At 36.5% G+C, this 72,089-nt stretch overlaps 1 protein-coding gene and 1 long non-coding RNA gene across 2 annotated transcripts; one reads left to right on the forward strand and one right to left on the reverse strand.

The window, feature by feature from the left end:
* Window positions 1-20,260: 20,260 nt before the first annotated feature.
* Window positions 20,261-20,912, reverse strand: LOC127082474 (probable histone H2B.1). Its single transcript, XM_051022710.1, has one exon. It carries the CDS (start codon window positions 20,836-20,838, stop codon window positions 20,389-20,391), a length of 450 nt encoding a protein of 149 aa, XP_050878667.1. The 5' UTR covers window positions 20,839-20,912; the 3' UTR covers window positions 20,261-20,388.
* An 8,547-nt stretch (window positions 20,913-29,459) lies between these two features.
* On the forward strand, window positions 29,460-31,572 carry LOC127082475 (uncharacterized). Its single transcript, XR_007788180.1, has 2 exons — window positions 29,460-30,056; window positions 31,126-31,572. It is a non-coding gene; the product is annotated as an uncharacterized LOC127082475 (long non-coding RNA).
* The last annotated feature ends 40,517 nt before the right edge of the window (window positions 31,573-72,089 follow it).

Here is a 72,089-nt window from a genome sequence, read left to right on the forward strand (position 1 = left end):
GGTTTAATAATCAAAGAGGGAGAAGCCTTCTGTTTGCTACCATCATATCGGATGACAACAGGCTCTGGGATCCGAAATACCGGAGATATCACATTGACTTCATCATCATCGACATCACGATTTTGAAGCATTTCAATTACACCTTCATCCAGAATTTCTTGGATGTCTTTACGGACTTGGTGACATCCCCTTTGATTGACAGTGCAGACACAATATCTGTCATGGTCGTGCTCGTAATGACTGTATTTACACAACAGTCTGTGCATCTCGACCAAGGATTGTTGAATATGGCTGACATATTTGACTTTATATTTACCAGGGCAGCCCTGGACCATGTTGACAGAGGATTTCCCATGCTCGGGCAATGGGTTCTTCTTTACATTGGGACCTACGTCCTTAAAACACAAGATACCACTTCTCACAAGGTCTTGAACCTTGGTCTTCAGCGGGTAACAGTTTTCCACGTCATGTCCGGGGGCACCGGAATGATAGACACAATGTAGCTCGGGCTTATACCACCACTGAGGGTTGGTAGGTATAGCTGGTGGGTCTCGTGGAGTAATCAGCTTCCTCTCTATCAAAGAGGGATACAGCTCTGCATAGGTCATAAGAATAGGATCAAAGGTGACCCTCTTCCTCTCATAGCTGGTACTAGTCTGATTGTTGTTTCGAGGCTGGTAGGCCTGCTGTTGAGGATGGTGTTGTTGTTGATATTGTTGATGTTGCTGTTGCTGGTTATTATTTTGCTGATAATGCTGATTTTCTCTGAAAACAGGTGCTATGTGAGCCACCTGATGCTGATTACCGGCAGGACGCACGGTCTTCCTCCTTACTGAGGGTCTTCTTGGTTTAATATGGGAGGTCACAGCATGTGCCTCGCCATCTTTCTTCTTTCCAAATGCCCCATATCATTTGGCAGAAGAGCCTTCTTCTCTGGTCAGGCGCCCTTCCCTGACTCCTTCCTCCAAACGCATCCCCATGTTCACCATCTCGGTGAAATCATAAGGAGCGTTGGCAATCATCCTCTCATAATAGAATGAGCTCAAGGTCTTCAAGAAGATCTTGGTCATTTCTTTCTCTTCCAGCAGAGGCACAATTTGTGCTGCTAACTCTCGCCACCTCTGGGCGTACTCTTTGAAAGTTTCCTTGTCCTTCTGGGACATGGCTCTCAATTGATCCCTATCAGGAGCCATATCCATATTATACTTGTATTGCTTGACGAAAGCTTCGCCAATATCATTGAAGGATCGGATGTTCGTGTTGTCCAAGCCCATATACCATCTCAGGGCAGCACCGGACAAACTGTCCTGGAAATAATGAATGAGAAGTTGATCATTGTCGGTCTGAGTCGACATCTTCCTTGCATACATAACCAGGTGGCTGAGAGGGCAAGTATTTCCCTTGTATTTTTCAAAGTCAGGTACTTTGAATTTTACAGGGATTTTGACGTTTGGGACTAAGCAGAGTTTAATAGCAGACTTGCCAAAGAGGTCCTTTCCTCTGAGAGTTTTGAGTTCCTTGCGGAGCTCAAGAAACTGATTGTTCATAGCATCCATCTTTCCATAGATATCTGGGCCCTCAGACGGCTCAGAGTGGTAGATGGTGTCGTCTACTCTCGGCATAGTATGCACGACAGGAGGTGGAACGGTGAGGACCGGGCTAGATGCCGGAAGAGAAGGAAATATGGGGGAAAGACCCTCAGGAACAAAGTTGGAAGGCATCCCCAGGGAAACCCGACTGGCATAGAAGTTGGTGCAAAGTGGGCGCTGGCCGCAGGCACTGTTGAAGAGGCAATCTCAGAGATGACTGTCATCTAGGGAGGAGTTGAAGGTGTCGGAGATGACTGGCTCTGGGCGGCCATGAAAGACTCCATTGGGGCAGTCAATTTGGCCACTTCCTCCTTGAGTTCACGGTTCTCTTGCTCTAGGTTATCCATCAGTCTTGAAGCGTTGGCTCGAGTGTAGTACTGGTGAGTCAGCTTGTCTTCAAAATAAATGAAGAACACAGAGTTAGACCATTGAACAAGAAGCTTGGAGCAAAACCTGCTTATGCACATGATGCATGCAATGCTTGTGCATATGATTTATTTTATTTATCAGAGGAACTTTAGAGTCCTATTTCCAAATATTTGAAAATATTAATCATTTAGACACATATGGAAATATCACATTAATAATATCTGGAAAAAATTTACACCAAAGAAGTAGAGTCTTGGTAACCAAACACAATACAAGAGAGAAGGAAAATGAACATCCTATGGAACCCTAGAAACAATCATCTAAAGCTCTGGAGACTGGAAGATAAGCTGCACGAAGCCTCTTCACCTCCCTCTCATAGGCTGCCTCCATATCTGCCTTCTCTTTGGCGAGTCGATCATACTTCCTCTTCCAGAACTTGGAAGACTGAGGAAGAAGAGAAGTCACCATATCATCAGGCTCATCGATAACCTGATGCTCAAGAAACTCTATCAAAGCATCCTTATCTCTAAGATGCTGAAGTAGCTCCTCTCGCTCACGGATCCAAGCATGTGAACGGTCTTTGTCTCTCAAGTCCTCTACTCCTTGGTCAGGGAAGGTTAAAGGCCCAGCCACAACCGAAGGTGTAGGTCTCGGATACCCACAAGGCATGAGGTACTCGGAAGCTCTCCTCCTCACCCAAGAGGTATGGGGTTCCAAAGCAATACAGTTCTTCGGACCCAACTCTTTTCTTCCCTTCCTATGGATCTTGCACCAAGCCTGAACCATCCTGCCCTTCAAGCCTTGGGGATCTTTACCCTCCTGGAAGAATACACCTTCTAACAGAATGTTATTAGTTTTATCCTTTAGGGGGGACCCAAGCTGACGACGTGCCAAAATAGGGTTGTAGTTAATCCCACCACATGTACCAAGAAGAGGCACATTGGAGAATTCACCACAAGAGTCGATAATCTGCACACCATCATATACACGGTTGTACCAAAAGATATCATCATTAGTGAGAGACATAAGTCTCGTGGACCACCGTAGACATCCTTTGTTCTCCTTGAAGGCGACCGTCTGCGGCAAGTGTGAAATAAACCACTTGTACAGCAGATGCAAACAGCACACATTGGTACCACCACCCTTTGCATTCCTCATATGCAAAGAGAAATAAGTGTCACCCAACAGAGTCGGAACGGGATTAAGAGTAGAGAAGATCCTAATAGCATTCACATCCACAAACTTGTCGATGTTGGGGAATAACACTAGCCCATAGATGAGAAGTACAAATATGGCCTCAAAGGCGTCCTCACTCATGGCCTTCCCATACAAAGTAGCTTGAGCAATGAGGAACTCAGAAGGGAGACCTTGAATTCCACCTTTGGTAGTCATATGAGCACCAACCAGAGATTCATCTATATGCAACATATCAGCTATCTCTTGAGAAGTAGGAACCCTCTCTAAGCCACTGAACGGCAACTAATCTAGGATAGGTATGCCCACAAGATAGGCATACTCCTCAAGCGTAAGCAAGATCTGCAAATCCGGAAATGTGAAGAAACGGTACAAGGGATCATAAAACTGCACCAATACACCCATCAAACCTTCGTCCACCTGAGTAGCCAGAATAGATAGAAGCTTCCCATGACGAGCCTTGAAATCCAAGGGATCTAATACCTAGGATGTCAAATTCCTTAGCTCTTTCAAGTCGGGTTGTCTGAAACTGTACTTCTTCGTATTCCTTCTTTGTCTTTCCATGTCTGAAAATTTGCAAATAGACCTCTTAAGTTCCTTTGAAAATTTTCTCATTATTGATGATATGGATGCAAATGGGTGCATGAATGCATGGATGCAACAATCACACTTAAGGATAAAGCAAAGCATACCACACAAAGATCATGGGATGGATCAAGTCATCCTTAATATCAATCATCCATTTTGGTGGATTACGGTTTACACCTTATCAACATCCAAGTTCCATTGCCATTAAGGATACAAGAACGGATCAACCATGAATCAAGAGTTTGTTGCAAGTCACGAGCATGGAGTCTCGGTTAAGAACCACCCAAAGGGAGTGTACTAGGGTTTAAACCTGCCAAACATGTTCTATAAGAGGTTCTCATATCCATCATCCCATCTTTCGGATATTATCGGATAAACGACTACTCGAATTCCAAAAATATTCTCAAGAGAGACTCTCATGAGTGTAGTATCGCGTAACAATCGTATCAAATCTTACACTTGAACGATCTTCGCACTACATCCTAAAAAATAGGCCAAGATGGGCTTGGTAAACTAAGGTCATTGGCTTCTAAGGTCTATATTGGAAAGAGTAATGCCTAACCACTACTACTCGTGTGACATTATTGATCCCAACATGACCTTCACCAAGTGAATGGGCTTGCAAGTCAACTTGCTAAGGAATAACTCCACACAAGTCAACAAGACTATGCCATTCTCCTATCCTAAGTGCACTCGAGTTCGGGTATATAACTCATCTCACAAAGATCACCAAGCATACAAGGAATTATTATATCAAGCAATTCAATCATTACATACAATACAGTAATCCCAAATTGCACAAAAAATATGTCATAAAATAACATACAATACAATACAACAAATATGAAAATTAGGCAAAACCCACTAGGCAAATAGTCCCCAGCAGAGTCACCACTTTTCTGTAGCGGGGTATTCATTACTTTTAGATTTATTGCCTAAATTAAAAGTAAACCATACAAGTCGAGTCGCCACCGCACTTCTATTTATCCAAAGGAAAGGTTAGAAAACAAACAAAAATCGAGAAGTTTTATTGAATCAAAAAAACTAATAAAAATGTCAGAGATCGGGGTAAGGGGGTTGGTTATGCAATGGGAAGGTTTTAAGCACCCAAAACATCCTAGGTACTCCTAGGGAGCCCTTTTCACACTTGTTGTAAGGTTTGTATTTTGTGAAAAATTTGTTTGTGCAAACATGATTGAAGAGATGAGAAGAGAATATATAAGTTATTTACAATTTGTGTTTGCATGGATAAACCCATTGCCTACGTACCATCTTAAAAAAGATTAGGATCAAAACCTCGTAGTTCGGGGTAAAAATCTCAAAAAACAAGTTGGTGAATTGATTGGTCCAAGAGCCTTAAGGTCTTTTGTTATCCAAGGGAAAAAACCCAACCTAAAAACCACAAATCCACCATGCGAGGATAGCTTCAACGTGCTAGTGAGGGGTTAACCCTATAATAAGCATGGAAGACTCATTGTCCATCACTAAGGATGTAGGTGAGTATTATATCTACCTCAAGGATAACTCAAACCTAATAGCTAAAGGTTATGAAAAGTTTTTTATAACAAGTGGCCATTGAAACCATAAAAACACTTGAATGAGTTATATTTACCAATGAAAAGTATTTACAAAATATGGTCAAAGTTGACTTAAAAATTCAATTCAAAATAAGTGTTATGAAAAGAAAGTTTGAAAATCAAAAGCATAATGCTTAGGTTTCTAATGTTTGAAAACAAGTGTTAATGTTTGCACAAAAGTTTTGGCTTGGGTTAGAGTGGAAGGAAGAAAAAGAATGGCTAGAGTCCTAGTCATACAAGAGATGAAGGAAAAGAAACAAGACCACAAATGGAGTTCCTATCTTGAGATCATATTGATGATCTAAGTAGCTCCCATCCTTTGGAATAAGCAAGCAAATAAGTGTATACTCAAGCAATCAATCAAGCAAGCAAAGCTCTTAGGAATCTTCCAATGGCTCTTGTATCTCTCACTTTAGATGAACATGACAATGGTTCTTCAATTTGGCTCAAATAGGGATCCCCTAGCACAAAAGAACACACATCAAAAGGTTCCATAATGTAAATTAAGAATGGACAAGAGTGAGTTTAGAGATTTGGTCCTTCTAATCCCTCTTCAACATTAAAGCCTTTTTACTCCATTTTGCATAGGGAATGTCCTAGAATCTAAGTCCTTTCTTGTCCATTTTTTGCATTTTGGTCCACAACAATCAAAACAAAAGCACAAGCACAATAATATATACACAATTATGTGCTCAAGTGAGCAAAAGGAAAATTGCATTAACATAAACATGTGCTCAAGTGAGCAAAGGGCAAAAGCAAATGAATAATATGTACAAGAATAGTAAATTGCATAAATGTAAAGAGCAAGAATTAAATGTTAATGGTTAATGGTTAGTGTTAGAGTTAGTGTGCCATAAGGCAAATTAGCGCTATGTTAAGCAATCATAATTGAACTTATGTAGAAGTCACAACTATCTGAGGCCGGTCAATAATAATGTAGGCAACAACACAAGTTAGAGATCTTGATTAGTGAATCAAGCTCCTACAACTTGCCATGCCAAAAAGAAGATGAGAAATGATCTTGTATTGATTTAGGTTCTTTGCTTGATTAGGAAGAAACCTATCCTTAATGCAAAGTCATTCACTTGATCCATGATCAAGATGAATTAGATTTGAATCAAGGAAGGTTAAACCTCCCATGTATCAAGGCTAACCACCAATCTTTAACTCATTGATCAAAAAGAGAAAAAGAAGAAGAAGAAGAAGAAGAAGATGAATATTAAAGTACATTAATGGAAATGAAATGAAAATAATCAACAAGCATTGACCAAAGATAGGGAAGATCAAGGTCAAACAATTGTAAACAGAAGCAAGATGAAGATTAGAAGTCAAGAAACAAATAAAATATTTTTGGTATTTTTTAAAAGTAAAATAATACTTGAATTAAAATAATAAAGAAAGGTCAAACTTCAAACTCACTTCAAATCAACTTTGAAAAATCCAAGTGAATTATCCTAAGTTCAACAAGGTGAAACAAAGTTTGACAAAAAAATTTAGCATTTTTTGAAGTCAGAAACTATTTTTTATCAATTAAAAATGCATACAAATAACCTAATTGAATTAAAATCTCAAATAAATCTCAAATCAATTAATAAATTGATGAGAATATTTTTCATAGATCTATCATCATTCAAAGAGGTTGGAAAAATATTTTTGTTTTTTGAATATCAAAAACTATTTTAAATGAATTGAAAATAACCAGAAAAGAGAAAATTCCTAAAAAACATCAAATGATAAAATAAAAAATATTAAAAATCATTTTTAGAAACTAGAAATTAAAAGAAGAATAATGCAATTGGTCTCACATTTTTTGGACCAATAATGAAGGAGATATGAATTTTTAAAATGAAATGGAATTAAAAGAAATAAAAGAAAATTAAAATCAGAATTTAAAAATAGCAAAAAGCGTGGAGCGTTGGATGCAGAGCTCATTAACTGAGCTGGCAAATTGTGTGGCCCCTGAGCACGCGCCTACCATGTTCTTTAGTCAATGCATCACACATAGCCATTAAACAAGTCATAACATGGGACGGATCAGATTGAATTTGGAAAATGAAACGCACGGCCATGATTGAATCTGGAGACTGGACGGTGGTGTACACCACCGTCTTCTCCGGCCAGCTTCCGGCGAAGGCAAAAATTGCAGAGAAATAAAAGTTCATGGAAAGCCATGGTCCAGGTACCAAATGAAAGCTGGGGTGATGTGCATCACCCCTGTGCCAACCAAATCCACTCTAGATTCCTATTGAGAGAGAAATCAGAGGTTGAATTTTATGGAGTTCAACTGAAACTTGTTGGATTTTGAAAATTCAAAGCTCAAAAAGATTGCCTCTATGAAGAGGACTTCATACCACACAACAACAACAACAAGAAACAAGCAATATATAATATAAGTGGATTCAAAGAAAATAAAATCTGAAGTAAACCTCTGATTTGCAGAGCTTGAGAGCACGATTTCTTGGTGATTAAGCTTGCAGTGTGATCTATGGATTAAGGTAAGCAAGGCTTAGGAACTTTAGATCTAAAAAACAATCAATGAAATTGAAGTTTAGATCTGAAAAAAATGAGAGAAAATGGTGAGTTCCTTTGAGTATGGGTGAGGAATCAATTGTGCAGCATGTAAGGCGCCTTCATGTTATTGAAATGAGGAGCATAAGGCACTTATTTATAGCAAAAGACATGGCTGCAAGCATGATCAATTCATTGCATGGATGTAAAGGGCCTTCATGCATGGGCCTGTACAGGCGCATGGAGGGCCCAATTCCACTTAGATTTGCAAGCTAATCATCAGCAGATACAAATTGGACGTTGCAGATGGTGTATAATCAAAACATGCAATGCAATTTTAATTGATTTCCAAAAATGCACCAATAAGTTCATGCTTTCGAAAATGGCTTTTTCATAATTGAAACATAACCTTATGAGTAATGGTTGGAGAGCTTTTTGCATGAGGATCATTTGTTATGTTGATCAAAACTTCATTTGACACTTGGAAATTGGTGAAAATTGCTCATGAAGTGTAAGGTGCAAAACATGTACATGTGAGAATTTCAAAAATGACCAAACTTTAAGCACTTCTGTTTCAATGATGCAAGCTTCAAAAGACAAAACCTTCAACACCAAAGTTGTAGATCGTTTCAAGACAATCAATTTGGACTTAAATTTTGCATCATTTGGAGTTTCGATGAAGACGTTATTGGCACTTGAAGTTGGACTTTTTCATATTTTAATGCTTTTGGTCCAAAGTGACCTATAATGTTTTGCATTGTCACATGTATTTATTTTAGGATTTTGAAATTTTGCTCAACATAACAATTGAAGTATACATCTTAAGATTTCTAATGAATTTGATCCCACCTCAAAATCATGAAAAATGAATGAGTTATGTCCTTGGGAATTTGACCTAAAATTAAGGTTTCAGTCAAAATGACCTATAATGTTTTGAAATGGATGATGACTTTACAAGCTTCAAATAAATTTTTGATGAGCATGAAAGTTGTTCATATGGTTCTTAAGAACATTGGTTATCTTGGGGTAATCTACATTTGACAAACACATTAAAAGTTAGGTCTCAGTGTACTTCAAAAAAGTCAGATGAATTAACTAATCAACTTCTTAAGTCTATACCTCAAATCTTGATGAATTGATGATTGAGGACACTCAAATAGGTTCAAATATGCATGAAATTATGAATTAAAGAACTTCCCTTGATTGCATTTGATCATAGGTTGAGGTTGCTTCATGAGCAAGGCATAGTTGATGAAGAGATGAATTAGGGTTTCCTTGGGAAACAAGCCTCAAACCCTTTGGTTTGATTTAATCAAAATGATGAATTGAGGTACTTGGGAGGCATATATGATGAATAAGAGCTTTGGGAACCATTGCCATGCTTGCTTTTATCTTCTCTTTGCCATATCAATGCACATAGGATCTCCCAAAAGCTTTGGATCTTGTGACTGCTCAAGCTATAAACAAAAGATGTTAGTGACATATTTTTGTGCTTTTGGTTAGTGAATAAAATGAGAAAAGCAATATACAATTCAATCATGCTTGGTGATCTCAAACCAACTCTCAAAAGTTCCCACCCAAAGGTAAGGAGCCAAGATGCTATGATCCTTGAGGCAAGATGCAAATGCAATGATATGATGCCATGAGGGATCTTAGGGTCAAAATTAGGGTCTTACATTTACCCTCTTGAAAGAACACACGTTCTAACAAAATGTTATTAGGTTTATTCTTTAAGGGGAACCCAAGCTGACGACGTGCCAAAATAGGGTTATAGTTAATCCCACCACATGTACCAAGAAGAGGCACATTGGAGAATTCACCACAAGAGTCAATAATCTGCACACCATCATACACACGGTTATACCAAAAGATATCATCATTAGTGAGAGACATAACTCTCGTGGTCCACCGTAGATATCCTTTGTTCTCCTTGAAGGCGAGCGTCTGTGGCAAGTGCGAAATAAACCACTTATACAATAGAGGTAAACAACACACAATGGTATCACCACCCTTTGCATTCCTCATATGCAAAGAGAAATAAGTGTCACCCAACAGAGTCGGAACGGGATTAAGAGTAGAGAAAATCCTAATAGTGTTCACATCCACAAACTTGTCGATGTTAGGGAATAACACTAGCCCATAGATGAGAAGTACAAATATGGCCTCAAAGGTGTCCTCACTCATGGCCTTCCCAAAATAAGTAGCTTGAGCAATGAGGAAATCAAAAGGGAGACCTTGAATTCCACCTTCGATAGTCATATGAGCACCAATAACATATTCATCTATATGCAACAGATCAACAATCTCTTAAGAAGAAGTAACTCTCTCCAAGCCACTGAGTGGCAACTGATCTAGAATAGGTATACCCACAAGATAGGCATACTCCTCAAGCGTAGGCAAAAGCTGGAAATCCGGAAAAGTGAAGCAACGGTACAGAGGATCATAGAACTGCACCAACACACTCATCAGACCTTCATCCACCTGAGTAGCAAGAATAGACAGAAGCTTCCCATGGCGAGCTTTGAACTCCAAGGGATCTAATACATAGGATGTCAAACTCCTTAACTCTTTCAAGTCGGGTTGTCTGAAACTATACTTCTTCGTATTCCTTCTTTGCTTATCCATGTCTGAAAAATTGCAAATAGACCTCTTAAGTTCCTTGAAAATTTTCTCATTGTTGATGATATGGATGTGTATGAATGCATGAATGCATGAATGCATGGATGCAACAATCACACTCAAGGATCAAGCAAATCACACCACACAAAGGTCACGGGATGGATCAAGTCATCCTTAATATCAATCATCCATTTTGGTGGGTTATGGTTTACACCTTATCAACATCCAAGTTCCATTGATATTAAGGATATACGAGAACGGATCAACCGCGAATCAAGGGTTTGTTGCAAGTCACGAGCATGGAGTCTCGGTTAAGAACCACCCAAAGGGAGTGTACTATGGTTAAACTTGAAGATCATGTTCTACAAGAGGTTCCCATAGTCATCATCCCATCTTTCGGATATTATCGGATAAACGACTACTCGTATTCCAAAAATATTCTCAAGAGAGACCCTTATGAGTGTAGTATCGCGTAACAATCGTATCAAATCTTACACTTGAACGACCTTCGCACTATGTCCTAAAAATAGGCCAAGATGGGTTAGGTAATCTAAGGTCCTTGGCTTCTAAGGTTTATATTGGAAAGAGTAATGCCTAACCACGACTACTCGTGTGACATTATTGATCCCAACATAACCTCCACCAAGTGAATGGGCTTGCAAGTCAACTTTCTAAGGAATAACTCCACACAAGTCAACAAGACTATGCCATTCTCCTATCATAAGTGCACTCGAGTTCGGGTATATAACTCATCTCACAAGAGACCACCAAGCACACAAGCAATTAATATATCAAGCAATTCATACATTACAAACAATACAGTAATCCCAAATTTGCACAAAAATATGTCACAAATAAATATAAACATACAATACAACAAAGGTAAAAAGTAGGCAAAACCCATTAGGCAAATGATCCCCAGCAGAGTCGCCACTTTTCTGTAGCAGGGTATTCGTTACCTTTAGATTTATTGACTAAATCAAAAGTAAATCATACAATTCGAGTCGCCACCGCACTTCTATTTATCCAAAGGAAAGGTTAGAAAGCGAACAAAAACCGAGAAGTTTTATCAAATCAAAAACTAATAAAAATGTCAGAGATCTGGGTAAGGGGTTGGTTATGCAATGGGAAGGTTTTAAGCCCCCAAAACATCCTTAGTACTCTAAGGGAGCCCTTTTTACAAATGTTGCATGTTAGGTTGGTATTTGTGAAAAAGTATTTGTGCAAACATGATTGGGGGGATGAGAGAAGAATATACAAGTTATTTACGATTTTGTGTTTGAATGGATAAACTCATTGCCTACGTACCATCTTAAAAAGGTAGGATCAAAACCTCGTAGTTCGGGGTAAAAATCTCAAAAGAAGTTAGTGAATTGATTGGTCAAAAGCCTTAAAGGTCTTTTGTTATCAAAGGGAGAAAACTCAACCTAAAACCACAAATCCACCATGTGAGGAAAGCCTCAACATGCTAGTGAGGGGTTAACCCTATAATAAGCATGGGAGACTTATAGTCCATCACTAAGGACACAGGTGAGTATTATATCAACCTCTAGGATAACTCAAACCTAATAGCTAATGTTTAAAAAAAGCTTTAACACAAATGGTCATTGGAACCATAAAACAAATTGAGTGAGTTGTACTTACAAATGAAAAGTATTCACAAAATAAGGTCAAAGTTGACTTGAGGTTCAATTCAAAATAAGTGTTATTAAAAGAGTTTAAAAAAATCAAAGGCATAGTGCCCAGGTTTCTAATTTTTGAAAGCAATGTTAATGTTTGCACAAAAAGTTTGGCTTGGGTTAAAGTGGAGAGAAGAAGAGAAGGGTTAGGTCCTAAACATGCAAAGATGAGGGAAGAGAAATAAAACCAATTGGAGTTCCCTTCTTGAGATCATAAAGATGATCCAAGTTGCTCCTTTCCTTTGGACTTAGCAAGCAATAAGCAATTAACTCAAGCAATCAAGCAAATATTCAATCAAGCTCCTAGGAATCTTCCAATTGGACTTGTCTCTCTCATTTTGGATGCTCATGACGATGGTCCTTCTAAGTAGCTCAAGTTTGGGATCCCTATCACAAGAACACACAAATCAAAAAGTTCCACAATACAATAGAAAGAATGGACAAGAGTGAGTTTAGAATTAGGGGTCCTTTCAATGTCATCTTCAAGATTAAGCATTCTAAAGACATGAGGCCTAGTTGCTCTTTGACAATTTTAGCATTCTAAAGGCATGGGCCTAGTTGCTCTTCAAACTCCATTTAGCATAGGTAAGGTCCTAAATCTAAGTCCTTTCTTCATTTGCATTGGGTTCACACAAACAAAACAAAACAAAGCACAAGACAATAATATATACACAATAATGTGCTCAAGTGAGCAAAAAGAAAATTGCATTAACATAAACATGAGCTCAAGTGAGCAAAGGGCAAAGACAAATGAATTAATGAGCAATAAATTAAATTGCGTTAAAGTAAATTGCAAGAATTAAATGCTTGAATTAAAAGTTAGTAATTAGTAGTTAGTGTTAGTGTGTCATAAGGCAATTTAGCGCTATGTTAAGCAATCGTAAGTGGACTAATGTAGTAGTCACACCTATCTGAGGCCGGTCAATAAAAATATAGGCAATTAAACACAAGTTAGAGATCATGACTAGTAAGCCAAGCTCCTACAACTTGCCATGCCAAAAGAAAAAAGAGGAATGACCTTGTATGGATTTAGGTTTTTTTCTTGACCAAGAAGCAACCTATCTCTAATGCAAAGCAATTCACTTGATCTTTGATCAAGATGAATTTGATTTGAATCAAAGAAGGTTAAGCCTCTCATATGTCAAGGCTAACCACCAATCATTAACTCATTGGTCAAAAAGAAAAAAGAAGAAGAAGAAGATGGAAATGGAACGTACATAATTGAAATTCAAATGACATAAGTAAAACACATTGATCATTCATGAATGGAATCAATATCAATCAATGGTAAACAGAAGTGAGATGAAGCTTAGAAGTCAAGACACAATAAAAATATTTTTGGTAATTTTTGGAATTAAAATAATACTTGAATTAAAATAAACAAATAAAGGTCAAACTTCAAATCCAATTCAAATCAACTTGGAAAAGTCCAATTGGATCATCATAAGTCTAACATGGTCAAACAAGGTTTGACAAAAAATTTCATCATTTTTTGAAAACAGAAACTAATTTTAAACAATTAAAAAATGAAGAAAAATAACATAATTGAACTAAAATCTCAAATAAATCTCAAATCAATTAAGAAATTGATGAGAATATTTTTCATAGATTCATCATCATCCAAAGATGTTAAGAATTTTTTTGGCATTTTTGAATATTGAAAAGTATTTTAAATGAATTAAAAATAACCAGAAAAGAAATAATTCATAAAAAATATCAAATGGAATCACAAAAATAATTAAAAATCATTTTTAGAAACTAGAATTTAAGAGAAAATTTTTGCAATTGGTCCCATATTTTTGTGATTCCAAATGAAGAAGTTATGAATTTTTAAAAATAATTGGAATAAAAGAAAATTAAAACAGAAATTAAAAATTGGAAAAAACCACAGCGCTTGGATCAGCACTCATTAATTGACGTGGCGCATCAAAAGGCTGGGAGACGCGCGCGCATGGAACACTTGAGTCAGCAGCGAAACACAAAGCATTTAATAAAGTCAAATAGATCAAAGGACCAGATTAGATCAGAAGCAAAGGATCTAAGGGCCAGGAACTCATCCACGTGGGAACGGTGGTGGAAACCACCGTCTTCTCCGGTGAACCTCACTGTTCCGGCCAGAATTGCAGGTTTCAAAACCACCACCAAAATGCACGATCTATACATCATTAGAAAGCTGGGGTGATGTACATCACCCATGTGCCCTTAGTTTCCACTCAAGATCTCTATAGAGAGAGAAATCTGAGATGGAAAAATGTGGTGTTCAATCTGAGTTTTCTCAATTCACAAAATTAAAAGCACAAACCAATTGCCTCTCACATGAGGACTTCAGAGGTACCAACCAATACAAGAAAGACTCAATATCCAAAGAGATTCGAATCAAAACAGTTTGAATATAAACCTTTGAAGTGTAGCTTTCAATGACACGATCTAATCCAATTATTCACTGCAGTTTGTTCTTGAGGTAGCAAGGAAGCAAGGCTAAGGAATTGAAGTTCAAAGATCAACCAATGAAGTTGAAATCTGAACTTGAAAAATTGAGAGAAAAATCAAAATTCCTTTAATGGAGGGTTAGGATTTCACTTGTGCAGAATTTCAGGCGCCTTTAGGTTGAAGTTTGAAGTGTGCAAGGCATTCTATTTATAGCCAAGGATGATGCAATGCATGAAATATCCGTGTGTGCATGAGCTTGGGTCCTCCATGCATGGGCCTGTACAGGCGCATGTGAGGCCCAAAAGCAATTTCAATTGACTTCTAATCATCAACCAAATGGAAATGGACATGCAGATTGCATGATATCAGCTTGTGCATGGAATTTTGATATGTTATGCATAATTGAACCTAAAACTTCCCCTCTTCGAAAATGCCATTTGCAAAATTGAAACATAGGCATGTGGGTAATGGTTGAAAAGGTCTTGACATGAGGAACAAATGTTATGTTGAACAAAAATCCATTTGTAGTTGGGAAAATATTAAAACCTGGCCATGAAGTTCAAGGTACAAAACATGTATATGAGAATTTGCTAAAAATGGACCAACTTCAAGCCCTTCTGCTTCAATGATGCAAGCCTCAAATGACAAAACCTTCAACACCAAAGTTGTATATCTTTTCAATACAATAAATTTGGACTTAAATTTTGCATCATTTGGATTTTTGATGAGAAAGTTATGGGCACTTGAAGTTGGACTTTTTCACATTTCAATGACTTTGGTCCAAAGTGACCTATAATGTTTTTTATTATCACATGTGTTTATTTTAGGATTATGAAATTTTATCCAACATAACAATTGAAATAGACATCTTCAAATTTCCAATTCACTTGGTCCCAACTCAAAATCATGAAAAATGAGGGAGTTAGGTCCTTGGGAAGTTTACCCAAAATTAGGGTTTTAGTCAAAATGACCTATAATGTTTTGACATGAATGATGACCTTCCAAGTTTCAAATGAAATTTTGATGAACATGAAAGTTGTTTATATGGTTCTAAAGAACATGTTTTATCTTGGGGTCATCTTCATTTGACAAACACATCAAAAGTTAGGTCTCAGTGGATTTCAAAATAGTCAGATGAATTGATTGATCAACTTCTCAAAGCCAAACTTCAAATTTTGATGAATTAATGATTGAGGACACTCACATGAGCTCATGTATGCATAAAATGGTGAATGAAAGAACTTACCTTGATTATATTTGATCAAAGGTTGAGGTTGCTTCATGAGCAAGGCACAGTCAATGCACAGTTGAATTAGGGTTTCCTTGGGAAACAATCCTCAAGCCCTTTGGTTTATCTGGATCAAATTGGCAAATTGAGATACTTGGGAGTCATATATGATTATTGATATCTTTATGAACCATTGTCATGCTTGCTTTCAACTTCATCTGACCACTTCTTTGAGCATAGGAGCCTCCTAGGAGCCTTGGATCACATGACTGCTTGAGCATCAAAACAAAACAAGTTAGTGACATATTTTTGTGCTTTTGGTTAGTAAACAAAATAATAAAAGCAATAATATACAATTCAAGCATGCTTGTTGGTCTCAAACCAACTCACACAAGTCCCAACCCTAGGGTAAAGGAGCCAAGATGCTATGATCCTTTAGGCAAATGCAATGTGCAAATGATATGATGCCATGAGGGATCTTAGGGTCAAAATTAGGGTCTTACAGTTGTACTCTTAGAACATCTTATGGGTTACCTTGTACTTGTGAGTTAGGAAGATGCACACTTGGTGGTATACTGATACCAATAGAAGATATTCATGTTAATTGGAGGAAACTAACTATGGAAGTTGAGTTAGAGGTAGATGTAGATGATGGTTCAAAGGTGGATATGATTTGTGCAATAGATGAATTATTGAAAGAGTTTAGATCATTAGATGTTGTTGGGAAAGGGCATTAAAAATTAGGGTTTGTGAACTTGCCTACCCCACAATGACTTCATTGTGTCAACCACCTGAGAAAATAAAAACCAAAGGAGGAATGAAGAAGAAAGGGAAAAAACCAGTAGGATATGATGTTTATAGGGACTCTTCGTATTATGAGTATGTTGATAAGGCATCTTAATCTTCACAAAGGCAATCTCAATCATCACAGACTTTGAAGAAGTTGAAATTATCAAAGAAGCAACCACAATCAAAGAAACATTTCACTCTTCAATTTCCTAATCATATTAGGTCATACATTGAAGATTTAGTTAATGTTGTATCAGATGGTAATTGTAGATTTAGAGTCATTGCATCATTGCATGGATATGATGAGGGTGGTTGGTTAATGGTTCGCCGAGACTTGGAGTTGGAAATGACAGACAAGGAAAGATCAAGTTTGTATGACGGGTTATTTTGTAATCGGTTAGCAAAAGTGAGAGAATCTTTGATGATAGAATCCTTTGATCCACAACCACCACAAAAATGGTTGACTCTACCAGATATGGGTTACTTGATAGCGAATCGCTATAATGTTTTACTTGTCTATTTAGGCAATCAGTGCATGACTTTCTTTCCTATGACAAGTTCACATTCATCAAATGTCTCCATTTATTGCATTGGTTTTGTTAACCAAAATTATTGGGTTCATGTACGTATTTTATTTTATATAACTTACTGTTTTAATTATTTTACTTAGTTCACTTTATTAAATATAAATTTTAATTATTGTTATCAGGTAAACATGAAAGAGGGGTTTCCGTTGCCACCAGTCACATTAGATTGGAAGAAGTTTCGTTATCCAGTAGCAACGTCTTGGATGTTAGGATTTGCAGAACGTCTACAACATTGGCAATTACTTACATCTATATTAGCATGAATATGTAACCAAAACATGAATAATATATTATGTCATTCAGTTTTAATACATTCAGTTCTAAAAGTTAATACATAAATCAATGTGAACGAGAAATATGCAAAGTTTCAAATAAATCAACAAACTGCGGGTCATCCTCTTCAGCATTAACTTGTCTGAGATAATGATGAATCAATGTAGAAACACGAGCCCAATTAGGATCAGATGGTCCTGCTTCGTAAATAGGAACTGACACCTCTCTTGGCTCATCACGATGGGGCGGGATCAAACGAGGATGTGAAACACAATAATGCCACTCCAGGTATCCATCATCTATATCAGATGGAGTAGTGGCCAATGTTGTCGGATGGATCACAACAAAAATTCTCTGATGGTAACCAATCCAATCAACATCAATATCATTATCCATCATACAATCAGAGATGAGGGTGGAACATACTGCCTATATCCGAACTGAGGTATACATCTTTCAGGCAAGTATTGAACAACTATGTCACCCCACCTCAAACACCCATTGTACAAATATAACTCATCAAACTGGAGTCATACTCTATGATCCTCGAATGGACTCCATATGACGTCGGTAGGTGTCAGCTCGTCCAAAATAAGTCGCAAGTCATCCACCTTCAAGACTCCTTGCTTATAGGGACATCTCATCGCTCGAGGAAGACCAAAATTATCAGCTGATTTTCAATTTTCTCCTTTTATTCCAACTGTTGGAAAGTACTCGTGAATCTAGCATTGTTACAATATAAAAACATAAAAAACAAAATAAATTAAATTAACATACTTTATAAAATTAATTAACATATAATAAACAAAATTAAATTAAGTACTTGTAAAAGAGTAGGATATCCACCGAGTTGCTTGCAACTGAATATGGACACATCTCCAAGATATTTGTAAAGGGTAACCAATGCAGTTGCTCCCCAACTGTATCCCAGACATCTCTCTAAATCCGTAAACAATAAGAGGTATCGTGCCTCGACAGGCGTAAAGGTCTTGTCGGCATAAATTATGGAGCCCACCAACATCAACAAATATGCTCCAGTCGCATATGCTCAGCTAGAAACAACTTTATGATGGATAATAAATTGTATAACCACTCCAATTTATAGTAAGAATCTTTGCAGCTACGAACATGTGTATGTGCCTCACTTTGTAACACTCTTAAGTAGTCAACGACAAGTTCAACAAGAACCTCTTCAGTGACATCTTAAGGGCTCCAAAACATACCCCTGATGGACAAGTGAAGCAGACAAGAGACGTCATACAAAGTAATGTTCATCTCACCAAACGACATGTGAAATGAAGATGTCTCTAGATACCATCTCTCCATAAATGCGGATACCGAGTTTGTGTCTATCTTCGTCAAACTAGTTCTTTGAAGTGAAGTGATCCAGACCCAGAAATCCAACTCTCCATCTGTTGTGGAAGAGCTTGTGGAACCCTCGATGTCAGCTTAAGTCCTTGTCCAACAACCTTCAACTCTTTCTTCGGACCTCTCTCCTAAAAACAATAAAAATACATATTATAAAACACAATATAAAATATTCAAATATTATTCAATATCAAATATATGTCATTTATTTACCTCATCAAACCATAAATGTCGAGCAACATGATGCTCGTACTTTATCAAAAGAGATGGATCGTACGACTCTCCTGGATAGTAAATCGGCTTTGCTGTAGATACGTCCCGTCCTAAACTACAATCTGAAATCCTATCATCGGCACCTCATCTTCGAACCACTATAAAAAAAATTAAAAACACACTAGAACACTTATAAAAGTAGTTTCTGTGTGAAAAAAATGAAGTTTGAATATCGAAACACTTTCAATAAGACTTCCGATGAATTAAATGAAAACCGGAAGTCTTTTAAAAAGAGTTCTGGCAAACAGTTTGAAAACCAAAAGTCTTTTAACAAGACTTTCAGGAAACAACTTGAAAATCGAAAGTCTTTTAGCAAGAGTCTCGATTTAATGTCTCAAAACTGGTGAAAACTAGAAGTCTTGTACAAAGAATTCATGTATGTTTATTGTGAACCGAAAGACTTACTATATAAGTTCCGATTTACAATGACAAAAGTGATGTTCCAGAAATTTTCAAGCTAAAGTGAAATAAAAAACGAAAATTTCAAAAATATAATCTATTTATACGAGAGTATCTTATTGAGTCTGCCAAATCCTGAGACAATTATCTTGTACCGTTTAATTATGAACCTTAGTGTTCTTAATCCCCCTTCATCCCCTTTCAATCATTCATCTTCATCAAATCAGTGTTATTATTAGATTGTTTGTCATATTTAAAATTTAAAAACTCTATGACAAAATGTACATCTAAATTCATCCCAAATTTACAAAAAATGACTCTTACCAGCACGAGCTAGGTTAAATTTGTTTCTGGAACATTGTGGGAATGCGCAACTCATAACTTCTTGTCACAAACACTGTTTCAACTAGAACATTGTGGGAATGCGCAACTCATAACTTCTTGTCACAAACACTGTTTCAACTAGAACATTGTGGGAATGCGCAACTCATAACTTCTTGTCACAAACACTGTTTCAACTAGAACATTGTGGGAATGCGCAACTCATAACTTCTTGTCACAAACACTGTTTCAACAAAATTTTACAAAAATCCAGCAATAATCTGTTTCGAACGAATAAAAAATATATCTATTTCCTTTTTCACAGAAAATCAAGTGAGGCAAAAAGTAATGGTTTTCAATAGAAACTCAATCTTCAATTAGCTATTCCTTAATTAAAAAAATGAAATAAAAGTATTGCGAAAATAACACTGATTTATACGCTTCTAAACAATAGCAATTAAAAATTCAATTCATAAACAAAGATATTCATTTGATTTTTAAAAGAAAATTACATACTAATACTAATTCAGATCTAATTCCAAGAGAGAGAAACAATAGCAAGAACCACAGTCAGAAATACCCTACAAATTGTCCAGTTTAAGAACTTGTAAACTTGGTCACCGCTTTAGTTCCTTCAGAGACGGCATGCTTGGCCAATTCTCCAGGCAGAACAAGCCTAACTGCAGTCTGAATTTCCCTCGAAGTAATTGTTGGCTTCTTGTTGTATCTTGCAAGTCTGGAAGATTCAGCCGCGAGCTTCTCGAAGATATCGTTAATGAAACTGTTCATGATTCCCATAGCCTTGCTTGAGATACCAATGTCAGGGTGAACTTGCTTCAGAACTTTAAAGATGTAGATCTTGTATGTCTCAACGCTCTTCTTGTTTCTCTTCTTCTTCTTGTCTCCAACGGCGGCGGCACCACCGTCCTTCGGTAGCTTCTTACCGGCCTTTGGCTTCTTCTCAGCCGGAGATTTCTCGGCTACTGTAGACTTCTTCTCCTCTACGGGTTTCTTCTCCGCGGGCTTCTTCTCTCCCTTTGGCGCCATTGAAGGAGTTGGGAATTTGAAATTTCGAGAAAAAATAGGGTTCGTAATCAGATATTAGGGTGTGAAAGAATATTAACACTGACAGGATTTATATATAAGATGATTCTCGCGTTATTATTGGCTTATGTACTTATTCAGGGATCGTTGACGTGGAACTTCTTTAGCCGTTCCGATGATTTTCATAGACGCTCGCGATCTTGCTTTGATTCAAGGATCTTGAAGATGCTGGGTGTGGGTGATCTTTAATTTAATCCCAACAAAATTATTTTCTAAACTTTCACCATTGCTTAAATAAAACATTTTTTTATTTACTACTCCTACTTAATTATCTACTATTAAATTTTTATTTTAAATGGTTTTTTTAAAACATATTTTTAGAATATTATAAAAAAATTATTTACAACTTTTTTTAGTATAGAATGAATTAAATATAATATTTATAGATAACATATTTATAAATACATCACCAACAAAAATGTAAGATTAAGGTTTTTTTGTTTGTTTTTTATATCAAACTATTTATTTAGTACACTTTTAAAATATAAAAAAATATTATATGTGAATATTAGTATTCTATAATTTAATTATGTGAGAGGATAAACATATATATTTAAATTATTTATTATTTTATTTTTATCAATAAGTAAAAAGAATATTATTTTAAAGGTTTAGTGTATTTTTTGGTTTTTTAATTTAATTTATAATTTCAGTTTAATCCTTTATCCATTAAACATACATATTAGTTTCTTAAAAAAAAGTTTTGGTAATCAACTTAATCTTTTCTCTTAACATAAATAGTTGACTTTTGCATATGTGACCGTTTATATGCTATTTTGTTATATGGCATGGCTTTTTTTTAATATTTTGAATTTATTAGTTTTTTTAATGAAAGGTTTGATACACTCAGAAGTCTAGTGTCGCATCTCAAAAAATACGAGTCTTCGCGGGACATTCGCTAGCTCACGGAAAATGATATCGAACAGAGTCGCCACCAAACTTTATTCATTCTAAAGAAGAAAAGAGAGATTATCGATAAAACCCTTTAAAAAATAAGATAGTCATCACAATCAAATTCAGGTTCGGTAGTCGATTATGCAAGGGGAATGTATTAGCATTCATCACGTTCGTTGTATTTAACGGGAACCTATTAGTTAAATTTGCGATTAAATGTTATTATGTTAATTGTTTTCTTCGAATGATAAAATGTGCAATAGGAAATGAAGATGGGTCGCTAAAATGTTTTTATTAGGGTGCTTGACGAGATTGCGGATCTCGCTCCCACGTATCCTCTGGTACAATGAGGAACTCAAGGCTTCGTAGTTCGGAGTAGAAAACTATGATTTCTTTGTTGGTTTGTTTTATTGAACAAGTGTTTAGATCACGTTCTAACAGATTAAGCGATTGTTTGTATTTGCGTTAGAACAGATTAAACAATGGTTTTTTAAAAGGTTTTCGGTCACACAGGGCGAGAAAAAGGAGTTTGATTTGTTGAATGTTTTTTAGCGAATGACGAATGCTCGGTAAGAACGAGACGTGAGCCTCGAGACCGATTATTAAGGGTTTTCATGGAATACGAGACTCCAATGTTTCTTTTTCATTCAAGGTATCTATGGATTTTTTTTAATGGACAACGAACAATTGATATGAACGAGACACGTGTCTCATAACCGATTGTTCAAGGGTTTCATGGAATGCTAAACTCCAATGTTCATTTTTGTCCAAATTTGTATTAAGTGTTTTAGAAACAAAATAAATAATAAACAACTAGCCCAAGACGCGTGCCTCGGGACCGATCATTCTTTTCATGGAATGTGGGACTCCAATGTTCTTCTTCTTTTGAGTTTTGTTAAGAAAAAAATGTTCAAAAGTTACGCTTATTCGGGAAAAGATTTGAATTTACATTGATACAAAATTAATTGGGTTTGAGAGAGGTCGTTTGCCATTGGACTAAGGTTTTTGAAAAGATCATTTGGCGTTGGACTGAGGATTTCTAAATTATAAAATATATTGAACATTAATATAATCATTTATTTAATTTTCAGTTTTAAACAAATAAGCAAATAAGCAAATGATAATAAAAGTCAATATAAGTCTAAATGAAAAAAAATGGAAAAGATGAGTGCATGGACATGAGAGACTTGATAATTAAACAATGAGATTAAATTAATTAACTAAATTTGATTTAAATTAATTACTTAGGTTAATAAGAATTGATTACTTTAATTAATCAATTGAAAAAACAAATTAATTCAATTATTAATTAAATTAATTAAGACAATTAACCTAATCAATTAATTGAAATAAGTTTTAATTATTATAATAATATAAGAAAAATAAAAAGTAAAAATGAAAGCAAAAGAAAATAAATCATTTAAACAAAATAAAGGGAGGTGCATAAAAGGATTGGCCCAAAATAGGCCTTCAATAGGCCCAACAACGCCAGTCAAAGGCTAGTCCAAGAGGAAGGGGAGTCAACGTGAGTTGACTCACCTTGGGCCACATGATAAAGTGATAATTTCATCAAGTGGCCAGAGATGGCGGTACACGTTAAGGAGCCTAGGGACACGCATGTACAAGGTTTCGCTAGTTAGCACCAGCAAAGATCAAAGCCAATGAACGGCTGAGAACATGCCACCACCGTGGACACGTGTTGCCGGCTGAAATGGGTACACCCACCAGTGAGAAGGAGAGAGTCCTCCAAGTGGGGGCCTCAACCTCACATTCCCCTCATTTTGCAATACCATTCTCTCTCTCTCTCCTCTTAAAATCTATTTTCGTCTCTATTCACTTTTCTCTCTCTAATAGACTTTCTCTGCGCAAACAAAACATCATTGCTCCCTCCATCGTGAGCTCTGGAAAGGATGGCCAAAATCACCATCCAAACATACCAGTATGACCGACTATCTCTCCTCAACACAAATCCACTTTCTAAATCCCCAAATTTGAAACCAAATTCATTTATTATACAAATCAAAGCATGAACCCTAATTTTGAAAAGTTAAATTAAATGGTCGTTACATATGATTTCAAGCAGATAATAAAGGGTTATTATTCAGTATAACAAGGGTAACAACATGGTATGTAAAAATGCAAAAATATGAATGAATACCACCCTGACCGGAGCAAGTCCAACAACCTACGAAGACGTTTCCAGGTGTATCCTTCTTCCTTAACTTATATGCATTTTCTATCCTTTTCCACTCCTCTGTTTTTCTTTTACCTCTTGATTTGCTAGGTTGCTGGTTGATGAGAGGATGATGTTGAGTAAGTTAGGTTAAGCTAAACTCTGTTAAACTTCATGGATAAGTTTAGAGAGTTTTTTTTAGTGAGCTCTAGGTGGATTTGGTGTTAAGGGTTATTAAATAGTGGAGAGGTGGTGAAAATAGAAGGGAACGGTGAGGTTGTAAGGAGGATTTTTTCTAGGGATATTAGAGATGCAATATTGGTAATCCATGTGCTTAAGTTTGATGAAAGATTGAGATGAGTTTGGGAGTAATTTGTTTCATTTCATTTGTGTTTGGTTTAGTTGAAATTGTAGTGAAATAAAGATGAAATTCACATTGCAATTTGAGTGTGAGTCTTGTGATTTTGGTGTAATTCTTGTGGTCCCCAAATTTCTATGATGTATGTATGTATCATGACTGTATGGCTTGCTGAGTTCTTTTGTTTGACATTTCCATGTATGCATATGTTGGTATGATGATGTATATGTTGTTGATGTACACTTGATTTCCTTGGTAGATTGGTGCTTCTTTCATTCTGTAGGTTTGACTATTGTTGATGATGCACATAGTGGATGTTCATGATGATGATGAGGGCGCGAGAAAGGAGAGTGTGGTCTATCAAACTTGGATCCTTAATTTATTTAATTTCTTCTTTTTTATAATATTTTATATTTTAGAAAAATAAGATGTAAAAATAATGAAAAGTATTTAATAAAATTCTTCCTTTGTGAGTTTATGTAAATAAAATAATTTCCTCTTAATTCTTAGTTTTGTTCTTTGTAATACTATTTTGGAAAAGTGTAAGAATATACTACTATTAGGTGTAGTTAAAAGGTGATTTAAGATACAGGTGTACTAACATGCCATCTTAAAAACAAATGAAAGATAAAAGTGTGAGTCCAACTTCTTTTAGATGTGTTTTGTATGATGTCAAAACTATGATACTTTAGCGTAAATGTATATTGGAAGGTATTATCTGAATCTCTATGTTCATCTTAGCATTAGGAAACATCAAATTATTTGGAAACAATGTGGGGAAACGTCTCATGCATTAAACATGCATGAAAAATCATTTTTTTGTGAAAAATAGCAGTACAGGTCGACACATAGAACTATAGGTCGATCTATGGAATTTTTTTTGGCTATAGGTCGACACATAGAACTACAGGCCGATCTATGAAAAAAAAAATCTTGGCTATAGGTTGACACATGAAGTGTATAGGTCAACACGTATGTTGATGTCTTAAAGCTTGTGGCATTTGCTTCATGTGCCGAGTCTTCAGGTCGACACATATGGAGCACATGACTGTCATATGTCGACACATGATCTTGGACAGGTCGACCTATGCATCAAACAGGTTGACACATAACCTGTATAGGTCGACCTATCCGATATTTTTCTTTAAATTTTCATATTTTTCTATCCTCTTTGCATTTCCTTTTTTCCTAAATCCCCATGTACATAAATATTCCATACATGCATCATTCTCTAGTAAGGTTTCTATAATGAGTAAAACCTACATTAATCCATGATTTCAAAGCATCTCATTATCTTCAATTCAATCTATGCATACACACAATCAAACTACACATAATCATTTTTTTGATTGAGTGTCATCTAGATTAGGATTGATAACATCCAATTAGGTATGTTGTACCAAGAATATTGGGTTGTGATCTTTGAGGGATTCAAATAAGAAAACCAAGGTGGGGTTTTCCTTCAAGATCTTTAGGGTTTGAAGGTTTGGGACAAGATTGTACAATTCAGATCTGATCGAGTGAAAGCCTTGAGACTAGGTGTGTTAGTAAGGGAGTAGCGTGAAACAATGGATCATGTTGACAAATCTTGGGTTTAACAAGTGTGCGCTTGGGATTAATTCAGTCGAGTCAAATCCTTGAGAGAAGAAGGTCGTGCAAGGAAGTAGCAACAACAAGTGAATTGAAGCGGCATTGTTGGTGAATTGATCAATCTTTGATCAAGGTTTTTGGAGGTGCTAGAGTCAAGAATAAACCTATGGTTTGTGGGATTTGATTTCCCATCTTCTGTATTGATACATTTTCAAAGTAAGATTTATTATATTAATATCTCAATTCGAATTCGAATTAAGGGCAGACGTACCCATAGCGAGGTCGATAAGGGAACTGCCTAAACAAATCCTTGCATACTTTTTTTCTCTCTCTCTCTCTCTCTATATATATATATATATATATATATATATATATATATATATATATATATATATATATATATATATATATATATATATATATATATATATATATATATATATATATATATATATATATATAATATATATATATATATATATATATATATATATATATATATATATATATTTCAACGCGCAAATTATCAATTGCTTTGATCACCAGATCAACATAGTTTGGATCATAATTTTGATTACATTTCAAATGGATGTGAAAAGTGCATTTCTAAATGGTTATATTAATGAAGATGTGTATGTTGCTTAGCCTCCCGGTTTTGAAAATCACGAGTATCCCAATCATGTTTTCAAATTAAAACGCGCTTTGTACGGTCTCAAACAAGCACCTAGGGCTTGGTATGAGTGACTAAGCAATTTTTTTATTAATCAAGGGTACTTAAGGGGAAAGGTTGACACTACTATTTTTATTAAGTGCCATGGAGATGATACTCTTCTTATACCATTATATGTTGATGACATTATCTTTGGATATACTAATATGCAATTTGTCAAAGAATTTTCTAAGCTTATGTAGGGAGAGTTTGAAATGAGCCTTATGGGAGAGCTAAATTACTTCTTAGGTCTGTAAATTAAACAACTGAATGAAGGCACATTTGTTTGTCAAACCATGTATTGAAAGGACTTACTAAAGAGATTTGGCCTGGCTGATGCAAAGTTGATTGACACCCCGATGGCTATGAACGGTCACTTAGAAAGGAACGAAAATGGTAAGGATGTGGAAGTGAAGAAATATAGCGGTATGATAGGTTCTCTTCTATATCTCACTGTATCTAGGCTAAATATCATGTTTAGTGTATGTATGTGTGCCTGATATCAATCAGCCCCTAAGGAATATCATCTAAAAGTTGTCAAACATATTTTTAGGTATCTTCATGGTACTTAGAATTATTGGATTTGGTATTCCAAAGGGAGTGATTGTAGCTTAGTTGGTTACACCAACTCCGACTTTTCCAGTTACAAGTCGGATAGGAAAAGTGCTAGTGGGACTTGATATATATTTTCAAATTCCTTAGTTAGTTGGCATAGCAAGAAACAAGTTTTAGATGTTTTGTCAACTACCGAGGCGGAATACGTAGCGGTCGATAGTTGTTGTGCTCAAATTTTGTGACTTAAACAATAATTACTTGATTTTGATATAAAACTAAATCGTATTTCGATTTTGTACGACAACACTAGTGCCATTAACCTAACTAAGAACCTAGTGCTACATTCTTGTACTAAGCATATTAAGATTCGTCATCACTTCCTACACGATCATGTTGAAAAAGGTGACATCATTTTTTAGCATGTTGATAGTAAAAATCAAATAGCTGATATTTTTACAAAACCACTTGCGAACGAACCCTTCTTTAACATTCGACGGGAATTAGGAACTCTTGACATCTCAACACTTGCCTAAATGTTATATTTATGCACATTGAATATATCTCGTATATCTAACATTTCTTGACAAGCATACTTCATAAGAGTGCATTCCTCATCATTTCACAAGCAACATATTATCGTTTCATTTTCCATTTTTGTGTATTAGCTTTCTCTTTTCGCATGTTGTTTATGGTTTATATGATTGATGTTCTTGACATATAAGATATTTCATATATGATACTTCCAATAATGTTTAATTGATACATGTTAATTCATATGCTTATAGTGACATTATGTTATCTTCACTCTTCTTGAGATATAGTATTTGGTGCATTGGTTTGTTATTTATTTTTCTCATGATTTATGATTGAACATGTTACATTGTTAACAATATCATTGATTGTATGTCATTGTTATGTTTTCATCTATGTTTTTGGTTTGTGTGGTGGTACTTTATTTATCTCATTGCTATAGCACATGCGTATGCAGCATTTCGGGAGCACCAAAGGCGTATGTCACGTAATCATGTCATTCTTTGTAGCATGTCAAGTATTTTGGGTTTACTTTGTATAGTTCATTTTTCATGATTGTGTTGTGTTCATGTGGGATAAGTTGTGACAATTTGTTCTATTGTTGCATTATTATCTTGTATTTATGTTTATGTATCTCTCTTCAATATGAAAATTACTCTATGTGAGTGCTATCATACTAATATTCTTATCTTTGCAAAATGCCTTTGTGTGTTTGACATACCCTAAATTTTACCCTGAGTTTTTCGCCTACATCAGCATAGTATAATCAATCCATTTTGTCGTGTATTTCATCAATTAAAAGCATTTATCAGGGTTTACATGAAAAGTCAAGAGTTCTAGAAATTTATTTGATCTTGATAACATTCATTCAATCATCTATTGATTAAGAAGTCGAAAGACTTGATTTCTCAATCTCAATGCATCATTTATTTCCATTTCATCGTGTTTTCAGAGGTTCAGAGGATGACAATCAAGAGTATTGTCGTCATTCGAATCTTCGTAAGGTTAATTGTGCTTGAGAATCAAAAGTAAATGGTCCAAGAGCGATTCGTTTGCATTTGGTTATCTGTTCACGATTATTCAGTCAGCAATTCAGTTTATTTACATGAAGCTTGCATTTTTTACTTGTCACAACATGCATTTTGTTTTGCATAGTGCTTGAAATATCACTTGAAATAATTTTTTGGATCTACAGACAGATCGGTTGAATCATTTCTTAAATGTACGTCGAATTAACGGGCGAAAAATTTCAAAATTGAGCTTGCATGCATCAATATTCTTAATCTACGATTCATGTAGTTTAACATGATGTGCTCGTTTTAATTTTTCGACTATTTTTTCAATCGCATTTCGTCCGCCTGAACCATTTAACCAATCAATTTTTATTTCAAAGTTTGATCAAAACCTGTATCTTTCTGAGAAGTTTATTTCACGCTGATAATTTTGGTGCATTCAGTTTAATTTTTTAAGCATTTTTGTTGTCCGATTTTTGTTCATTTTTATCTGATTATTTTTATTTTTTACTCAATATAATTAGTAGAATAAATTAGAATTTATTTAAGTATATAGTTTTTTTATTTGTTCTTTTAATTTTTATTTCATTTGTTAGATTTATTATTTAAATAACAAAATAAAAAAAAATGGAAACAAATCTTCTCTCTTTCAGGCCGCCCCATGATGTTATTTCTTTGGTTACATAGATATATATATTTTTACCAATTGAAATGAGTGGTAAGGGAAATGGAGACGTGGAAGTAAAGAAAATCGCATAAACTCTTTCCTCTCACATTGAAAGACACACACATTTTTCCTTCTTTCATGCACTAATACATACCGCAAACACCCATCATGTTTCCTCCTCACTCTCTCTCAAAAAACACCACCATCAATAGTTCATCATAAAATCATCATTACAACTTACTCTTCATCAGCATCTCCATCTCTAAACAACCATAAAAAACCTCACTACAAGAAAGCTTCATAAAACCACCATTATCCATTAAAACAACAATAAACCTCGTGAAAGCTTCAACAACAACTCAATATCTTCATTAAATCACATAGAATAAACCATCAACACTACTACACTCATCAACCACCACCACCACTATAATACTCCTTCCGTCGCTCCAAACATCTCGTCGTTGATGTTCACCGATCGATCACTACAACAAACAACAATGACCACGCCTAGACGCCGACCTCAACGAGCTCTTCAACGCCTACTCATCAATTCCATACATCTCCGACAAAAGGCGTGGTATACCATTTCTTCCCTTCGATTTCCGACTTTGATTTAAGTTTCGCTTTCATTGTTGTGAATGGGTGAAGGTCGATATTTGTTGTCTCAGGTTTGTTTTTTTTATGAAAAATGGAAGTTTTATTTGTTTTAAGTTTTGATTTGTGCTCTGATTGAAAATCAAGATTTATACATTTCACTTGTTGTGTTACTTTAAGTTTCATGAAGAATGCAATTTATTTATTTTTAAGTTTGAAAAATGGATACTGCTCACAAAAGTTTCATGAAGAAGAAAGTTTAGTTTTGCCTTTTATTGTTTTATTTTAGTTTGAGAGAGAAAACTAAAATCTCTTATTATTAATTTGCAAAACAAGAAAAAGAAGAAGATGAATTTGTTTTGATTCTTACAGTATAATCATGTGTGATGGTGAAGAGAGATTTATGTTTCTTTTATAAATATTATTATGGCTACATATTACCACATCATTAGTTATTTTTAAACTTAGAAAATATGGGGTAAATATTGACTTGTTTTTGGTGTGTTAATCATGCTTGTTTTTGGTGTGTTAATCATGCAGCTAGTTGCAGTACATGCACCGCCCCATTTTCTTTTTTGTTTGTTTTTATTTTTTATTTTTTTATTTTTTTATTTTGTTTGTTATTATTACTATTATTATTATTATTAATAATAATAATTATTATTACTATTATTATTATCATTTCTAATTATTTATTAACTATTATTAACATTTATTTATTATAATTATTACTATAATTATTTTAATTTTTCCTAACCATTACCATTATTATTATTATTTTAATTTTTTTTATTGATTACTATTATTGGTAATTATTATCATTTAATATTATTATTATTTATTATTATTATTATTGTTGTTGATTTTATTATTGATTATTATTTGTTTTTATTTATTATTATTGATTTATTATTGCCATTATATATTTATCTTTGTTATTATTGAATATTGATAATAATAATTATTGTTATTATTATTATTTATCATTATTTTTATTGTAATTACTATTGTTTGTTTATTATTATTATCATTACTAATCATTATCATTTAAATTGTTTATTAATATTATTATTTGTTGATTAAATTGATTATTTAAATTGTTAAAAAAAACTGATTTATTTTGTCCCGATCGGTTTTTCACAGATGCCTAGCAATTTTGAAGTTAAAAATTCAATTTAACTTCAGAAATTGTTTACTCGTATAAAGTTTTCTTGACCAGCCTTAGATAGGGTGATTAATACGTGAATTGCTTTACGATTGCTTAACGTAACGTTAAATTATGTAGTTCAATTTTTGATTTTTACTTCGAGTCCCTTGGCTTTCTCTTGGGTCTTCTTACAACGAGATTCTTTTATTTTACAAATGTCTTTCAAAACTTGTATGATTTAGTTATTATGTTGTATCCCTCATTCGATAAAATGTACCCCCATTCCCGAAAATGTGTAAATAATTTACCACTTTCATTTATTTTTATTGTATCAGTTGATTGTTAATTCCAAAATTAAAATCAAACATTTTTAGAAAAGAACAAAAAAAATACTTGACCCAATGTCGAGCAATTTTCACAAAAAATTTAGAACCATTTTCATATCCAGTTCTCCATCATTTTCAAAATATCCAAATCATTCCATCTGTGTCAATTCAAACACAAATATTTAAACCTCGATCCAACGTCGAGTGTCTTTTCCCTAATCAAATCCAAAATACCTAATCATACTTAAAAAAATGTTTCAAAAAGGGTAAAAAGGAAGATGGTCTCGAGCCTTCGATTCCTCTCCTCAATTACTTGGATATGAGTAGCCTTACTCAGTCATTCAATCAATTGTCAGCCATTAAAAAACTTTTAGTACCCGCCACATCCAAACTCTTTTCATAATCAAACTGTAAGTCAAACTCATTTTCGTAAAAAACTTAGACGAAAAAGGAGGTGGTCTGGAGCCTTTTATTCCCTTCCCCGAGTACTTGAATACAAGTAGCCTTACTCGGTCATTCGAGTATTTGTCGTTTGTCTAAAATACATTAACCTTATTTAAATCCTTTTACAATTAAGGATGAAAAGGGAGATGGTCTAGATCCTTCTATTCCTCTCCTCGAGTACTTGGATACTAGTAGCCTTACTTAGTTATTAGAGTAATCGTCATCCAACAAAACACTCAACTAATCAAACTTGTTTTACGTCCTTGTGTAACCCCAAAAACATTTTTTTAGAAAAGAGTATGCTACATCCATTTTGATGCGAAACAAACAAAGACTTCAGCCTCCAAGAGCGAGCAACAAGTAAAGGTTTAATCGCTCAAATATGATCCAAGCATCACTCTCTTTAAAAGCAATCCATCCAGTAGTTCTTTTTGGGTAGAACTGCTGGTTCCCGTTGAGTACAACAGATGTGATGGATGCTAATACCTTCCCCTTGCATAATCAACTCCCGAACCCAAATTTGGTTGCGACGACCATTTTCTTTTTTATTATTTTTCGTGCATTTTATCGATATTTTCCCTTTCCTCTTTTGGAATAAATAAAGTTTGACGGTGACTCTGTTCGAACATCCTTTCTTCGAGTGTGCGAGCGCCTCGTGAAGGATCACGTTTTCTGAGATGCGACAGCTGATGACTCTGTTATGGACTCTAGCTCCATGCTAGAGAGAGTCAGACCTAGCTTAGTACTTTTGTGTTAAGTGTTAGCTTTGTTTGATTTATTTTTCTATCTTTTTTTTGTTGATATCTCATTGTATTGTTATATGTGATTTGTTTATTGGTTTTCATTGGCATTTTTTGGGATTTCATGATTATTGGTACTTTGTGAGATAGGCTCTCTACCCGAGTCTGAGAAAAAAAATAAGATTAAGATAGTGGTTGGGTATTATTGGCCCACGAGGAGCCTTCCTTATTGGGACAATACAAAGACCCCGCCTAGAGTAGATTCTCTTGGTGATGTTATTGTCCAACGAGCCTTTGTCATGGCGATAATGTTTTCATGTTGAATCAGTGACTCTAGGGACCTTTTTAGAACCTTGGAATCAATGGTTGTGTAATATTGGCCCACGAGGAGCCTTCCTCATTGGGACAATACGAAGACCTCACCCAGAAGAGATCATTTTAAGGGTATTATTGTCAGATGAGCCTTCGTCACGACACTAATATTCTCAAGAAAGATCCATGACTCTGGGAACCTATCAGCCATAGAGCCTACCCATGGAATGCCTATAATCAGAGATACCAGTTCTTACCTGTTATTTTGCCCAACCTGAGTTTGATGTTACCTGTAACTCAAAAACTATGCATATTCATCGCATAATCAAAACATAACATTTGCATTTTTGTTTCCAAGGAACTAGAGAATCAGTGTTATAAGCATTCAAAGAGTATGGGATCAAACAATAGGAGGATGTACTCATACAAGTTCAAAGATCCTAAATTAGACAGTCTACAAGAATTGGTTTCTCAGCTCCATTCAATCTACAAGATCAACTTTGGGAAGGATTATGGCAATATGCTCGGTCTCTTGAATAAAGAAGCAGACCCCCTGGTACTTTTGACCCTGCCCCATTTCTATGATTCACCAATGATATGTTTCACCTTCCAGGATTTTCAAATAGCACCAATGTTGGAGGAATTTGAATATCTTGTTGGTATTCCCATAAAAAACAAACTGTCATTTATGGGTGTCAAAGGGACCTTGGAACATGAAGTTATAGTCGCAACCCTTCACATGCATAAGAAGGAGGTTACTGTGAACCTGGGAGTGAAAGGAAATACCAAAGGGTTTCCACTCAAGTTTCTTATAGAGAGAGCTTACACCCTGTTGGAGGCCCAAAGTTGGGAGGCTTGCTACGCTACTGTTGCCTTGTCTATTCAGGGAATCGTTCTGCTCCCAAACTTCGATGATTTCGTAGACATGACTGCCATTGGCATCTTCCTCACGAAGAATCCAGTGCCTACCCTTCTAGCTAATATGTTCTATTACCTGCCTTGGAGGAATGCAAGTAAGGGAGAATGGTTACTTGTTGCACCCCTCTATTGGACATGTGGTTGCAGACCCATCTTCCAAAAAGGGGTTGCAGACCCATCCTTTATGGATCAGAAGGATGCTAGTTGGCCCTAGAGGTTGTGATCGCTCCGATCCAGCGATATTTCCTGGTATTCTAGGGAGTATGATGGTACAAAAATCATATCTAGTTGTGGGGACTTCCCCAACATACCACTTATTGGTACCCGAGGTTGTATTAATGTTAATCCAGTCTTATCCATGAGACAACTTGGGTACCCAATAGAGGGACCTCCTGAGGAGAAGTTTTTGGAAGCCTTTTTTCTGCATGACCTAGGAGTTGAGAATCCGACTTTGCTTGCCAGGATCAAGAAGGCATGGGAAAAGGTCAACAGGAAAGGGAAGGTTGGCCTAGGAAAGAAGAACTGTATCACCAAAGAGCCATACTTTTAATGGATAAAATAAAGAGTGAGATCAATCAAGATCCCTTTCAAAATAGAGATGTCTAGTCCTCTTCCCGAGCCTAAACCTACTTATGTCCCTATTGAGGAGGCAGAAGGACTTCGGGCTTCTATAGAGAAACTTATAAAGGAAAATGAAGAGCTGCTGAAGAACCTACACCTGGTCACTAATGAAAAGAATGATTTTAAATGGAAAGTCAAGAGGAATAAAATGCAGCTTCAGGTAAATATGGAAAAGGTGGATAAGGAAGAGTATAAGAGAAAAAGAGTCAAGCATGGGTTGGATCAGGCTGACAGCTGCTTGAATATCGTCAAAAGACAACTGAAAGAGGCTGAGAGGGATTGCCGTGAAAAAGAGAAATGGTGGAAGCTCGCCAGAAAACAAAAGAAGGAGATAAGAGACGCTTGAGGCTCATATAGCCTACCTCGGTGCTTCACTCTGTGAATCAAAAGAAAGGGCAGAACAAGAACACCGCAATAAAGAGAGTGCTCTGGCTGCTGCTCAGATTACACCTGATATATGGAAAGGAAAGTTCCAAGAGGTTGATAATGCTAATGAGTGGCAACGATACTGGAGAGACCGATATGACTCTTTGCTACGAGAAGGGGAAGATTTGATGAACGCAAGGGAAAATGTGAATGCTAATTTGGCAGCTTGTGAGGAAACCATCTAGTTTTTACATGAACAAAGAAATGAGTATCGAGACAAGTTTTCCAGTTTGATAGACTTCTGCAATGGCATGGACAAGGATGTGCTTTTGATGCTAAGGTGTGCTCTGGAAGACATAGGTGATGACAACATCCCTCTTTAAGTGGCCAACTTTATTTATCTTTGTGAAGACATGATGAAAAGGTTCAAGGGAAAGTTGGAAGATCCCAACAAACAGAAGCCTGCAGTTTGACCTTTTTTTATATGTTGTACTTTCCTTTATGTTTGAAAGAATTTTGTACTCAATCCTTGTACTCTGCTGTGAATTGAATGAATGAAGGGTTTTGAGTTCTTTTGTAAAAAAGGTTTGGTTCCATTCTTGTTTTATTCCCCATGATCTCTTTGAATGCTTGCTAAATAACAAGGAATCTAACACGGTTCCCTGAAAATAAAATTGAACATAAGCATAAAAGACATTTTTTTACATCCATGTGCATTAAAGTATGCATCATGCATTTCATTTCTCAAAACAAAAACTTATTCCATCTTTCCTCGTCTCTAGTGGTTCAAGTTGATTCCTTAACATGCATACGCTACTCGCTCCAACACAAGAAGAACCATGGATGTAGTTCGAGAAGAACAAGCTGCTTTCAGAGAGGAGATGCACTCTATCAAAAGCAAAATTGAGCAAATCTTTGAGGCTATACAAGCTCTGGATAGAAGGGAAGAAGAGGCTCGTGTTGTTGCTGCTGCAAGGAACAACGTTCTAGTTCAAGAGGTTGCTCTCCAGTCAGGACCTTAAGTTCCTATTCCAAATCCCGTTATATACGGTCTTCCTCCAGGTTTTGTTCCACCGCCTGAAAGAACTCATGTTCCTCCACTTGCGCATACTTCTGGAGTAGCTGATGGAGTCGCTGCGCAAGGACCTCTGATGGTCAATCAAGTGGTCATTCCTCGCACTAATGAGGAGCTCCATGATGAGTTTAAAATGCAGAATTACAATGGAGCTGCTCCAATGGTAATCCCTACCACTTCTCAGGATTCTAAGGCTATCTTGATGTGTCGTGCGCTGGCCGAAAAGCTAAGAATCATGGAAGGACATAACTTAACCCGGTTTAGTGCCTTGGAGATGTGTCTGGTCCCATACGTGGTGATTCCTCCAAAATTTAAAGCGCCCGAATTTGAAAAATACAAAGGCCTCACATGTCCTAACATACACTTGAAAATGTATTGCAAGAAAATGGCTGCCTATGCCAGAGATGATAAGCTCATGATCCATTGCTTTCAGGACAGTCTAACTGGGGCATCTTTGGATTGGTACATGCAGTTGGAGTGTAGCAACATTCACACTTAGTATGAGTTGGCTGAAGCATTTGCAAAGCAATACAAATATAATACTGACATGGCACCAAACCGTACTCAGCTTCAGAGTATGGCCCAGAAAGACAATAAATCTTTTAAAGAATACGCACAATACTGGAGAGAATTGGCTGCAAGGGTGCACCTGCCGTTGGTTGATCGTGAATTGATTGACATTTTCATGGGTACCTTGCAGGGCCAATATTATGAAAGGTTGATTAGCAGTGTGTCCACATGATTTTCTGACATGGTGATCGTGGGTGAAAGAGTAGAAGAAGGATTAAAAAGTGATAAAATTCAGGGAGCTTCTAGTAGTCAACCAATCTTGAAGAAGCCTTTCAACTGATTCAAGAGGAAGGAGGGTGAAACTAGTGCCATTTCTTCTCAAAGGGGGAGGGCACCATCCAAGGCTCCTGCTCCTGTGCCTTATTATCAGTACCCTTACGTAGCAGCTGCTCAATATCCAACCATGCCTTATCGTCCAATTGCTCATGTTCCTATTCCAGCTCTAGTACCTCAGTATCAAGTTCCAGTTCCTCAATATCAAGCTCCACAACCTTAATTCCAGGCTCCTCCACCTCAACATCAACAGAATAATCAACCACGCCCAGTTCAGCAGCAATGACCAAACCAACAAAGGCCATATCAATAGTATAATAATGCAAATACCACTTCTATCCCAATGATTTACACTTAATTGCTATCGTATCTAATTCAGCATGAGATTGTCGTGCCTAGGGCATTACCTCCAATATTGAAGCCTCACAAGCCTTGGTATGATGAGAATGCTAGGTGTTCCTTTCATGCTAATTCAGAGGGTCATACAATAGAGAATTTCAAAGTGTTCAAGCTCTGGGTCCAAGAGTTAATAGATCGGAAAATATTGTCTTTTGTTGATGTTCCAAATGTGGGGAACAATCCATTGCCTAAACATGATGGTTTAGGTGTCAATGCTATAGAAAGTTCAACGGGTGATGGATTGATAAAGGACATGTTCAAGTTGAAGACTCTTTTAACAGTGGTCCATGCTAGATTGATGGAAGCAAAATTGATGAAGGAAGTGCACGATAAATTTTACCCTGATTTTTTCGCCTGCATCAACATAATATAATCAATCCATTTTATCGTGCATTTCATCAATTAAAAGCATTTATCAGGGTTTACATGAAAAGTCAAGAGTTCTGGAATTTTATTTGATCTTGATAACATTCATTCAGTCATCTATTGATTAAGAAGTCAAAAGACTTGATTTCTCAATCTCAATGCATCATTTATTTCCATTTTATTGTGTTTTTAGAGGTTCAGAGGGTGACAATCAAGAGTATTGTCGTCATCTGAATCTTCATAAGGTTAATTGTGCTTGAAAATAAGAAGTAAATGGTCCAAGAGCGATTCATTTGCATCTGGTTATCTATTCACGATTATCCAGTCAGCAATTCAGTTCATTTACATGAAGCTTGCATTTTTTACTTGTCACAACATGCATTTTGTATAGTGCTTGAAATATCACTTAAAATAATTTTTCGGATCTACACACAGATCGGTTGAATTATTTTTCAAATGTACGTCGAATTAACGGGCGAAAAATTTCAAAATTGAGCTTTCAAACATCAATATTCTTAATCTATGATACGTGTAGTTTAACCTGATGTACTTGTTTTAATTTTTTGACTATTTTTTCAATCGTATTTTGTCCGCCTGAGTCTTTTAACCAATCGATTTTTATTTCAAAATTTGATCAAAACCTGTATGTTTCCGAGAAGTATATTTCACGTTGATAATCTTGATGCATTCAGTTTAATTTTTTAAGCATTTTTGTTGCCCGATTTATGTTCATTTTTATCTGATTATTTTTATTTTTTAGTCAATATAATTAGTAGAATAAATTAGAATTTATTTAAGTATATAGTTTTTTTTATTTGTTCTTTTCATTTTGTTTCATTTGTTCTTTTCATGTGTGATGGTGAAGAGAGATTTATGTTTTTTTTTATAAATATTATTATGGCTATATATTACCAGATCATTAGTTATTTTTAAACTTAGAAAATATGAGGTTAATATTGACTTATTTTTGGTGTGTTAATCATAAAGCTAATAGCAGTACATGCACCGCCCCATTTTCTTTTTTGTTTGTTTTTATTTTTTTATTTTTTATTTTTTATTTTGTTTGTTATTGTTATAATAATAATAATAATAATAATAATAATAATAATTATTATTATTATAAATTATTATTACTATTATTATTATTATCATTACTAATTATTTATTAACTATCATTAACATTTATTTATTATGATTATTACTCTTATTATTTTAATTTTTACTAACCATTGACATTATTATTATTATTATTATTATTATTATTTTTTTAATTTCTGTTTATTGATTACTATTATTGGTAATTATTATAATTTATTATTATTATTATTTATTATTATTATTGTTGATTTTATTATTGATTATTGATTTATTATTGCCATTATATATATATTTTATTATTATTGAATATTGATAATAATAATTATTGTTATTATTTTATTTTTATTATTTATCATTATTTTTATTGTAATTACTATTTTTTGTTTATTATTATTATTATCATTACTAATCATTATCGTTTATATTGTTTATTAATATTATTATTTGTTGATTAAATTTATTATTTAAATTGTTAAAAAAAACTGATTTATTTTGTCCCGATCGGTTTTTCACTGATGCATAGCAATTTTGAAGTTAAAAATTCAATTTAACTTCAGAAATTGTTTACACGTATAAAGTTTATTGATCGACCTTAGATAGGGTGATTCATACATGAATCACTTTACGATTGCTTATGATAACATTAAATTATGTAGTTCAATTTTTTATTTTTACTTCGAATCCCTTGGCTTCTTGGGCTTTCTTACAACGAGACTTTTTATTTTACAAATGTCTTTCAAAACTTGTATGATTTAGTTATTATGTTGTATCCCTCATTCGATAAAATGTACCCCCATTCCCGAAAATGTGTAAATAACTTATCGTTTTCATTTATTTTTATTGTATCAGTTGATTGTTAATTCCAAGATTAAAATCAACCCTTTTTAGAAAAGAACAAAAACAAATACTTGACCCAATGTTGAGAAATTTTCACAAAAAATTTAGAACCATTTACATATCCAATTCTCCATCATTTTCAAAATATTCAAATTATTCCATCTGTGTCTATTCAAACGCAAATATTTAAACCTCGATCCAACGTCGAGTGTCTTTTCCCCAATCAAGTCCAAATTACCTAATCATACTTAAAAAAAGTTTCAAAAAGAGTAAAAAGGGAGATGGTCTCGAGCCTTCTATTCCTCTCCTCAATTACTTGGATACTGTCATACCCCAATTTTGTTCGGACATATTTAAATTTTTGTAAAATCGATTTCATTTTTAATTTGCATCATATGCACAACATGACATGCATTCCATCATGAATAATAACTAAAATATCAGTCAGAATAAATTTATTGAAAATACAGACAAATCGGTTGAATCATTTCCTCAAGTACGGACAAAATCAGGAGATAAAAAGTTTCGAAATTAAAATTGCAGACGCCAGTATTATTAATCTACGGTTCATGTAGTTTAACCTGGTGTGCTCGTTGTATTTTTCAGCGGCTATTTCAGTTGCATTTTGACCCGCCTGAGCCTTTTAACCGGTGCAAACTTATTTCAGAATTTGAAGAAACGCTGTATTTTTTCAATAAGTATATTTTGTGCTGATCATTTTAGTGCATCCGAGTTAATTTTTCGAGCAAATTTTCGCCCGACATTTATTCAGTTTTAGCCGTTTTTAATTTTGTTCTTTCGCCAAAATATTCAGAAAAATAAATAGAATTTTTCATGTCCTTATTTTATTTTTATCATACTTATTTTTGAAGTTGGAATTTTTATTTGATTCAATTGATTTAAATTGTTTTAAATAAATTAAATCATTTAGAAAGGGCATTTTAGACATCTTAAATCATCTAACAATGTGTGTTTCTTTGTGTGCTTGTTTGATCTAATCATGATCATTAGATCAAGATTAATCAAAGGCCTACATTTACTATCCTTGTATTATTTTTCTAGCCAATCAAAAATAAAAATTAATTGAATATTAGTAATTTAAAAAATCAGGAAAATGAATAAAATATCTCCATTCACTCTCAAAAATGTACACGTGGAGCAAGACTATTGGAGGATGAAAAGCAGTTTTTGTCATTTTGTGCCTAATGGTCATTTTGGTGGAAAAAGGAGCAATTTGAGAGGATTTTATTTGGGAGAAATCTCTCAGACTGTCCGGCAGAGAAAGAAACCACCTCACACTCTTTAACAACTCTCCCTCTCTCTTCTCTCTACTAAAAAAAGAAAAAATAGAAAAAAAAGGAGGAACCACTATTCCTCTCCTTCGATCCCTCACACACACCGCCGCTCCCCTTCGCTACCTCCGACCACCGTACAATCACAACCACACACCAACGCCGCTTTCAGCCACAATCCACCAAAAACCCCAAATCGCCGCACCACCTTCATCGCGAAACAACCACCGACGCGCCTCTCTACGACCCTTACAACCGCACAACCCTTCCGCCGCGCCGTCTCCTCACCCTCTTCGTCCGTCCATCACGCGAGCCACAAGTACACAATACTCCGTTAACCTTCAACCTCGCCGTTCACCAAATCCCGTCTTCACCACAACCACCCCACGAGAACCACCAGCTCATCGGGCAAAGCTCCGACGGAACAAGTTTACGGAATTTCAACTTTTAAACATATTTATGTTCACTTGTTTTCGGTTTGAAGTTTGTTTCTGTTGACAGGAAACTAACGGGTTTGCTATAGCTCGTGTCAAGTCTTTGACATTGCGGAAACTAGCGGATTTGCTATAGCTCGTGTCAAGTCTTCGGCATTGCGGTAACCACTCTACCGAGTTCTTTTGTTTGTTATTTAAACATGGTTTGCTTTGGTTATGGAGGCTGAAATTTTCATTTCCTGTTGATGTTGTTACTGTCAATATGTTGAGCTGGTGAATAATGAGACTATTTATTTGGCTTTAGTTTAAGGTTAATTGAATTAAGTTAAATTTGAGGGATGTATGAAAGAATTTTCTAAGTTCCTGTATCTCTTTTTTTTAAACCATGATTTTCTAAGATACATGAATTCAGTTCCTGTATCTCTTTTTTTAAAAGAAAATCCAACCTTTAGAAGAGAAAATTTAAACCATGATTTTCTCTCCAATCTGGAGGAGGCTATGACAGTGGCGAGATAAATGCTATGTTTTCATTTCCAAGTATGTTAATGTCTAAAATATCAAAATATATGATATCAAGTATAAACCTTCAGCCATATAATACTTATATTCATATTCCAAAACACAATTTATTTTTGTACATGTTTCATACATATTTGAAGACAAGAAAACGTAAGAGTATTTTGTTTGCATATCATGATTTACTATTAAATCACTTTTTCTTAATGTCAAGGAGTCCCACATGAGCAAGTATTTGATTTGTTGAAAATTCAACTTTGTTATTTTATATACTATCATTAAATTAAATTATTAAAATTATAATTATATTATTAATGGTTTTGTTAAAAAAAACTGTAATTATAATGTTAATTATTTGTTGAATATCGTGGTGTCTATAGATGTCGGTCCGACTACGTCGCGGTGTCGATTATAGTAACATATTGTAAATCTTATAAATAATGATGAATTGTTGCTTTTTAACTTAATCACACCGTTAACCAAAGTTCTAATCCGCGGATGCAACAATTACATGATGTTATGTCGACAAAAGTTCATTTGATATATTAATACGATTTCGCCATGTTTCAGTCCATTACATACGACATTTTGATTCCATTGTCGTTGTGTATAAACCTGTTTGAGCACATTGTATGTTAATTTGCTTCAATTATTTTTAAAGTCGATTTAGTTTTAATCAGATTAATTAATTAATTAAAGTTTGTTTAAATTAGCTAATTTTTTATGATTAAATTCAATTATCTTGAATATTTGATTTAATCAAATAATTTTGATAATTAATTTTTATTATATTAATTGGTTTAATTAAATTTTAATCAATTGATTTTGTTAATTAAAAAAATTAATCGACTTATGTCATAATCATTTCCTAAACCATTTCATCATCAAATCATTAAACCATTTGAAAAAAACTCAATTCTCGATTCAATCGAGCCCATCTCCGACACCTTCGTAAGTCGATTGCTCTTAGCATCGCCATCAACCCCACATAGCTTACTCTTGGGCTTCCTTACAATGAGACCCATTCGGTTATTAAATAATCGATTAGGTGATCGATTCACTAAAAAATTTCATTTCATTCATAAACACAAATTCAAAGCCTCGATCCAACATCGAGTATTTTTATTCAAACCAAATCAAAATATTTAATCACATTTAAACAACACTTCATTTGAAAATGAAAAGGGGGATGGTTTTGAGTTTTCAACTCCTCTCCTCGATTATTTGAATACGAGTTTCTTACTCGGTTAGTCGAATGGTCGTCATTTCTAATTCATTTAAGTACAAACAAATCAAATCCTTTTGTAATAATAAAACGAAAAGGGAGATGACTTTGAGTCTTCAATTTTTCTCCTAAATTATTTGAATACAAGTTCTCTTACTTGATCAGTCAAATAATTGTCGTTTCTCTACAAACTTCCAAACCCGATTAAATCAAAATATTTTCACAATAAGCTAAATGAAAAGGGGGTTGACTTTGAGTTTTCAATTTCACTCCTCAATTGTTTGAATACGAGTTCTCTTACTCGATCAGTCGAACAACTGTCATTTTTCCGCAAACATACAATTTCATCAAATCATTTTCTTAATAAACTATACGAAAAAGGAGATGGTTTTGAGCTTTCAACTCCTCTTCTCAAATTCTTGGATATGAGTTGTCTTACTCAGCAATTCAAGTACTTGTTGTCTGTTCTAAAATACATCAACCATACACAATCTTATATTCAGATGAAACAGCAAGTGGTCTAGAGTCTTCTATTCCCTTTCCCGATTATTAGGATACGAGTTGTCTTACTCGGTTATCCGAGTATTCGTCATCCATTTAAAACACCTTAATTATTATCAAATCCTTTCTATAATTAAGGATGAAAAGAAAGTGGTCTAGAGTCTTCTATTCCCTTTCCCGACTGTTAGGATACTAGTTGTCTTACTCGACTATTCGAGTAATCATCATCCAACCAAAAACATATCAACATAACCAGTCAAACAAAATATCCAACATATTAATCCAACTTGTCCCCTCATGTGATCAAAACTCTTTTCAGAAAGAACACTGTTTAATCCTTTCTAATGCGCACAACAAACTAGTGCTTAAGCCTCCGCCGAGAGTAGACAAGCCAACGTTTAGCCTTTAGGCTGCGATCTAAACAGTTATTCATTAAAAAACACCGACAAACCGTAGTTCCCCGAACTACGAATGCTCTGATTTCCTTATTATACCATAAGGATACGTAGGCAGGAGATTGTTGTATCTTCGCGAGCACACTAATAAAAAACCTCTCCTTTCCCTTTCTGAGGTTCTCATCCATTTCTATTTTTCAATATCTTATAACCCAAAGATAACAAACAAACATAAATTAACACATGAAACACACATTAGAACTAAAAGGTTCCAGTTGAGTACAACAGACGTAAGGGGTGCTAATACTTTCCCCTTACGTAATCCACTCCCGAACCCGAATATGGTTGCGACGACCATTATTTTATTTCCTAAAGGTTTTATCGATATTTCCCTATCCCTTTATTGGGATAAATAAAGTTCGGTGGCGACTCTGTTCGAACATAAATATTTTCCACGACCATCGCGAGGAATCGTATTTCTCGAGATGCGACAGATACGAGTAGCCTTACTCGGCCATTCAAGATATTGTCAGCCATTAAAAAACTTTTAGTCCCCGCCACATCCAAACTCTTTTCATAATCAAATCGTAAGTCAAACTCATTTTCGTAATAAACTTGGACGAAAAAGGAGATGGTCTAGAGCCTTCCATTCCCTTTCCCGAGTACTTGGATACGAGTAGCCGTACTCGATTATTCGAGTATTTATCGTCCGTCCAAAATACATTAACCTTATTTAAATCCTTTTACAATTACGGATGAAAAAGGAGATGGTCTAGATCCTTCTATTCCTCTCCTCGAGCACTTGAATACGAGTAGCCTTACTCGGTTATTCGAGTAATCATCATCTAAAAAAACACTCAACTAATCAAACTTGTTTTCCGCCCTTGTGCAACCCCAAAAACAATTTCAGAAAAGAGTATGCTACATCCATTTTGATGCAAAACAAACAAAGACTTTAGCCTCCAAGAGCGAGCAACAAGTAAAAGTTTAATCGCTCAAATATGATCTAAGCATCACTCTCTTTAAATGCAATCCACCCAGTAGTTCTCTTTGGGTAGAACTACGTATGCCTTGAGTTCTTCATAGCACCTGAAGATACGTAGGAGCAGGATTGTGAAATCTTGTCAAGCACATTAATATTAAAAACCCAAAGTCTTTCTTTTCTTCCTTTCTTTTTCTCGCTCAGTAAATAAAAGATAACAATTAACATTAGATAACGCTCTATCACAAATCTAACTAAGTGGTTCCTGTTGAGTACAACAGATGTGAGGGGTGCTAATACCTTCCCCTTGTATAATCGACTCCCGAACCCAAATTTGGTTACGACGACCATTTTCTTTTTTTGTTGTTTTTTGTGGGTTTTATTGATATTTTCCCTTTCCTCTTTTGGAATAAATAAATTTCAGTGGCGACTCTGTTTGAACATCTTTTCTGCGAGTGTGAGAGGGCCTCACGAAGGGTCGCGTTTTTTGAGATGCAATAGTGTTATATTCGTTTATGTGTGATTTTAGTTTCTTCTCATTGTTTGCTTTGCTTCTTTTCGATGTTGTCAAAGGGGGAGAAGTAAAATGAAGATGAATGAAGTTGTTGTAGGGTACATACTTTCAGGGGGTGCTTTTCATTGCAAACGCATATGCATCGTTGCAAGTTTTGCCATCATAAAAAAGAGGGAGTATGTGAGTACAACTTCCATTAGATGCATTTTATATGATGCCAAAACTATGATACTTTGGCGTAAATATATATTGGACGGTATCCTATGAATCTCTATATGCATCTTAGCATTATGAAGCATAAAATTATTTGGAAACAAGATGGAAAAGGTCTCACGCATTAAACATGCATGAAAAATCAATTTTTATGAAAAATAGCAGTATAGTTCGACACATAGAACTATAGGTCGACCTATGGAAAAAATTTATGGCTATAGGTCGACACATAGAACTACAAGTCGACCTATGGAAAAACTGTATTAGTTATAGGTTGACACATGAAGTCTATAGGTTGACACATATGTTATTGTATTAAAGTCGGTGGCCTTTGTTTCATGTGCCGAGTCTTCAGGTCGACATATAGAGAGCACATGATTGTCATAGGTCGACACATGACCTTGGACAAATCGACCTATGCATTGAACAAGTCGACACATAACCTATATAGGTCGACCTATCCAATATTTTTCTTTAAAATTTCATATTTTTCTATCCTCTTTGCATTTCCTTTTGCCATAAATCTCTCATGCATATAAATACTCCATACATGCATCATTCTCTAGTAAGGTTTCTATAGTGAGAAAAACCTACATGAATCCATGATTTTAAAGCATCTCATCATCTTCAACTCAATCTATGTATACACATAATCAAACTACACATAATCATTTTTTGATTGGGTGTCATCTAGATTAGGACTGATAACGTCCAATTAGGTTTGATGTACCATGAATATTGAGTTGTGATCTTTGAGGGATTCAAATAAGAAAATCTAGGTGGGGTTTTCGTTCAAGATCTTTAGGGTTTGAAGGTTTTGGACAAGATTGTACAATTCGAGTCCAATCGAGTGAAAGCCTTGAGACTAGGTGTGTCGGCAAGGGAGTAGTGTGAAATGGTGGATCGTGTTGACAAATCTTGGGTTTAACAAGTGCGCGTTTGGAATTAATTTAGTCAGTTGAAAGCCTTGAGACAAGGAGGTCATGCAAGGAAGTAACAACAATGGGTGAATTGAAGCGACATTCTTGGTGAATTGATCAATCTTTGATCAAGGTTTTTGGAGGTGCTAGAGTCAAGAATAAACCTATGGTTTGTGGGATTTGATTTCCCATCTTCTGTATTGATACATTTGCAAAGTAAGATTTATTATATTAAATCCTTGTATACTCTCTCTCTCTGTCCCCCTCTCTCTCTCTCTCTCTCTCTCTCTCTCTCTCTCTCTCTCTCTCTCTCTCTCTCTCTCTCTCTCTCTCTCTCTTTGACGCATAAATTATCGATTGCTTTGATCACCGAATCAACATAGTTTGGATCATAATTTTGATTACATTTTGAATTTTATGTTTGTTGTATTGATCATTAACCATTTGGTTGTAATTAGATTTCTTAAAACAACAATCACCATATAAAATTCCAAACTTTGTTTTTCGCACACCAAGTGTTTGACAAATTGCTTGACTTAGTTTTATGTGTGTGAATATCGTTGGAGATAAACTTTTACTATTGTAGAGTATTCAATTAATTGTGCTTAATAATTGTTAATCTACTTGTGGATTATTATCATTCTATTGGTACTATTACGCATATTCGGACTTTTCAATAGAAGGTTCAATTAGACGATTTTGAACCGGGAAATATTTGAAACTTGCTTCCGCGCCAAAAAAATTCTAAATCAAAGTTTCAAATAATTTTTTAACTTGGGATCTATTCACCCCCTCTAGATCTATGCCTATCGTCTAACAAAAAGAACCCAAATTATTCAACAAAACAAAGATAATGACCCAACTTGATCAAAGACAACATGCCTTATCATTTTATTTTTAAAGTTTCCAACTAAAACTTGACCATCAATGCATGGCAAATGAACAAACTAAAAGTAATAAAAGTAAAAAAAGATGCAAATAGTCTCTAAAGAAAGTCCATGGTTGAAGTCAAACTTTGATTTTGATCTTCCTAAAAAACAAACTAATGAAAAGTGCAGATGAAAAAATATTTAGATGATATGAAAAAGATGAAAGTGTTTGATCAAGGATCACAAACCATTGACTTTATTGGACTTATTAGGAAAAAAGAGGCATGACCAAATGAAATGGTTATGTTAATGCAAATGAAAATAAGAAATGCAATGCAATTTAGGTAGGACAAAATTGGGGTATGACAGTTGCCCCTATCTAATTGCCTTAAACCCGGGAAGATGAACTGCCACAGTATTCATACTTTCAGGGTAGAAGTTAATTAGATACAAAAAGACACCAAAATTTTGTCTTAAAACAAATCAGGTTTGATGAGAAATGGTAAAACAATACTTCAAATAAAATAGATAAGACTCCCTGATAATTGTTAGAGTAGTATCTTTCATGATATAATTGAAATTTCTCAATAGTGAAATAGTATTTCAATTTATAAGACTTAAGATCCCCTTAAAATTAGCAGAGAAACTTCAAATGCAACATACAAGGTTCTCTGATAATTGGCAGTATAGTATCTTTCGTGATATAATTGGAATTTCTCAATAATGGAACATTCTTTCAATTTATAAGACTTAAGATCCTATGAAAACTAGCAGAGAAACCTCAAATGAAGCAGAAAATATTCTATGATAATTGGCTTAGGAGTATCTTTTGTGATATAATTGAAATTTCCCAATAATGGAACAATCTTTCAATTTAAAAGACTTAAGATCCTCTGAAAACTATCAGAGAAACCTCAAACGAAACAAACAAGACTCTCTGATAATTGGCGTAGCATTATCTTTCTTGATATAACTTAAACTTCCCAATAATGGAACCGTCTTTCAATCTACAAGACTTAAGATCCTCTAAAAACTAGCAGGGAAACCTCAAATGAAACAAACGAGACTCCCTGATAATCGGCAGAGCATTATCTTTTGTGATATAATTCAAATTTTCCAATAATGGAACATAATTTCAATTTATAAGACTTAAGACCCTCTAAAAATCAATAGAGAAACCTCAAATTAAACAAACAAGACTCTTTGATGATCGGTAAAGCAATATCTTTTATGATATAATTGAAATTTCTCAATAATGAAACAGACTTTCAATTTATAAGACTTAAGATCCTCTTAAAACTAGCATATAAACCTCAAATGAAACAAACAAGACTCCTTGATAATCGACATAACAATATCTTTTTTGATACAATTGAAATTTTCAAAAAAATCAGCAGAGAAAGCTCAAATGTTCATCTAATGGGGGAAAATAACCAAAAAAGACTTCCTTGGAAGAAGGTTTACTAGCCAAGCTTTATAGGGGAAAAATATATAAGAGACTTTTTAGGGTAACCTCTGCTTGGGGAGAAAAATAGCGTAAACGCATGGATCCTAATTTATGTTATGTATGCTTGATTTTTGTGTGTATGATATTCCATTTTGGGTGGGAATGTTATGCATGATCTGATGTATTGATATGCATGTAGGGTTGTAATTGATAGAATGAGTTTTTGTGTAATGAAGCTTCCCATTTTGGTAGGAATGTTATGCATGAAATGATGCATGGCATTTATATAGGAATGTTGACGATTGATAAGATTCTGTTTTTGAAACTTCCCATTTTGGCGGGAATGTTATGCACGGAATGATGTATGCAATGCATGTGGGAATGGAAATAGGTGATTGTATTTTGGTAGAAATGGAATTGGTTTCCCTTTTTCAAGGGTGAGATTTTGGATTTGGTTTTATGATGATGCCAACAAGGTAGACTTTTATTTTAGAAAACCAATGGAGATTGGTGGATCTAGTGGGTTTGACTTCTAGAAATTCGAAATTTGATGATGTTATGATCAAGAAGAAGATGTGGATGTCTTTAGTGCCCTAAGTTGGATCTGTTGCTGCCAAGCTACGTATGAGCAAGCTCCAAAGAGAACTATGTTGTTTGTGCTGAAAGGGTCAAGCGACCTACAAATGATTTTGTCTTTTGTGTGATGAGGTCTTTAGATCTCCCTTTAGAAATTTTGAAAATAAAAAACAATTTACTATTTTATTCAAATGCTTTTATTATTTGACCACAGTCTTAGTGCAGTGTTTATAAAAAAATCATGACATTTTGTAAACAAGCAAATAAAGTAAAAATAACTGGGCACATATTTGATGAGAAAATTCTCTTTTATTGATTTGACTCGTAAACGGGTAATAATGCATGAGGATGAAATTCCTTGAAGAGGTAATTATTATGCAAGAAAAAGTAAAATGGCAATGAGAATTATTGAGTTTCCATTGGGTTTCAACACTGCTATAGTCTTTATGTTTCTGAAGATTTCAACACCTTGCTTCTAAGGAGAGCAGTTGGATTGATTCCTATCTTCTAGAGCTTTCCATGGTAACATGGATTCACATATTGCGTTCTTTGCCTTAGAAAAATTCCTAACTTTTTCCTGGACCGTCCTTTTGAGTTTTCAGTTTGTTGGGATACCCATTTTTACCTAAATTGCCCTTTCGGGTTTTCGAATTAGTGAGTCATATTGTTTTGATTTTATCCCTAATTATTTCCACCGAGATATCCATTTTTATCTAAGTCACCTTTTCAGGTTTTCGACTTAGCGGGCTTTTGTATTCCACTTTTTTAGGCAAAGTATCTTTTGACTATGTCAGCATTCACTGGGAGTGGCAATTCGTCACCATCCATAGTTGCGAGGATCAAAGTACCTCTAGAAAAAGCTCTTACCACAATGTATGGTCCTTCTTAATTAGGTGTCCACTTGACCCGTGAATCTTTGTGAATCAGCAAGATCTTCTTTAGCAATAGGTCGCCTTCTTGGAACACCCAAGGTCGAACCTTCTTTACCAGTGGCTGGAAATTCTCGAGTGAAACATTCTGGCCCATGGGTCCTTTTGGAAAAAGGTGTCATGGTAACATTAAAATGATAGCGCTTGGCAAGCATCAGGAAGTGAAATCTTCTCGATTTGATCTATTTTTGTTAGTCAGAGTCAATAAATTCAAACGTGTTCCTTTGACATAGCGGTCCTTAAGGTTTTCTTCAGTTCCATTGGCAAGCTTGTCATCCAGAGAAATCTCAAAAGTGGCATTGAGTCAGAGTTGGAGTAACCAGAAAGAGCCAAATAACAATAAGCCATCTTTCGGATGAATGTTCCTTAAATCTTTAGTTCCTAATCCAAGGGTTTCACAAAGGGACCCTAATATTAATTTACTAAGACAAACGTCTTTGCCTTCATGGATTTGGTTGGATAAAGTAATGTATCTTTTTGTTACCTTCAGGGACCTATAACAAAAGATACACCTTGATAGCCACAACGCGAGAAAATCAATGTGCTCCTCGCCAAAAACTTCTTCATCGTCAGTGATGTGATAGTCTTCAATGTATTAACTGAAGCTGACACGGTTGCTATCAAAGTTGATGGTGTCTTCATCACTTTCATTGGGGTCGAAGGTCTCACAAGTAGGGCAAAGGTCAGTGGTAGCCGCTACATCAAAAAGTGCGGGCTTCAGCATCCCACAGGGAAGTTGGAAAGTGTTAGTTGTGCTTTCCCAAAAGTACAAGGAAGCGACCAACATATTCTGGCAGTAGGCGGGACCAGTTTGTAACAGTTGTATAAGGTCGACGATACCCCTTTCTTTTCAGAATTCCCTCTTTTTCCCTCAGCTTTGTTCAACAAGAGGATGTGATCCTCATTTTTCTTAGTAGAGGGAGATGAACGAAAGACATATAAAGTGGTGGTCATATACTCTAAATATAAAGGCTCTAGAATGCTAACTAAGGGTTTTGTCCAATGTAAGAAGGTTTTTTTTCTTCATATTGGTAAGATCATCAGAAGGGTCATACATAGGACCTATAAAAGCATACATTTCCTCAGAGATAGAGTAAGGGATTATTACCTGAGACTTGTAAATGCACAACTTTTCTTCATAATTAGGAGGTTCAGGAACATACTCTTGGTTTCCAATCACCTGAGCGGAAGAGAGCATGTTGGCCATGGGGAGAGAGTCTTTGGGAGCCTTAGTACTTTTAGATTTGGAGATGAAAGCCATTACTGTAATTCTGAGTTTTATGAGAAATTTTAGACTGAGGAAATTTGAAGTAGAAATTCTGAGGAACGATGAAGGAAAAGAGAAGAAAACTAAAGGAAATGGTATTTATAGTAAAGAAGAAAAAGACTTTTTAGTGTTTGCAATTGAAAAATGGCACGAAGTAGGTGGCACGTGGCATCTTCTTAGAGAAAGAACGAAACGATTTGATGCATGCAGACACGCCACCCTATGAAATCGGAGCCATAATGATGGGAGTCATGGGATACTGGGAAGCGCATGTTTCGAAATGACGGTTGATGGGAAAGTCATGATGATCGTGACGTTAACTCGCTAGCTGAATAATGTCATTGAAAGGTAAAAAAAGCCCATATCTGCCAGTACGTCGAAAGATGCATTTTTGGGGGGCAATTTGTTAGTCGAGATTCTCGACTAAGGAAAATGGCTCAGCAAACAAGTCAGAATAAAAGGCATGTCGACTTTATTTGATGATTTCTACATTGTGTTAGGTCTCAGACAGGGAAAAATAGGACTTGGCATTTTTTGGATTTGTTATGGAAACATCTCGATAGTCAGGATTCTCGACATCAGCAAATGTGTTGAGGAAGTAGTTATTTGGACGCACATACATCACATTCAAATACAATAACTGTTTTTGGGGTTAAGTTATGAAGGAAACGTGGAGGAAATGCAAGGGAAATACATGCAGGCATCTACGTGGCAAAAGCTGAAGATCTGAACATTGAGAGCAGTTATTTCTTACTAGTATATATAGAGATTTAATTTCTAGAACTAAGGGTGTTTATTTTACTACAAAATTAAATTTGCACTCAAAGTATCAGCCTATAGAGAAAAGAGTCTCCACTGAGAGAATGTATGGAACATGAAATACCAATCTTTATTTTAATTTTAAAATCTTTTCAATTCAATTTATCTTTTTCAGTGCAATTACTTTTGTTTATATATCATTCAACATTTTCTCTTTACTTTTGCTTTATTATAGCAATTTATGTTTAGTTGTGTCGAAACTACATTTTTCACTATTAGCAAAACTATTTTGACCGAGTTGAGATAGACTCCTTTTCTAGAATAAATCACAAACTAAGGATGTTAGCACAATGTCCTAAGATTCACTAGTCGATCCTGCTTATAACCTTTGAGTAAGAGACTAACGGTTGTTTGTGAAATTTCAACTTAAAAACTTTTTCACTGATCCTATCTACCTTCTTTAGCTTAAATAGGTCATGTGCATCGTGGGGTGAGTTTACTGAGTTTAAGAAATTAGGTTACAGCGGATTAAAGTGTGTTGTGCAAGATGGTTTGTGATTGAATAATTCCATTGTTATTTGATGTTATGTTCTGATTTAGCTAACTTTTCTTCATGATATGTCATGGGCAGGTTGTAGGTTTTTATTTGTGGTATAAATTGGGCATTGTTTGTTGCTCAAATATGCCAACTATTTTCGAATGAAGGCCTAATATGTTGGTGTCTCAATTGTGTTGGCCAAATCCACTTGCTTCTTAGCTTAATACTTTTGAATATTATATTTATTTTATTTCCTAATAATGGGTGTTGTGATATGTTCTCTCTGTCTCTCTCAACTGAGAATCTGGGATGCTCTTGTGCTTCAAGAAAAGTGATGGTAGGAAGGAGTAATATTTGTTTGTGCAACTAATGAGGAATATTGGTTTGCTCTAGTTCTTATGCATATTCTTGTTGCACATGGACTATCGTTGGGGGTTCTTATAACATCTTGGATGTTTTCAAGATAAATTTCACGTGTTCTTAAATATACTCAATGTCTTAATTTCTTGTTTAAATTTGGTAGCCTCATGGGATTGGTTATATGGTGATTCCTACTAGAGATTATTGTTTTGCTCTGCCATTAAACGACATTCGTTGCACTGTTAATTTCATACATGGTAAGTAAGTTGGTTTATGATAATATCAGAATGATTGCATGCCATTGAAACTACATATTTATTGTACTTATACCAAATACTAATAAATATATGCATCCAAATAAATTTCAATTGAAGATTATTGAAGAGTATATAAATAGATAGATTCAAATAATGATATATTGGAGAGTTTGAATATGTTGATATAATAATTTTTGAACTGTCTAGTTATTGATAAAATATTTTCAACTTATGAAACAAAACAAAAAGTTTAAAATGGGTTGAGTTTGAATCACTAAGTTAGGAAGTACTAACTTAAATTATACCACCACTATCTTCAACTCAGCCAATTCTAAAGAAAAAAGAAGATTTCAAAAAAGGTCAAAACTTGTTTTGAGCCAACCATAATCATATTTATCACTTGTGTACATCTTTTGTAATAGTATTTCTGTACACCTTTTTAAATTTTGTCTTTGTACACTTTATGTTATTTTAAAACATGTTTAATGTCATTTTGCTTTAATGTCTTTGGTTTAAATCAAAGAATGTAACAAAATTACGATTTAATGCCATTTTTTCTTACTAGAACCAAAAATAGTTGAAGTAGGTGATGAGGAATCCTGAACCGATGATGCTGATCTTTGATGTGGGGGCCACAGTTCTTACCTAGGCTCGCGAGTATGGTGAATGGCCCAACAAGTTCAACGACCCATGATGAAGAAGGTCGAAAAAAACTTCAAAGCATCAAAAGTCATCAAATCAAGAATAAATATCAATGAAAAGAATCCTCTAAAGACATGTATCTCTTGATGGAAGGTCATGGAGACTAAAAACCCTAAAAGGGGACTCTTTCCTGAAGTAAATTTTTAACCCTAAAATATTTCTCACTTTCACTAGTCACTATATATTAAGAGACACATTATTGGTAGATACCTCTCTCCCCCAACGCCCATTAGATCCAAACACACTAATTTTTGGTGAGTATCTCAATTTTATGTAAGATCACATCTTATTAGCAGAAAAATCAAACATTTTTTTGACGAATTTAACTTCATATTTTCTTAAGTAACATTTATCTACATATTTAAAAATAAACTCATACATTTGTTTATATAAAGAAGAAAGAAGAAAATGCATTCCCTATGTTATATCCTCTTCATTTCTAAAAAAGAAAACATCCATTTTAAGAGAGATACTACAATAAAGTTTAAAACTACCATCTAGTTTGTTTTATATATATCTCTTATAATAAAGTCTTTTAGATGCAATACTCTTGAAGGCTGTGTATATGGCACCATGTGGCCAACTCCTTTTACAATTACAAAAGTCAATAAAGTTTCATACTCATATACCCAAAGTCTAACCTACACATAAATTCATTTGAGTGAATAAAATTCCAAAACCATACTCAAATCATTTTTCAATATGCATAAGAGTAATTATTTGTTAATAAAAATATGAATTTAATGGACCTTTGTTGAACCAAACTCTATATGGGTTAGTAATCTTGAATTTTAGGTCATTAGCTAGCTCACAGATAAATGTACGAGTACCTAATAATGGAACAATTGAATCTGGATCTCCACTGTCATAATTATTTATTAAGTCTTATTTCAAAAACATCATTTTTAATAATAAGATTTGAAATATTGAAATGAAGAAGCATTCAAAAATATAAATATTGTGATGTATGGAAAAACCTATAAAAAACCAATGACTTTCAATAATATGTTTAGCTCGTAAAGTATAAATAATCATAGATCATCAAAGTCAGCAAGGCATGATACAAAAAAATTATGCTAAACGTACAAGTTACACATCAGACTCATGGAACTTATGGAACTTATAGGTCTTTTATGTTCACCATATAACCCTGGAGTGTTTGAAATCATAAGTGTCCACTATTACCAAACGTATTTTTCGACATGGTTGAGAATTGGATTTTATTACGGTTGATGATTTATGGTAATGAATGGTGTGATAGAAAGTGTCCTACTTTCCACCACAGGTGATAAATCACAATTTGTGAGTTATTATAAATCTTAATATTTGGATTTATCTTTATATTTTAAGTATCCAGTGGCTTAATTTATTGCATTTTGCATTTTTAAGAGTAGTTTATAAAGAGCATAATAGGTGCTCTTTTCTGTTAGTTTGTATGTGTTTGATGTTAGTGTATAGTTAACTTCTGTTGAGGTCTGGTACGACAATTCTGAGTAGCGCTTTAGCGTATGACTTTGATAAGAGAGAAAGGCATAACAAAGGATGCAATGGGAGGTATAGAGAATGATCATTCATGGCTGTAGGACTTACGTGGCAGAAATATGAAGAATGAAGGGTGCTTGGTTCAAATTTCAAATGGATAAGAACAAGGCACTAGAAGACAAAACTTCGTACCATAGTACATCCACTACAACTCCTTGTTGCTGCAGAGGACATACTCTACTATAGCCGTTTGAAATTCCTGCGCCACCAGCCTACTACATTACACCTTGTCCCCCACACACTGAATGTACCTACTTCTGCAATGGTACAAAATGGAAGAATCGGAGGAAATTATGTTGATTCTTTTGGGCTATTATTCACAAAATCATACAAAAGCCCATGACCCAGGACACACAAAACCCTAGTTGGATGTGACTATAAAATAGACCTCTTTGAGGAAATGAGAGAGGTTAAATATTTTTGAAGATATAAACACTTAGAGAAAATCAATGAAGGAAGTGAGTTGAACAAAGTAGATATTCTCTTTCTCATTATTTCAAGTGTATGCTACTAGTGTCTGGCATGACAGAAGTTGTCTCTTGGTGACTGTCATACCCCAAAATTTGCCCATTAATATTTTAAGACATTTTTCAGGGCACTCCGACTCATTTTTATGACACTGATCTTAAAGGAACAAAGGTCCAGCCCACGAATGGCCCAATCCAGAAAATGGTCCAAACTGGCCTGTTCGCTACACGTTCGCTACACGCTCGCCTAGCGAACGTTCGCTACACGTTCGCTACACGCTCGCCTAGCGAAGCTGACAGACAACAGAAAATTTCGGGCTTCATTCTGAGCCCATTAGGTCATCAAAGGAGTATTATAAATACCCCAACTCCAGAACGAAAAGAGGAGGAGAAAAACAGAAGAAGACGGACGGAAACCCTAGCATAGAAACCCTGGAGAGTAGCCCAGAGAAGTCGGAGTGAAGAAACCCTGACGGCCGCTCATCCGCACCGAAGTTACCGCCGCCCAACTCAACCCGATACCAAAAGTGACTTGCCAATTCAGCATTACCACTCCATTGCAAACAGGTTTGTGTATCATTATTGTTTTATGCTTCCAATTTGTAAATCTCTAAATACATAATACATCATGATTGAATTTTGGATATGTAATTAGACTTTGCATGTGAATTCCAGTACGCCTGAATATCCTGAGTGTTTGACCATATTATTTTTGTAATTGAATGCAATAAGGCATGCAGCATGCTGAGATCATACTGTTCTGAAATTCAAAACCCGCAGCCGCTCGCTAGCACATCGCTAAGCGAGCATGTAGCGAGCATTCGCTAGGACCTCGCTAGGCGAGGCAGAGGCGAACGGGACAGCCGTTGATATTTGTTATGTCCTATGCGTAACCTGATCTATTCTATGTTAATTATGCACTGTTTTGCCTGACATTCATGCTGCTGTGTTTTCTTTTGCGGTGTAATCCTCGATTGCACCCTGATTGGTATTCTAACTCGTTTGCTGAATGTTGTAAAGGTTCACATATCCTAGGAAAAGAGTGATGTTTAGGCCTTCCACTTTATTTGTGGGATACCCTTATGAAGATCCACCCTAAATTGCTTAATTAATTTTAATGTATTAAGTTTAATGTATTAATTTTAATGTATTGATTTTAATGTGGAGATTCATCCTAATCACCTAATTGACTTTAAAATATGACCTTTAAACATGTGATTTTGGACCTCTCTTTGCTGCCCTACGGTATTACGGTATAACGGTCATGTCCCGCGAATGTAGGGATACACTTAGCAAAGACCCTTCGGTTAAATCATCATAAAATAAATCATGGTCCCTCGGATGTTGCTTCGAATATATGATTTCGTCCCTCGATGACCCTTCGGTGTAGCCTACGGTTAAATGATGATCGTCCCTTCGAATGCTAAGGTATCCTTACAACTGTTGCCTTCAATGACCTATCGATGACCCTACGATGACCCTTAAACATCCAAAGGGTAAAATTACTTACTTCTCAATAGTAAGGACAGTTTTACCCTCATAAGGATAGGAAACGTTCATAACGACCTTAGGAAGGTATAACTCTCAATTGCTGGATCATAACCTAAAACATTTCCCACCCCTCACACTTTGCAAATCCTAGAAAATCACCACTTGGTATACATTCATACTAGAATCATTACCAAGTTACATTTTTCTAAACCGTTTTCAAAATCAAACGAGATAAATACTTTGTATACATTCATACGAGAATCATTACAAAGTTAAACTCTCTTTTCGAAACATTTTTTAAACAATTCACGAACACTTTTCAGACAAAAATATAAGTGATCCAGCAATTAAGAGCCCATGGATAACCATGGATACAAAGGGTGCTAACACCTTCCCTTTGTATAATGTACCTCCCGAACCCAAAATCTATTGAGGTCTTTCCTGTTCTTTTCCACCTTTCCTTATTGGATAAAAGAAAAGTCGGTGGCGACTCTTGCTATCCGCGACATTGCGATAAAAAGCAAAACACCCCAAGTCAGTTCACCGTATGACAGAACTGGCGACTCTGCTGGGGACACTTTAAAAAGAGAGGTTATCTTAAAAACAAGATCACTTATTCCAAATTGTCTGATTTACTTTTAAGGGATTGCTTGGGTATTTTTGAGTGAAAGATCCTACACCCGGATCTAGTGTACCTTAGGTAAGTAGCAATAGATCATCGCGACTATCCGGCGTATACTGGAATGGTTAAAATGATGGCTACGGTTAATGTGACACTTTGGATGTCCTGATGTTCCTCATGTTCACTTGAGGAAAAATTTGGCTTCCGCGTGGTGTCATTAAAGCATTAACCAGACCTTTAGAACCCTAATTGACTCATCCTGGCCATTAGAAAGTAGTGAGATAACTGACTTCGGTTCCGACTGGGGTTGGTTGAGACTCGATACTACACTCTTTGAGATTGGACTTTAGGGAAGCTTCGGTCAACCACTTGGTGTTGCACTGAAGTGGACTTAAAGGAAGGTCGGTGATTTGAGATCCTTCTAGAACCCGGTTACTATTCTAGGACAGGTTGAACCAACTAAACTTCAGTGGGGAGGGTACTTACCTATGGAACTCATGCAAGCCTTAAAACCTAGGAATGATGGTTGTGTGACTTGCTTGTGCTTGTTTAACCTCATAACATCATAACATCATGACATCATAACATTGTACTAACCATTTCAAGGACTTAGGGATTTAACTTTGCTCTGTTTTGTAAGGCTATGGCTCCCAGGAAGACCATCCGGATCAATTTTGTAGCAATCTCTCCTCAACTGAAGAATTTAGTGTCAGAGCTCCCCGATCATGCCCAGTTCATCAAGAAACACGGTTCTCTCCTCAATTTGGTTACCACTGGTTTCAAAGAAGATATGATGAGAGTTTTATTCCAGTTCTTCGACCCTAAACATCATTGCTTCACATTCCCAGATTATCAGTTGGTACCCACATTGGAAGAATTCTCCAGACTGCTTGGGATACCTATCCTTGATCAACTACCGTTCAGTGGTTTAGAAAAGGTTCCGAAGTCTGAAGAAGTTGCCGCAGCTTTACACATGACGAAGTCCGACATTGAAGCTAATTGGGTAACAAGGAGTGGAGTTAAGGGTTTACTTGCCAAATTCCTGACAAATAAGGCCCGAGAATTCTTAAAAGTTATGAATGTCCGTGCTTTCGAAGACATCCTAGCATTGCTAATCTATGGCTTGGTGTTATTCCCTAATCCAGACCAATTCATAGACATGAATGCTATTAAGATATTTCTCACTCATAACCCTGTACCTACCTTGCTGGGAGACATTTTGCATTCCCTCCACACTCGTACCATGAAGAAGCAAGGGACTCTCATGTGCTGCATACCTTTGTTGTCTAGGTGGTTTATTTCGCACCTTCCTCAATCGGTCTTGAAGAACGAGCAAAATTTGAAATGGTCTCAAAGGATAATGTCACTCTCCCACCCAGACATCTGTTGGTGTCCTCAGTTCAAGGAAAATGTTACCATCATTGACCGTTGTGGCGAGTTCCCTAATGTACCACTCCTAGGAATAAGAGGAGGTATTACTTATAATCTTGCTTTAGCTCTGCGACAGTTTGGTTGTGCTCGAAGAGATGGTCCACATGAAATGATCATCGAAGGCATTGTGTTCGACTATGACAACGATTCCCAAGGCCTCCGTCAAAGATTTGTACGAGCTTGGGGCATGGTGAAGAGAGGTACGTTAGGACAGAAAAATTCTATTCCTATGGAACCTTATCTCAGATGGGTACGCGCTAGAGCTCGTGAACTTATCATGCCATATCTTGCAATCGGTCCTCAGATTGTCGAACCTGAAGCTGAAGGAGGCGCTCCTCAGATCATTCCTTATCCAGATATGCCTACCAATGTTGAGGAACTAAAGAGATCCTGGATCCAGTTGAGAGAAGAAAGGGATACTTTCGAGACTCAGTTCGTCGCAGAAAGGAAGAAAGTGTTAGAACTTACCAGTCAGCTTAATGAGGAACGAAGACTCAATGCGTATCTTCGCCCAAAAAGAAGCCGCCCCTGGGAGACTTGAGCTTTCATTGTATTTTTATTATTATTCCTTTTGTAATGAACATTGGTCAAAGAAATTAGCAATAAACATTTCTCTCTTGTTGGTGATTTACGCAAAGTTAAATTCCAAAAGTCCTTGAAAACATTTCATACATTGCATAGCATAACATAACACTGCATAACAGGTATTCTACAAGTTCAATGTTCTCACGGTCTTCCTTCTAAACAGAAAAATGGATCTCGAACAAACTGTCAAAGATCTCCAGACTCAGAATGCTCAATTCAAGGAGATGATGCTAAGCTTATCCAAGGGGCAGGAGGAACTGAAGGCTCTTTTGCTCGAAAAGAAGAAAGACAAGAAAGCTGTGAGTTTCATTAACCCGGGAAGAAGGCGTAAAGGACAGGCCGCGGGAGTCAAGTTTGGGATCCCGAATGGTCCAGAAGAGGAGACAGAGAATGATTCAGAAGAGGAGAATGTCGATCTCTTCAACCCTGAGGACGACGATGAAGTTTATGAAAATGAACAGTACTCTCCAAGAGATGATAAGTACAAGTTGCTGGAAGAACGTATGCTAGCTATGGAGGGTCAGAAGGCGCCCGGTCTGGATTTCGAAAGTTTGGGTCTAGTCTCCGATGTGACCATTCCTCGCAAATTCAAAATCCCCACTTTCACTAAGTACGATGGTGCGTCCTGTCCTCAGATGCATCTGAGAGCTTATGTGAGAAAGATTCAGCCGCATACCACTGACAGGAAGCTATGGATCCATTTCTTCCAAGAGAGCCTGTCTGGCACACAGTTGGAATGGTATTATCAGCTCGAGAGCTCTGACATCCGCACCTGGACTGATTTAGCAACAACTTTCTATAAACAGTACCAGTATAACTCTGAACTAGCACCTACCCGGCTACAGCTGCAGAATATGACTATGGGATCTAAAGAAAGCTTTAAAGAATATGCTCAAAAGTGGAGAGATTTGGCTGGCAGAGTCAAACCCCCTATGACTGACAGAGAATTGGTGGATATGTTCATGGGCACACTGACCGGCCCATTCTACAGCCATCTATTGGGAAGTTCTTCATCAGGTTTCACTGAACTTATATTGATAGGTGAACGTGTTGAAAGCGGCATCCGAAGTGGAAAGATACAGGCGGCTGCCTCTGCTAGCACCAAAAGGTCCTATCAGGGGAGGAATGAATCAAATGCTGTGTACGGTCAAAAGGGTCGTAACAAGAAAAACCGTGACCATGACATCGGAGCAGTTACGATTGCAGCACCACCATCTCAAAACTTCCAGCCCAAACAAGACAGGCCAAGAAGGCAGTTTACCAGGATCAATATGACCTTGGCACAGGCACTGCAGGGAATGCTAAAGGCAAATTTGATCACCCTCAGAGATCCTCCTACGAATCCCAACACTACTTCTTCTCGTTATAACCCTAATGCCAGGTGTGCATATCACTCCGATAGCCCCGGGCATGATACAAACGATTGCTGGTCATTGAAGAATAAGATTCAGGATATGATCGAAGCTGGAGAAATTGAGTTTGAGCCTCCGGAGACCCCTAATGTCATCACTGCTCCTATGCCTAATCATGACAAGACGGTTAATGCCGTGGATGACGACGATCACGTTTCCAATGTGGCGGACTTAACATCTCCTCTCCCGATCATAAAGAGGAATTTATTGCAAGCTGGTTTATTTCCAGGTTGTGCTGAAGATTGCAATCTCTGTATATCCTAACCAGATGATTGTTGGGAATTGAAGAATGGTATTCAACGGCTGATGGATGATCGTACAATTCTCTTCGAAAAGATTCCTAAGGCGGAAAACCCTATTGAAGAAATATCTGTGATTGCTAGGTCCAAAGTTCCAATGAAGATTACCGCTACTAGGGCGCCTGTGAAGATTACTGTTGAGCCCAGGGTAGCTCCCCTAATCATTACTGCACCTGGCCCGATCCCGTATTCCTCAAGCAAAGCTATTCCGTGGAATTATGGCGGTGATGTTTACGTCCATGGCGTAAAGCAAATTGACAATGCTACTAATCCTAATGGCATCATTGGGACTAGTAAAATTACTCGAAGTGGAAGGATCTTCTCTCCAGAAATCTCACCTCCTGTCCTTGAAACTCGAGGAAAGGAACCAGTCAATCCTTCTCAGTCAGAGACACCGGTCGAAGTTACTCCCGAAGATGTTGCCAAACAGGAAATGGAAGAAGTGCTGAAAATCATCCGCAAGAGTGATTTCGATGTGGTAGAACAGTTGGGGCATACCCCGCCTAAGATCTCGATGTTATCCTTGCTGTTATCTTCTGAATCTCATGCCAATGCATTGATAAAATTCTTGAAGACTGCTCATGTGCCTCAGGAAACATCTGTCGATCAGTTCGAAAATTATGTTGCTCACTTGGCTGTTGACAATGGCCTAGGCTTTTCCGATGCTGACCTGACACCAGCGGGAAAGAATCACAATAAAGCCCTGCATATCTCCATTGAGTGCAGGGGAATCACTTTGTCTCATGTGTTGATCGATAATGGCTCTTCCTTGAATGTGCTGCCAACAGCTGTGCTGGATAAGCTGGACTGTAAAAGCATCGAACTGAAACCTAGTGACATTGTGGTACGTGCTTACGATGGTGCGAAGAGTGTTGTCCATGGCGAAGTAGTCCTCCCTATCAAGATAGGACCTCAAGTCTTCAATACTACCTTCCATGTAATGAACATTCGTCCTGCCTATTCCTGCTTACTGGGACGCCCTTGGATTCATGGGTCAGGTGCTGTAGCTTCATCTCTCCATCAAAAGCTGAGGTATCCCACAGAGGGCAAAATTGTCACCGTGTGTGGAGAAGAAGAGTACATTGTCAGTAGTGTGCATGCCTTCAGATACGTCGAGATGGATGGTGAATTCATTGAGACTCCTTGTCAGTCATTTGAAGTAGTTCCTCCGACCAATCCTGTCCTTAAGCCAACTTCCGGTGGGCCCAAGGTTATTCGGACTCCTCCTGCTATGATTTCCCTGAAGGACGCTCAAGCTGTGGTTGAAGATGGTGGCTGTACTGGCTGGGGTCAACTGATCGACGTACCGTACAAGTCTGACAAATTTGGCCTGGGGTTCAGCTCTGACAAGAGTCAAATTAATGTTGTAGAAGATGCTGACAGCGATTGCAACCTGGATAGCTGGATTTTCCCAACAATTGGTGACGAACTCAATAATTGGAAGGCTGAAGACACTATCCCGATTTCCTTTAGTCAGGAGTAATTGTTATTGTCTATTTTAGTGTTGCAAATTTTTGTTTTTTTTACAATTGAACTTCTCCAAGCGTTGTGTCTATGCCCGGGGCACAATAGCTAATTTGTTAAGGGTTTTGTCATTTTCATAAGCATATTCATATTCAATAAATCAATGGACTTTTTGCATTCAAATATTGCGCTCTTTGTCTTTTCTGTCATCTTCCAAACAAGCTATGTTTTCTTACACACACTCACGTAACAAATTGCAGATCCATACCCACTCTGGATCCTGTTGACAATAGTTCTACTACTGTTCATTATGACTTTGAAAATCCGATCTACCAAGCCGAGGATGGAAGTGTGGAAGATTGTGAAGTACCTGGAGAACTTGCCAGATTGTTACTGCAGGAAGAGAGGACTATACAGCCGCACGAGGAGTCAGTTGAGATTGTAAATCTGGGTACCGAAGTAGACAAGAAAGAAGTCAAAATAGGAGCAGGCTTGGAAAACAGTGTCAAAAGAAGGTTGATTCAGATGTTACATGACTATGTAGAGATTTTTGCTTGGTCTTATGACGACATGCCAGGACTGGATACTGATATAGTAGTATATCAACTGCCAACGAGGGAAGATTGTCGTCCTATTAAGCAAAAGGTTCGTCGCATGCGTCCTGAAATGTCTGAGAAAATCAAAGCCGAGGTTATGAAACAGTTTGATGCAGGTTTTCTGGCTGTTACTTCTTATCCTCAATGGGTTGCCAATGTGGTACCGGTGCCAAAGAAGGATGGTAAGGTGCGAATGTGTGTAGATTACCGAGACCTGAATAAAGCGAGTCCCAAGGATGACTTTCCACTCCCGCACATTGATGTTCTGGTAGATAACACCGCTCAACACAAGGTGTTCTCATTCATGGATGGATTCTCAGGTTACAACCAGATTAAGATGGCGCCTGAGGACATGGAGAAAACTACGTTTGTGACGCAATGGGGCACGTTCTGTTATAAAGTAATGCCATTTGGTTTAAAGAATGCAGGGGCAACGTACCAGCGTGCTATGGTGGTTTTGTTCCATGATATGATCCATCATGAAATAGAAATATATGTGGATGACATGATAGCCAGATCTCATACTGAGGAGGAACATCTCGATCATTTATACAAACTGTTCGAGAGGTTGAAGAAATACAAGTTGAGGTTGAACCCGAACAAATGCACCTTTGGAGTAAGATCCGGCAAACTCCTGGGCTTTATTGTCAGTGGTAAAGGGATTGAGGTTGACCCGGCCAAGGTGAGAGCTATTCAAGAAATTCCAGTTCCCAGTACAGATAAAGAAGTCAGAGGTTTCTTGGGACGCTTGAATTACATTGCCCGATTTATCTCCCATTTGACCGCCACCTGCAAACCCCTCTTCAAGCTATTGAGGAAAAATCAAGAGATGATATGGAATGAGGAATGTCAAGAAGCTTTTGACAAAATCAAGAAGTATCTTCAAGAACCTCCAATTCTGATGCCACCAGTTGAAGGAAGACCTCTAATCATGTATTTAACCGTGTTAGAAAATTCAATGGGGTGCGTGTTGGGACAACATGACGAGTCTGGTCGAAAAGAGCATGCCATATACTACCTTAACAAAAAGTTTACCGACTGTGAAACAAGATACTCACTGCTCGAGAAAACTTGCTGTGCTTTGGCCTGGGCTGCTCGCCGACTAAGACAGTATATGTTGCATCATACCACTTTATTGATTTCTAAGATGGATCCTATCAAATACATATTTGAGAAGCCCGCTCTCTCCGGGAGAATAGCAAGATGACAGATGATTTTAACAGAGTATGATATCCAGTATACTACCCAGAAAGCAATCAAAAGAAGCGTGCTAGCCGATCATTTGGCTCATCAAGCGGTGAATGATTACCAATCTATGAATTTTGAGTTCCCGGATGAAGATGTCATGCTTGTTACTGATCAGGAAGAACATGGACCGGATGAAAGACCCGAACTTGGATCCCGATGGACTATGGTTTTCGATGGATCTTCTAATGCATTGGGCCATGGTGTTGGGGTTGTAATTATTTCTCCCGGGGGTTACCATACACCTTTCACTGCTAGACTATGTTTTCATTGTACCAATAATATGGCTGAGTATGAAGCATGTATTTTGGGACTCAAGGCTGCTATAGACCTGCGAATCAAGTTTTTGAGTGTGTACGGAGATTCAGCCTTGGTAATCAGTCAGATTAAAGGAGAATGGGATACTAAACATCCAAATCTCATCCCTTACCGAGAACGGGTGATGACATTAATCCCATACTTTGAAGAGATTACATTCGAACATATCCCACGAGAAGAGAATCAGTTGGCAGACGCATTAGCTACCATGTCATCTATGTTCAGAGTCAGATGGGACAATGAAGCTCCCAGGATCACCATTGAGCGACTAGATGAACCGGCATACTGTTATGAACTTAACACTGAGGGAGTACGGGAAAAACCATGGTTCCACGAAGTAAAAAGATATTTAGAAGCTCAGGAATACCCTGAAGGGGCATCCATCAATAACAAAAATTCCTGAGGAAGTTCTCCGCTAAGTTCTTTCTGAGTAATGGAGTATTATACAAACGTAACCACGATTCGACTTTGCTTCGCGGTGTGGATAAAAAGGAAGCAGAAAAGATTATGGGAGATATGCACGACGGTATTTTTGGGACTCATTCTAGTGGACATACGATGGCCAAGAAGATTCTGAGATCAGGATATTATTGGTCTACCATGGAAGCTGATTGCCACCGTCACTCCAGAACCTGTCATAAGTGCCAGATCTATGCGGACAAAGTACATGTGCCTCCTGCTCCACTAAACGTGTTGACAGCCCCTTGGCCTTTTGCGATGTGGGGCATTGACATGATTGGAGAGATTAAACCTACTGCTTCTAATGGACATCGCTTCATCCTTGTTGCTATTGATTACTTTACAAAGTGGGTAGAGGCAGCCTCATTTGCTTCTGTCACCAAGAATGTGGTGGCACGATTCGTCAAGAATAATCTCATTTGCCGATACGGCGTTCCTGAAAGAATTATTACTGACAATGGTACTAATTTGAACAACAAGATGATTACTGAACTCTGCACGCAGTTCAAGATACGACACCATAACTCTTCTCCGTACCGGACAAAGATGAACGGCGCCGTGGAAGCTGCTAATAAGAATATCAAGAAAATCATACAAAAGATGACGGTGACGTACAAAGACTGGCATGAGATGTTACCGTTTTCTCTTCATGGCTATCGCACTTCAGTACGCACTTCGACAGGAGCAACTCCTTTTTCTTTAGTCTACGGAATGGAAGCCGTTTTACCAGTGGAAGTCCAGATTCCCTCTCTAAGAATCATGAAAGAGGCGGGCTTAGATGAAGATGAATGGATTCAGACTCGACTCGACCAGATAAACTTGATCGATGAGAAGAGACTTGCGGCTGTTTGTCATGGACAGATATATCAGAAGCGCATGACCCAGGCATTTAACAAAAGAGTCAGGAGACAGGTGTACCATATTGGCGACTTGGTGGTAAAGCGCATCACTCTACCACAAGGTGATCCCAGAGGCAAATGGATTCCCACGTACGAAGGGCCGTTTGTAGTTAAGAAGGTATTCTCTGGTGGAGCCATGATACTAGCTACAATGGACGGCGAAGACTTCCCGCATCCCGTGAACGCAGACATAGTCAAAAAATACTACGCATAAAAGAGACCTGCTAGGTCGACGTACCTAGGCAAAAGTAAGGGCATCCCGGCGAACCAAAAAGGTTCGGGCAAAAATTAGGGATAAACATAAAAAATGTGCACCCGGCAAGTCGAAAACCTGAAAAGGCGGCTTGGGCAAAAAGGGGTATCCTGGTGGATTGAAAACCTGAAAAGGTGGTCCAGGAAAAAATTAGGGATTAAAGCGTATGACTATGTCCCGTTCTCAGACAGCTTCATCCAAGTTCAAAGGACTGAACAAACTAATCACTTCTATCCGACAGCAGGAGATGAGAGGTTTGAAGACATAATGGCAGTAGTGGAATTAAAGTCAATAGGACGTTTTCGGCATAGCTTTATCTTTGTTTTCTTGACAATTTCCTCTTACTAGGATTTTTGTCTCCTTGTACACAAATTGCCTGTTTATAGGCCCTCTTTCGAAATCAATATAATTTTAGTTTAAAAAAAAATGCTCTTGTTTTACTTTCTCTGTTTTGTTTGCATAAACGTCCATTGATTTAATTCGAATTAATATATGCATTTGGATATGATCGATGTTTACCAAAAATGCGTGCATAAAATAGAAATAACGATTACTACTAGGCTTCAGGATCGAGGAGAAGGTCTAATCATGCTTTCCAATGAATCCGTTGCTAATCCTATTCCCCAGCAAAGCCAGTCATTCCCAGAAGAGAGTGGCATTACTAGACAAATGGGTCATCTCTTCCACCCCCAGCCAGGCTTCTGTTGAACATTTCTACCATCAGACAGAAATCAAGCATCCCCGGCTAAGAAAGGGTCATCGATACCAGTATCTCCCAACCAGAAGATTGAGATTTGTTTTCCCCATTAGAGTCCTCAGGAAGAACTTTTCAGATGCATAATTCATTCATTACATCATTTCACAGCATACTCATGCATACATCGTTTGCAGTTATTTTCGAAAGCATAAAACATCTCATGCATCATGACATGGCATGAAGCTAACTTTATTTTTCAGGTTAATTATCTTCCTGATACAGTCAAAATAGAGAGCCATTCAGACGGACATCTTCATCGATTACGTTCAGGTTCAAATACATCTTTCAGATACACTCCATGTCAACATTCATTCTGACATCCTCTTAACGATGGCATCTATAAGCTCATCCCAGACATTTATTGCAAATACAACATATACAAATACTATCAGATATAGCCTAGCGTACGGTTCATTCTGATTCAGCTCAACATATGATTCCTTCAACTCAGATACGATCTAGCGTACGATCCATTCTGACCTTCAATAACTCAAATACGGTTTAATGTACGATCCAGTTAGACCTTCATATCCTCAGATGCTACCTAGTGTGCGGTACATTTCTGAAGTGTAGTCTAGCATATGACTACCCCCTTTTATGATCAGATTCAGCCTAATGGACGGCTCATTCTGCTCAGATGCGGTTTAATGTACGACCCAATTAGACCTTCATCTCCTTAGATGCTACCTAGTGTACGGTATATTTCTGAAGTGTAGTCTGGCGTATGACTACCCCTTCATCATCAGGTACAGCCTAACGGACGGCTCGTTCCGCAACTCAGATACGATCTAGCGTACGATCCATTCTGATCCTTTATCCCCAGCAGTGTATGACTCATTCGGATTCTTATCTCATTTTGATTCGGCACAACATATTACTCCTCCAACAATACGGTCTAGCGTACGACCCATTCGGATCTTCATTCCTCAGATACTACCTAGCGTACGGTACATCCCGAGGTGTAGTCTAGCGTACGACTACTTTTCGTCAGATACAGCCTAACAGGCGGCCCATTCTGCAACTCAGATACGATCTAGCGTATGATCCATTCTGATCTGTTATCCCCAGCGGCGTATGACCCATTCTAAATCCCCAGTGAAGTCGACGGCTTAATGAATGACTCACTATACGGTCTGGCGTATGACCCAGTGACACCCATGACTTCAGATATCTTCTAACGTACGACGCACTCTGAAGCTCTCATCATCAAACTTCCTAGATGGCATCTTTAAGCCCATCTCCATCCAGACTAACTAATTGACAAGTGCAAATTTTTGGGGCGTTCTAAGTGTTCAATAATCTCCCACCTCCAGACCACGAATGGCGTACATACCATTCTGACTCTCTCGGTTCAAGAATATTGAACAGGGGCAGCTGTCATACCCCAAAATTTGCCCATTAATATTTTAAGACATTTTTCAGGGCACTCCGACTCATTTTTATGACACTGATCTTAAAGGAACAAAGGTCCAGCCCACGAATGGCCCAATCCAGAAAATGGCCCAAACTGGCCTGTTCGCTACACGTTCGCTACACGCTCGCCTAGCGAAGCTGACAGACAACAGAAAATTTCGGGCTTCATTCTGAGCCCATTAGGTCATCAAAGGAGTATTATAAATACCCCAACTCCAGAACGAAAAGAGGAGGAGAAAAACAGAAGAAGACGGACGGAAACCCTAGCATAGAAACCCTGGAGAGTAGCCCAGAGAAGTTGAAGTGAAGAAACCCTGACGGCCGCTCATCCGCACCGAAGTTACCGCCGCCCAACTCAACCCGATACCAAAAGTGACTTGCCAATTCAGCATTACCACTCCATTGCAAACAGGTTTGTGTATCATTATTGTTTTATGCTTCCAATTTGTAAATCTCTAAATACATAATACATCATGATTGAATTTTGGATATGTAATTAGACTTTGCATGTGAATTCCAGTACGCCTGAATATCCTGAGTGTTTGACCATATTATTTCTGTAATTGAATGCAATAAGGCATGCAGCATGCTGAGATCATACTGTTCTGAAATTCAAAACCCGCAGCCGCTCGCTAGCACATCGCTAAGCGAGCATGTAGCGAGCATTCGCTAGGACCTCGCTAGGCGAGGCAGAGGCGAACGGGACAGCCGTTGATATTTGTTATGTCCTATGCGTAACCTGATCTATTCTATGTTAATTATGCACTGTTTTGCCTGACATTCATGCTGCTGTATTTTCTTTTGCGGTGTAATCCTCGATTGCACCCTGATTGGTATTCTAACCCGTTTGCTGAATGTTGTAAAGGTTCACATATCCCAGGAAAAGAGTGCTGTTTAGGCCTTCCACTTTATTTGTGGGATACCCTTATGAAGATCCACCCTAAATTGCTTAATTAATTTTAATGTATTAAGTTTAATGTATTAATTTTAATGTATTGATTTTAATGTGGAGATTCATCCTAATCACCTAATTGACTTTAAAATATGACCTTTAAACATGTGATTTTGGACCTCTCTTTGCTGCCCTACGGTATTACGGTATAACGGTCATGTCCCGCGAATGTAGGGATACACTTAGCAAAGACCCTTCGGTTAAATCATCATAAAATAAATCATGGTCCCTCGGATGTTGCTTCGAATATATGATTTCGTCCCTCGATGACCCTTCGGTGTAGCCTACGGTTAAATGATGATCGTCCCTTCGAATGCTAAGGTATCCTTACAACTGTTGCCTTCAATGACCTATCGATGACCCTACGATGACCCTTAAACATCCAAAGGGTAAAATTACTTACTTCTCAATAGTAAGGACAGTTTTACCCTCATAAGGATAGGAAACGTTCATAACGACCTTAGGAAGGTATAACTCTCAATTGCTGGATCATAACCTAAAACATTTCCCACCCCTCACACTTTGCAAATCCTAGAAAATCACCACTTGGTATACATTCATACTAGAATCATTACCAAGTTACATTTTTCTAAACCGTTTTCAAAATCAAACGAGATAAATACTTTGTATACATTCATACGAGAATCATTACAAAGTTAAACTCTCTTTTCGAAACATTTTTTAAACAATTCACGAACACTTTTCAGACAAAAATATAAGTGATCCAGTAATTAAGAGCCCATGGATAACCATGGATACAAAGGGTGCTAACACCTTCCCTTTGTATAATGTACCTCCCGAACCCAAAATCTATTGAGGTCTTTCCTGTTCTTTTCCACCTTTCCTTATTGGATAAAAGAAAAGTCGGTGGCGACTCTTGCTATCCGCGACATTGCGATAAAAAGCAAAACACCCCAAGTCAGTTCACCGTATGACAGTGACTAACCATCGCAAGAAGACGAAAAAGTTACTCTTAGGTTGTTATTTATTTTTCACCATGTGTTGGAGAATGTTTAGCTTAGGAACCAATGTTGATGTATGTACTAAGCTCACCATGAGCTAAAACCTTTTATGTTGAGCAATGTCAAGTTAATATAAAGTAGTATTTTGTGTTTAATAATGTATTGTTAATTCTTTGTTTTGTCATGTATTAAACTGTTATAAATTTGTTTCTTTGAATGATCAACTTAGCAAAAGATACAAGTTTGTTGTTGTGAGAGATCTTTGAATGCTCTCTATTATTGAATTCACTTACTTGTTTTAAACTGTTCTTGACTTTATTTGCTATCAACTGAACTTGTGACAACCATAAACTATTTTTATCTTGCTCATGCTCATTTACAAAAGATAGTTTTTACAAAATCAACTCAAGTTATTTTCCTTTATATGTGGGCTCGACATCCTTATTGTCGCGTCAAGAAAAATACAGAGTCGCCGTCGAATTTTATTTATTCCAAGGGAAAGATAAAATATAGATAAAACCCTTAAAAGAAAAAGAATATGGTCATCGCAACCAAATTCGGTTTCGGGAGTCGATTATGCAAGGGGAAGGTATTAATACCCATCATATCTGTTATACTCAAAGAGAATCATTTTGATTGTTTTGTGCAGATGAGTGTTATTATCTAAAGGTTACTTGTGTTTAGTTTTAATTAAGGGGAAAATAAATTTTTAATTAATGTGCTCCCCAAGATTTCAAAATCATGTGCCCATG

Source organism: Lathyrus oleraceus, chromosome 5 (genome assembly GCF_024323335.1).
Source record: "Lathyrus oleraceus cultivar Zhongwan6 chromosome 5, CAAS_Psat_ZW6_1.0, whole genome shotgun sequence".
Taxonomy (NCBI): domain Eukaryota; kingdom Viridiplantae; phylum Streptophyta; class Magnoliopsida; order Fabales; family Fabaceae; genus Lathyrus; species Lathyrus oleraceus.

Excerpts from the sequence above, each read along its gene's own strand:
- LOC127082474 (XM_051022710.1), bottom strand. The coding sequence starts at position 20,838 with ATGGCGCCAAAGGGAGAGAAGAAGCCCGCGGAGAAGAAACCCGTAGAG.